This window comes from Equus przewalskii, chromosome 1, assembly GCF_037783145.1.
Source record: "Equus przewalskii isolate Varuska chromosome 1, EquPr2, whole genome shotgun sequence".
Taxonomy (NCBI): Eukaryota; Metazoa; Chordata; class Mammalia; order Perissodactyla; family Equidae; genus Equus; species Equus przewalskii.
Window position 1 is genome coordinate 17,730,535 of NC_091831.1, and position 72,089 is coordinate 17,802,623.

General features: G+C 43.2%; 1 protein-coding gene and 1 long non-coding RNA gene across 3 annotated transcripts; both read right to left on the reverse strand.

Annotated features, from left to right (window-relative positions):
- Nucleotides 1-13,323: 13,323 nt before the first annotated feature.
- LOC139080243 (uncharacterized) lies at nt 13,324-51,281 on the reverse strand. Of its 2 annotated transcripts, XR_011534582.1 has the most exons (3): nt 50,999-51,218; nt 21,868-22,048; nt 13,324-19,123 (listed from the first exon to the last, which is right to left on the reverse strand). It is a non-coding gene; the product is annotated as an uncharacterized lncRNA (long non-coding RNA). The 2 variants fall into 2 exon arrangements; XR_011534577.1 differs by lacking the exon at nt 13,324-19,123 and having other exon boundaries at nt 21,492-22,048; nt 50,999-51,281.
- Nucleotides 51,282-51,391: 110 nt separating this feature from the next.
- On the reverse strand, nt 51,392-54,394 carry ADRB1 (adrenoceptor beta 1). Its single transcript, XM_070599459.1, has one exon. It carries the CDS (start codon nt 54,114-54,116, stop codon nt 52,713-52,715), a length of 1,404 nt encoding a protein of 467 aa, XP_070455560.1. The 5' UTR covers nt 54,117-54,394; the 3' UTR covers nt 51,392-52,712.
- Nucleotides 54,395-72,089: the final 17,695 nt, after the last annotated feature.

A 72,089-nucleotide genomic window follows, 5' to 3' on the forward strand; every position in this document is an offset into this window, starting at 1 on the left:
CATTTCTTCCAACGTACCCATAGAAATCTATATACTTCTTGTTTTTCAAACTTCATTTCATTTTCTAAGATCTGATTATTCAGCCCTGTAGAGAGGAAATGCTAGTTAAATTAGCGACTATGTATAAATCACTTATAATAGTGCCTGGCAAATATTAAGTGCCATATGTGTTATTCAATGAATAAATGTATGAACAAATGAACGAATAAATTCTATTCTCGATATAGTTCAGCGTATCCTCTCACATCAGGACACCCTTGATATAATTTTCCATCTCTTTTCCTAACCACCTAATATTTAGAATCGTGTTCATTGTACTTCAATTCATTCAACAAATATTTACTGAGCACATGTCCAGCACTGTGCTAGGTGCTGGGAATATCAGCAGTGAACGTTTTTATGAAGATTAAAATATTAGCACAAAGCAAGTAACTTCAGGTTAAAGGTTAAAAATAATTTCTCAAATTATTTTGAAGTATTTTGCCCCAAAGAGAGGAATTTGTTTCTTCTAAATTAGTTGGCGACAAGTTGTCACGTCAAGTGGAGAGCTTCGTTGAGCTGCTTTCAGTTAGTGAGGAGTGTACCAAGAAACTGTGAGCTCTACATGCTCAGTGTTTTTCCACAGCTTAACTGGCACATAGCTGGGAGCGGGGATAGGAAAAGTGAGGACAGAATGTAAATAAGGTAACACACAGGATGACGAGAAGGTGACCTGGGGCCTGGTCTGCAGGGGCCTACGGAGCAGTAAGAGACTCAACAGGGCCTGGTTAGCAAATCCCAATCTTCTGACAATGTGCCTTGGAGCATCCTTCCACCTCATATTTTTCTCCAGGACCGTGGGGGGAAATGACGAGAGTTCAGGTGATTCCAGAAAGCAAGTGAGTTAAATGGAGACTGGTTGTGAGAAATCATGGTGGTTAGCGAGCGTTGTATTTAGAGGAAACGTCATAGAGTGGAGCAAGATAGAGCAAGGCATTTTGAGAAGACATCTCCTAGCAGGCAGAGCAAACTGCAGCCAAGGCAATGGACACATCACACTGAGGCACGTGGGCTGCTCTGAGACCCACGTGAGATCAGAGTTTCAGTGGTATTGATCGTGGCCTCGAACAGCGAAATTTTAATAAAATCAGTAAATATGACAACACTACCAAACAAATGCCTCCCTGACAATGGACTACTAGCAGTTTCACACTTACCTACCTTTCCTGCTGGCTTACGTAAGGACAGAGGCAGTACCTCTTGTCCAGCCTTCCAGTCCATTGCTGTATGGATAGCAATGGCAGATGCTGACTGTAACTCAGGTGCTCTTTGAGATGACTTATGTTTGTTAACTCATTTGATTCTTGCAAAAAACCTATTTTAAAGATCAACAAGCTAAGCAAGGTAAGCAACGTGCTTGAGGTCACCTAGTAAGTGGCAGAGTCAGAATTTGTATCCGGGCCATTTGACTTGAAGAGGTTATGCTCTCAGCTAGGACACCAAATTCCTAGTCACCAGGTTCCTCTGCCCTAACACAGTCCAGACACAAAGAGAAGGCACAGCCACCACTTATCCAATAAATGAATGAGTTATAAATTTTTCAGTGTTCTCTTAACAACTATTTGTCTAAGCAGTTGCAAGACCATGTTACACAGTGGCAAAGAAAAATTAACGTGGGCACATAAACAATATCACAGCAGATCTCTGTACTGGTCGCATTTTCCCTGGGTAGTTCAGATTAATTTGTGCAGCCCAAGACACAATTTACTCTGCAGGTTATTGAGAAAGAATATACCATGCTTGGATTGTTATAGTACACAAAAATGGCATGCATTTCTTGCCAGTGTGTTAGACTTTCTAGGAAAGCTTTCTGCTCTTTGCCAGTTTATCAGCTAGCAGGATACAGCAGTGGACACTGTCTTCAGCAAAGACAAGGACTGTCCTGGCAGTGGACTGTCCTTTAATATTGGGCCACATTTTAGCTGAAAGGAGGCAGAACGTTGTCATCGTGTTTTAATACGTAGTAGACAGCAATGTTGTCTGAGGACTGCTTCAAATTATCTTTTTAAATATATCTTCTGCTTATAAATATATTTCTATATTTTTAAAATTTTTGTTGCCTGTACTGAAAAGCTCCCTTGGCAGAAATTTTGCTAAAAATGCAATGATATAGAAAAGATTTTTGCATTAACTACCTTGGTGGATGGATTTGCCAAGAACCAATGAGAAAGCTCTCGAACTTCCACATTCATTGGGTGGGAAAGGATTACTATTTTAAAGTTCCATTACATATTGTCAAAAAAAAAAATATTGCTTAGATAGACTCAAGATTTCAAGACCACGTACAGTTACTCACTTATTGACATTTCTTATTCTAGTCCAATTAATTGACGTGGATCAAATGTCTGTTGTGAAAGGTACATAGGAGATACCAAGAAATAGTCACATAGAGACTTACAGAATTAATCATATGGGCATACCAATTACTGCCTTGTACATAATCACTAAAAAGGAAAATTGAAAAAAAAACTTTAAACAACCGCAAGTGACATGAGTACAAGTTTTTCTGGGGTACGTTCCCCTTAATATTATTAATTTTGATCATTCTCATCACTCTATCCTCAGCAGAGTGTACTTTCCTCTAAATGAAAACTGATTTAAAATGATTTACAGAGCACCCCGGAATGACAAGAAGATCTAACAGAGTTGGCAACGCTAAGCCTTAAAACCTCAAGTGGCTTTAAAAATGGAAAGGCACAAAACCGAATGATTTAGTTTATGTCAAATCATTAAAAGACCATTCTATGCTAGCTTGAAAATCTGAAAATTGAAGTATTATTTTTATGCTTTCACACTTTGCTTAAGATTTTAAGTTTCAGTGTTTATTTCTATATTTTTCAGTTTTGTCAAAAGAATGATTTATAGTCATTAATAAAGTTAGGTTTCTAATTCGTTTGACTGCATACAAGGGGCCCAGTGTCTGACTTTGGATCTGGGCTCTTTTCACTTCTTCTCACCATCTGTCACTGACGAGTTCTTCCCTTGGAATGATTCTGGGAAATCTTAACTGAGATTTGCTAGTCTGGAATGTGCTACAGTCTTCGAGTTGTGTAATTCACTTCCAGGCCCCTGCTTTCGTGCTAAGGAGTCCTTGACACATGTGATATGCAATGCAAATACGACACCCACCTCCTGGAACAAGGCTGGAGTTCGATGCTGAGAGGTCTCGTATTTATGCGTGGGGACGAGCTTGGACTACTAATCAAGCAAGTTGATCTGCCCGAAAAGTTAGACAGAAGAACTTTTGCAACACCCAAAATTCAAATGGTGGGGATATGATACGAACTTCAAGGAAACTGTGGCCAAAGGGCTAGAGGGTACATTCTGGAATCAGACCACCTGGGCTTGATCACTTGATCAAACTGCTTGATTTTTTGTGCCTCAGTTTCCTCATATACAGAATGATGGTGATCGCAGGTGCCTATTGTTGTGAGATTCAAATGAGATAAAGAACATGGAGCACATGAGAGCATGGTATGTACTCCATCACATAATATGAGCACTGAATAAGTGTCAGCTGTCATAATGGCAGCGTTCAGAACACCAGCCTTAAACATGGCTCTTCCAGGCTTGAGAACAGTTCCGGGTCATAGGCACTAGGCCAAAAACAGCAGTCATGCAAATGGCATGATGTAATGAAAGACTTGGCCTTATCTTTGTGAAAGAATTCCAAAAGCTGCTCAGGTACTAAAGACGCACTCATGGAGTGTCTGTGGAACTCCTTGTCCCCAGTGATAAAGATAACAAGGATTCATGTGCGAGCGCGCGCGCGCGCGCGTGTGTGTGTAGTTTTTGTGCTGTGGATCACATTATTATGAAGAAATAAACTGTCACCTGCTACAAGTTGTCAGACCAAATGGCCATGGTAAAGTGGTTTCAGCTCATCACCCTAACACACCAACACAGACCTGAAGTCAGTTCTCACTGATCTGATGAGTCTCATGAGGGATTTTTTGAAATGTATTTGAGTAAAAAATAAAAATCATTCATATGTCTCGCAGGTTAGTCCTCCCTGACACAGGAACTCCTAGAAAGTTCTGTGGGACTTAAGTTCAGGCTCTAAATGCCACTAGGTGGCAGGGGAATGTTATGAAAGCAGCCAGTCGTCCCAGACGAGGAGGGGTGCGGCTGTCTGGCCCTCTCACCCCTGGTGGGCGTCCTGGCTGCGGGATGCTGAGAGCCCTTCTGGTAACTTGGGCTTTTAGTCCTCGTCTTTCCACGTCCTCAGCCGCTGCATGGGGGGAGCTAGCATAATCTAGCATATTATGAGTGAGAGGCTACTGTTACCCGAATCCCTCAGCAGAAAATATCAGAAGCTTCCCAACCTTTGAAAATTTTATTTCCAAGTCTCCAAGAGCTAGACATTCAGGAGAAAGGGCAAAAGCCTTGCAGGTGCCTTACAGGACACCTCTTCGAGAAGATGAGTCCATTGGCTGTGAAGCCATCACACTTCCTTACATCGGGCAGATCCACTTCTCAGCCTACCCACTCTGAGGAGGGGCAAACAACTCTGTTGATTTCTAAATCTTCAACTTCTTAATCTCAGAAATCGTTCTTTTTGGATATTGAATACAGTTTCTAACATTCCAAAATTTGGGAGGCTAGTTTGGACTAAACTTGAGTGCTTTAATCAATGGGTTTTATTTTTCATTATTTAAAAGATAAGGGTCTGAGCCAGAGCTGAAAGGAGCTCTTTTTACTTCTGAGCTCTGGCTCAGCTATATCCTATCTGGAGGGAGTTCAGGATGAGATTGATCAAGCAGCCTTGTAAGCAGAGGGGAAACAGCCTCCTGGAAAAAGAGCTGCTTTCATGTCATGTCATCACCTCATGAAACAGAAATCCAACAGGTTCTGCTTTATGATTTAGAATTTTATTATATTCAGTATGATTTGCTAACAACAACAAAACTTTCCCACTGTCATTTATAACCACCCAATTAGTTCTAATTTCTGGAGGAAAATCAAAGGTAGCTAATTGAGGCCATTTAAGAATCAAGTCCTCCCCTTCTATTCCCACATGGCAGATGCTGACTGAAGATTGGAGCAGGGCCAGCTGAGATGACAGCAGTGTGTGTGGCCTGAAAAGGATTCATGTAAAGAGATACGATGAGGACCTTACAGTCTGAAAGGACACCTTATCGAGGCGACAGGGAGCTGGGTTGGGAGGTGGGAACCGAGAGCGTGTCCTCTTGGGGGACCCCTTCCTCCCACCTGTGCCTCAAGCACTGGCAGTTAATAGCTCTCCACGTGTCCCGGATCCCTCAGGGTCTCCATCTCTGACACAGGCCCGTTCTCTTACTGATGAGCCACTAGCCTTGGGTGTTAGCTGAGACGTTAGCAAAACATTTTCTATCCATCCAGACCCTCCGCCAGCGTTTGCCACGGTGGCCATATGCTTCCTCCGTGAGCAGAACTTTCCAGAAGAGGGTCTGTTTCTTGGCTTTGGGAAGAAAGTGGGAGAGAAAACCCAGCTTTCAAATTAAGGGCAAATTAAATTCGGGAGCTTCCAAATTAAGTCAACACAATCATTTCCTTCTTTAAAGAAACCCTGCACTCCCGCAAGCCGGGAGCTGAGCGCTCGGCGCCTCTGGCTTCCTCTAAAGAGTTACTGGAAGCGCGGCCATCCATGAATCAAAGGAAGCCGGGCGAGCGGAGCCTGCCCACGGGCAGGGGCGGCGGAGGCGGAGCGCGAAGGCTGTGCAGAGCTCAAAGGCGGAGGAGGAGCCGCACCCTCGTTCCTGAGCCGTCTCATCTCTTTGTCCAAGTGTCGAGGCAGGGCTTTGAAAGGTGCCATGGAAGTAGAGAGCCAGCCGGGAACAGCTCAGGAGTTTCCAGCCACTTCATTCTGCCCGCGGCTGCCAGTCCCCGCTCTTCCCAGAGCATCACTCACAAATTCCCCGTGGCTCGAACCACTGCCCTGCCCTTCTTTTCCCTTCTGGAGCCCAACGTCCGCGCCTCTGCCATCCTGCCTCTCTGGACGCAAAGCCCCATCTCACCCTTTGGCCGGGGGCCCCCAGCAGCCCACGCGGAGGCCGAGCAGGCTTCTGCCTGCCCCTGGGAACCTCGCCTCTTCTCAGCGGTTTTCTGTCTAGCAGGGAAAACCACGCTCATTTCTGTTTCTCTGGTCCCAGATGGTTTCTGGTTTAATATTCGGGGAATTTTTCTCAAGGAGCCATTTCCATTTGGTGTAGGGTAGTTGCTGTTGTAGCTAGGTGCATTTCTGGGGTTTTGATAATAATACTGGGGCATATCTAGAAATTTGCAAGCTTGCTTTTCATGGTGAGTGAAAAACATGGTTTTCCCTATTAAGGATGCTGTTGTGCTATATTGGGAACCAGTAGCGAGTGCATCCTTCTGGGATGGCTGTTTAGAAGATGGTCACTCACTCACCACCCTGGGGTCTCCACACCTCATTTTATGATGCTTGAGGATCAGCAGACTGAACTTTGCTTTACTTGAAAGGCGGCTGGAAGAGAGGGAAGAGCTGAATCACTTACAGCCTGACATGTCTAAGATTCACACATCCCCCCAGCCCCCGTGTCGCAGTCTGGGTGGGGCACCATCTTCTCCACTTGGCGTGAAGATCACAGATTGAGGTTGGCGTTGACTGGCGCAACTGGAATCCTTGCCAATTGTGCATGTATTGATAAGGATCTAATGATCATCCTGAAAACTACAAAGATGATAATAATGAAAACACAAAGGCATTTTTTAACCAATCCAGTTAATATATAGTACTTAAATTAATGACCAGGAATACAAATTCTCAAAACACTTAGGTTTTGGTCCTGGAGCTGGGCAGTGTGCAAAATCATCATCCAGGGCAGTCCTTAGCCAGAGCGTGGCTGGAGAACTCGGAATGTGACCGCCCTGGCGGTGGCTACACACATGGATTATGTCACTGTCACTTTCCGCAGTTACTATTTTAACCAGGTAGTGCCTGATCTCTGCCTGCGGGGAAAGTCAGCGGCCTCCGTCCTCCGCCCCCCTCACTCCCCAGCAGTGACAGATGCGTTTCCAGCCCTTTCAGCAGGGGAGTGTTCTGCCCAGAATAGAGCTTGGCTCCTGGGCCGCCCTTTCCAGAGCCGCCTTTGTGGCTGAGAGGCTCTTGTTCCCTCTGCCTTGAGAGATGTCCCCAGAGGCCAGGCCCAGTCGAAGCTCCAGTGAGGGTCTCCTCTGGAGGCAGGGAGGAAAAGAGGAACTGGGTCCTGATGCAAAACATCGCTGGCGCCCAAGTTTCGGTTCTGTTTCAGAATGGCAGAGCATTAAAGGGCGCTGCTCGAGCCTCTCAGAGGGAGCCAGGAGGCCGGGAAAGCAGCAAGAGAAGTGCAAGTGGCCCCCTCTAAGTGAGCAGTCCCTTCTGGCTTGGGCAGGGGGCAGCGCTCTTCAGTTATCCCCAAAGACAATGCGTCAGGGCCAAGGGGCTGTTTTAACTGGAATTAGGACTAACTGAAGAAGTCTAATTTTTCTCAGAATCTTTGTCATTCTCTATGTTGCTCAAATAGGAAATATGAATATTGGACAAACAAGGAGAGATAAAGAGGGATGTTTTAGCTTTCTTGTGGGGGGAATAAGGGAGGGGACAGGGGACCCTGAATTATTTTCCAGTGCTGCCTAGGATTAAAGGGACATTTTGCTATACATACTAATTGAACAAAAAGTCATCTGAAATGAAAGAAATATTGTTTTGTGTCTGTGTATGTATTACCCCTCGGGTGAGGAAGTAGTAAGTAAATCAGAGGCCCATTATGCATTAGCAACTGGGAAGCAAGGGTTTTTCCCTGTGAGTAAATTGTTTTATTTGATACAGGATTTTCACATCGGGGCCTATGGGCTAAACGTCCCTCTGCCTCTTCCTGGGTGTTAACCTCTTTGAGCCTGCATTCCTTGCCTGGGGCCGTCATAGCAACCCACCACAGACTGGGCAGCTTAAACAACAGAAATTTATTTTCTCACATTCCTGGAGCCTGGAAATCAACGATCAAGGTGTCGGAAGGTTTGGTTTTTTCCTGAGATCTCGCCCCTTGGCTTGTAGATAGCTGCCTTCTTGTGTCCTCATGTGGGCGTCTCTGTGCATGCACATGCCTGATGTCTCTCTCTCTCTGTGCTAATATCCTCTTTGTATGATGACACTAATCATATTGGATTAGGGCCACCCTGATGACCCGGTTTGAACTTAGTTAAAGACCCTATCTCCAAATACAGTCACATTCTGACATCCTGGGGGCAGAGCTTCAGCACGTGAATTTTGGGGGACACAATTCAGCCCATAACAGAGCCCCAGTATCCTCACTGGTAGGAGTGGAATAAAACTTCCTCCTTCCTTGTTTTTGAACTCAAGTGAGATAAAGTAAGGAAAGGGACTTTGGAGGGTGTCAAATGCTATACAAAAGCAAGTTATCCTACAGGAGTGGGCTAGGCAGCTTAGAAAAATGTATCTTACAGGCCTGTGTGAAAGTCACGTTCTCTGTATACACCCAAGATTATAGGCCAACTTCCCCATGAAAAGATGGAGTGGCAAATGTGCTTCTAAAGATCATGTCTTCTTAGGAATTTGAGCCCAGAGTGATGATGCAAATCGTTTACTCATCTATTTATTCATCACCATTGATTTCACACCTACTCTGCCAAGCACTGGGTCAGTGTGATCCGTTATCTACAGATGATGCAAGTTGGCACGTTGGCTGGATGAATTTTATAGGAAATTTCATAAATCAAGAGAAGACTCCTAATTTGTCTTTCTATACAGCTTATGGGGAACTTCACCGAAAATATCTCTTGCCTTCCACAACTTCCCCCTGCCTCTTCCTTCCTCAGTCACCAAAGGCTACTGAGGATGTGGAGTTTTAGAAGAACCTGGAGGTCACCCTGGGTTTGGGACTGGGGTGACAAGGGGTAAACTCAGGCTGGAAAAAAATTCAGATTTTGTCACTCTTCAAGGCTAAATATCTGATACAGTGAGACAAACCTGGGTTTATGAAAAACAAGGACCAGTGACACACACACACACAGAGGAGTGCACAGAAGCCAGAAAAGCTTGCACCTGTCCTTGAATAAAGAAAGTAGTGTTGGTATTTTTTACTGTTAGTAAAAGCTGTGCTGAAGGGTGCCTTTTGCTCCTAGAGGGGAAAGATATCGTCATGCACCTTTCATCTCTGTCTTGAAGTTTGAAACTTCAAAGCTGGAGTCTCCAATCTCAGCTATGGGAACCCCTAGTCTGTTGGGTTCTACTTCATATGACAGGGTGTGGGCAAGACGGGAAATACGGCTATACCCTCCTTGGGTATCCAAGAGCAAAGCAGTGACATCTTGATTTCTCTGTGGTGCCAAGTCCCGAGTTTGAAGTCTCATCATGCAGGAAAAGTGTCAAGAATGAGAAGACCACAGCCTCCAAACAAATCCTGTGATAACTGAAGCAGAAACTACCTCCAGTACGAAGGCAGGAAGGAAAAAAAAAAGAGCATCAGGAGAGCACAGCTTGCTGCATGAAAGAAGCACACTCAAAAGAGTGGGAAGAAGACAGACCTCGGGAATTTAACTTTTTACCTTGGACCAAAAGACTCTTTTGTAGCTGAGAGACTCCTTTTCTTTGGACTTCAATCTTGCTTTGTTTCTAAAAGGGGACTGGAAATGGGAATGAGGAAGCCAAAAATATCAAACAGCCTTAGATCTTTGGTTAAAACCATTAGCAGCAGTACACGACAGAGCTCACCTCCCCCATTCTCAACATTTCATTATAAGAGGAAAACCACAAGCCACACCGAGCAAAGGCTGTTATAATTAACTCACAAACCCTCGTATGCTTATTGGTGGTTTTTGAGTCTCTGAGGCTCAGAAGTAATGTAAGATGGGGTTATTTAATATGTGTTATGGAAGAAGGAAACAAAAACACATTTTTAATCTCTTTCCCTAAACAGCAGCCTGATTCCATGACATCCTTTTAATTTACTGTTTCATGTGCAAGGGAATCACTTCCATGTGACATTTATCTATGTGAATTCAGGATTAAAGGAGTTAACATGTGTCCATCAGGGTTCTTAATGACAAATAGCAGAGATCAAGTCTGGCCCCATAAAGCAGAAAGGGATTTATTAAAGTGAATTAGATGACTTCTAGAATCCCAGGAGGGCTAGGGAATGAAGCTTGGAGGCTATGCAGCCAGCAACAATTCCACAAATCAATTCTAGAACTGTTCTCGGAAATATTCCACTGCCTTCTTTCTGGACAAAGAGATTGCTACTTGCCCTGTGACCTCTTCTCACATTGGACAAACTTCCGCATCCTCTATAAACTGGCCGCAGTGGCCACCATCTTACCGGCATGCCCCCAAATCCTAACCAGGCACCTCTGGTCCTCAGGTTTGTTTTTCCTTCTCTAAAGATCTCACTGTGAATCTCCCTCCACCTCTTTTGGGAGACCCAACCTTATCCACGGGGGTTCATGCTCTGGAACTATCCCCCCTAAATAGACACAAACTGTGCCCCAGTTGCTTGTGCTCAGGTTGGAGTTGTCTGTCTGGAATGGTACCTTGGACTTCAGAGGCTCGATGGTCAGTGATGTCAGAAGAGGTGGTCCAGACCCCATAGTAACTGAGTCCTCTGGGCTAGATCTCCTTGTCCCCATTTCTGCCATGAGCATGGCAGGCACTCCTGATTCTTTGACTGCTTGACCAGTTAGAGCACACTCACACATATCTCCAGAGGAGGGACAAATATTAAGCCTCAAGGGACAATATAGTCTAGACTCATATCAAGAAAGAAAATTCTCACATACATTGCAAGGCTCTTTTCCTGCAGAGACAGCAAACTTTATTTTTATGCAGAGTGGTCTCCTTGGAGTCTCTCAAGATAGTAAAGGACCCTCTATTGGCTATTCCAGTTGACGTCCTTGGCAAGGGCTCCTGGCTGACTATTTATGGTCAAGACTCTTCCATCTTTTGTTCTCATCTCCCTCTTGGGAATGGAGGCAGTACAGGGCCTGGTGCCACTTCTTCCCATTACTGTGTCATGTGTCACCCTCCACGTGTTAATGGTGCAAGGCCATGTGTTGAACATTTAATGTGGCAGAATAACTAGCTTGAGAATTAACTATGCCTACTTTTTTTCTCAGCTGTAAGCTCATCAGGAAAGAATGAGAGGTATTTTTTCCTTCTTCTCCCAAGAGAGGAGCCAGATCCTGCGTCCTGGATATCTGGACTTCTCCATTCTCAGGGGAACATTAGATGCCTTTGTTTTTAACAGTCTAGGTTCCTGCAGGAGACAGAACTCAACCCACTGGAATGACAAGGGCTCTGTGGATTGAAGGGGAGGGTAAAGGGGGTGGAGCCCCAAGGCTGGCCAAATGGAAGGAGGTGAGGTTCTGAAATGGTGAAGACCTGCCCCAGCTGGCAGGCACCATCTTGTGAAAGCTAACACCTTGGACAAAGGCTAGTTCCCTGGAGGCCAGTGAGGATCAGATCCTGAAGTGTAGGCCTCTAACAGCCAAGACAAGTGTCCCTGGTACTGAGCCTGGCATGCAAGGAGTGGTGCACTCAGCATTAATTGCCTGCCAGTACCCGGACCAGGCTGGTCTGGGCTCATGGAGCAAGTGAGGCTGGACAGACAGCAGGGGACTGAACGCACAAGTACCGAAGGCGATGTAAGGTGAACCAGCTGAGTATTGACCCCAGACTTAGAGAATTGTTTAGGGCACGACTAAGTTCCCAGGGTTCTTGTACAGTCCAGGAATGGGAGCGGGAGCCCCAAAGAATATAATGGATATTGGACTTTTCCCTGACCCTTAAAAAAACTTATTTTGGAATAATTTTAGATTTACCAAAATGTTGAAAGGTAGTAAAGAGAGTGCATGTCTACCCTTCTCCCAATTTGCCCCATTGTGAACATGTCACATTTCCATGGTACATTTGTCAAAACTCAGACACCATCATTGATTGGTATGTTATGTTAACTAAACTCCAAACTTTACTTGGATATCATGAGTTTTCCCCCTAATGTCCTCTTTCTGTTCCAGGATCCAATCCAGGGTGCTATATTACATTTAATCATCACATATCTCCAGTCTCCTCTGGTCTGTGAGAGTTTCTCAGTCTTTCTTAGTTTTTCATGACCTTGACAGTCTTAAGGAGTACTCGCTAGCTATCCTGTAGAATGTCTCTCAAATGGAGTTTGTCAGGTATTTTTCTCATGATTAGACTGGGGTTATCGGATTTGGGGAAGAATACCACAAGGGTGAATTGTCTTCTCATCACGTCACATCGCATCCTGTCCAAAGGTCCGTGGCACCCACATGATGTCACGGATCATGTCAGCCCTCATCACTTGGTGAAGGTGGTGGCTGCCAGTTCTCACCACTGTAAAGTCACTATTTCCCTTTCCCTATCCTTTTCTTTATAAGGCATGCAACCCTTTTTTATTTGCAATAGAAAAATAAAGAAATGTGACGCTACTTGCAATGGAGTGTCATGGAACAATTCTTGCCTGTTACATTTATATTTAAACAAGGGTTTTCTTGAAGCCCTCTGCCTCAACCAAAAGTAGTAACTGTAATGGTAGGAATTTTCTGCTCTGTGACAGTTGGGTGTGGGCGTGTGGGCTTGGGCGATAAATGTAAGCAGCGTTCTCAGTCCTACCCCTCAGGCAGTGCCCCGCTCCTCTGCCTATATATAGGGCCAGAGCATGGAGTAGCCTGTTCATAATATCTTGGTACAGATTTGAAAGCTTAACACACCTACACACGAATGAGGGACTATCCCATCACTTATTTTCTAATGCAGGTTGTGAGTGCAGATTTAGAAGGGGTGATGGTTGCTTACCCAAGACAAATTAAGCATCTTTGGTCGAGGGCATAGTTAGAGAGAAATATAGCACCCTTTCTATTTCAAGTGCAAAGTGTTCCCAGTGAGACAGTCACTCCATTTCAAGAGCAAGACCTTCTCTACGTCTTTGAAATCAGAAGCTACATAAGGATAGATACGGAAATACAACACCCAGCTCGAGTTCGTTCTCACCAAATCGAAAGATGCTACCTCCCAAGTCCTATTGCAGCCAGTTTCAGCTCCAGATATCACTTAAAGCATTTCTTATTTTCCCAACTGCTTCCAATGACCCTGGGAGTTATGGATTTTCAGGTTTAATGCTTTTGACAGAAAGTACTTCTGTGGTTGGAATCAGCAGAAAGACTCTGAATCATTCAGAGTATCTGGAATGACAAAGTAGTTATTGGAACACTGCAGAAGTTGTTTATTGGGCTTCTGACTCGTAGAGAAGCAAGGAATTTAGCAACAGATTTAGAGCAATAAAGCATGGTAATGTTTATTCACACTTTGTGCTGTCAAAATTAAAATTCGGTTCTTTGACTTGGGTCCTTAACAGAAATCTTGTCATGACATTCCTTCAACGTGGGTTGTGTTCCAGCAGTTCTGCAGAAGGCTGGAATGAGGCGTAGATTTGATGGAAGTCTTTTGAAGAGACTGTGGAGATCAGGAAGGGGCCTTGGGGTGCTGAGTTCAGGACGGCCCAGCTAAGCACCCAGAGGCCTCCTCAAGATCAAAGCTGAAGCTCACCGCCCACGTCCATCTCCACTTGGCTCTATTTCCACCTTTTCTTTTATTCAACACTTTGTGCTGGAAGGCAGACTGCCGTGCAGAACGTCAGAACAAGAGTCTAGCTCTGCTCCTGAGAGGCTTACAGTGTAGAGGGCGTGGAGGCAGGGAGGGGGTGACGTGGGACGGACAGACAAACAACTGGACAATTAATCTGGTGGCTTGAGTTACCCAGGAGATGAAGTGGGGTGGGGAGGGAAGGGCATTCCAGGCAAGGACAGAGAGGGTTAAAAGGCCCAGAGGCAGGCTGGGGGAACTGCAGGCGACCAGCCCCACCACCCTCCATGGAAATAACAACGAGATTTTGCTTCTCTTAAAAAAAGGCATAATGATTAAACTTCATTGAAAAAATAAACATGCCAACAGAGCTAAGAAAGTTTTGGGAAAGGGTAATGGGAAGAGAAAGGAGCCTTAAATATTAAAGGAGATTGGAAAGCTACTTTAAAACACAATGCTCTGGGCGTAAGAAGTGGTAAATGGATAGACGGAACGCAATAGGTAACCAGAAAGAGACTCCAGAACATTTAAATATTTAAGCGTCATAAAGGAATTAATGGCGGAAGATTTGGATTATTCCAATAGTGGTAGAAAAATTGGTTTACATTTGTAAAAGATTGAAATTACAGCTTCACCCAAAATATTAAAATACATTACAGGTGATCAGCATAAAAGGAAGGCAAGAAGCCTTTTAAAAAGCAGAAGAAAACATCAAAATTCAGCACTTTCTAAGTATCATATCAATAGAATAAGTTACAACGAAAAAAATTAGATGTTTCAATACAATAAAAGAAATTCTTATGTGTCTAAAGAAACACTAACAATAAACAGGCAAATGACAACTTAGCAAAAATATTTTAGCACTATGATAAAGGGTTAATAGCCTTACTTTACAAGCAAACTTTACAAAATATCAAGCAAAAAGTGCACCAAAAAAATAGACAAAGGACATGAAGAGAAGTGCAGTCACCCAATAAGTGTAAAAGAATGTTCAATCTTAGCGATAAAGAAAGAATGCAAGTAAAATGAAAAGATAGCATATTTTCACCTGTCAAAGGGCCAAAGATTTGAAAAGAAGGGACTTTGGTAATATATAACATGAGCCTTGAAAAATATGTTCATTACCTTTGACCCCAAATTCCACCTTTAGGAATCTATCTAAAGGCTAGAATTTCAAAGATTACAACCCTGTTTTTAAAAGTGAACTCCTGGGGCTGGCCTGGTGGCGCAGCGGTTAAGTGCACACGTTCTGCTTCTCGTTGGCCCGGAGTTTGCTGGTTCTGATCCAGGGTGCGGACATGGCACTGCTTGGCATGCCATGCTGTGGTAGGCGTCCCACATATAAAGTAGAGGAAGATGGGCATTAGATCAGGGCCAGGCTTCCTCCCAAAAACAGGAGGATTGGCAGTAGTTAGCTCAGGGCTAATCTTCCTCAAAAAAAAAAAGTGAACTCTCCTTCAATAAATGTATGCTAACTTTGACCAAAACCACAAAATTTTAGCAGATGCTCTCTCCTCTTTTTTGTCATTTTACAATACAGTAAGGAGAAAGGGTTTACAGGCAGATTGTAGAGTCACTAACACTGTGATAACAGGCACGTTACTTAAGCTTTCTAATCCTCAGTTTCCTAATCTTTAAAATGGGATTTTGCTATTCAATTAATTCCCTAAAGTATTGGAGGGCACACAATAATTGCTTGATAAATGGTGGAGTCATGATTTCCAGGTCGTCATCATTCTGTTCCAACCCTCCAACACGTATTTGCTGACTTGATTTAAATTAACAGGTAATCCACCTATGTGCTAGGAATCTTGTAGAGAATGGTAATCTGGCAGAAGAGAAGGAAGTGATTTTGGAAAATTTTGGAAAACGAGATCATGGTGCTTACTGAAGAAAAGTAGGTGGGCACCTTGCAGAACAAACCAGTCGGAATTCTCCCGTGGGAGAAGGGAGCAGAGGCTGGTGGGAAATGGACAGAAGCCCTAAATCCCTAGGAGTTAGGCATTGATTAGCCCAGACAAAAATTAAAAAATTAAATTAAATTAAAAAAAGCAAGCAGTTGGCCACACAAGATTTCAGGACACATCTGTCTTGACGGAAGCCACCAAAAAACATTACTCCACTTGAGCTTGAAAAACACTGTCCTGAGGTCCTTCAGTGTGACTGTCAGCCATGCCCATCTTCCTGCACGAGACACTCCCCATCCGTGTCAACATAAATGCCCACTGGTGTCTCGCCTATTGGAGGAGACTCAAAACTGGCGTGGAGACTCGGTTAACAGGACAACTTCTGGGTGGGACGACTTCTAGGTCTCTCCCAGATTCCCACCAAAGAAACAGGAACAGCCAGTCTTTGAGCTGGAGACTAAGGAAGACTGACTACCATGTACCAGGAACACAGAGGAATCTCTGTCATCTACAGCTCAGACCCAACCAGATTAAAGGAAGGGATGATCTGATCTGGGACTGACTCAGTAACACAGACATCAGGCAAACTCACCACCCCCAGAGCCCACAGCCCATAAAACTTCAAAGTCCGACCCATCCTATGTGTGAATTCCTGTGGTTTCTATTCTCACCAGCCATCTGCTTCTGGGCCCCCTACCCCTCATGCTGTCTCTGCTTGGCCCCATATCAGGCTGGTCAGAAACTCAAAGCCTTCAATGCTTTTTCCAAAAAATTCATTCAGACCAGGCACTTAATGAGATTAGTTGTCTTAACTCAGCGGTTCTTCACTGGGGCAATTTTGCCTCCCAGGGAACATCTGGCAGTGTCTGGAGACATTTTCGGTTGTCACAACTGGTGGGGAAGTGCTACTGGCATCTAGTGAGTACAGGCTAGGGATGCTATAGTGCACAGGACAGCGCCCAAGGCAAGGAATTATCCAGCCCCAAATGTCAACGGTGTCGACATTGAGAAACTGCCTTAACTGAAGATGTGAAGATCAGGGCACTGGCGACATCACACAGTGCATGGGGTTTTGCTGTCTCTATGACTTCCCTTTCTCCTTTTCCCCTCTTTCTTTCTCTTTTTCGCTCTCTGTTACTTCTCAGGAACAAAACAAATTCCCCATCCTGTCTCATGGTCTACAGTTAAGCAATCACCCTTTAGTAATAAGAATATACCTTTGGAGTCTCATCCACTCTACCAAGCAGCTTGTCGAATTCTCTCTCTCAAATACAGTGCTCTCCCTGAAAGGAATTCTGGTAACTACGATACCCCCCACCTCCATCTCATTACACACGCATGTAAAGGTACCACTTATCTAGGAAGCGGAAGAGTCTTAGATCCTCACACACGTCCACCAAATTTGAGGGTCAGGGCTGGAGTTGAGCATGTGGGGCAGTGGGGGCAGGCGAGGGAGGGAGAGAAACACTGAGATTCTCCCAGCTCCTAGAATCTTAGGGGAGCAATTCTTTCCAGCTGCAGCACTTGGAGTAGACAGAGGCGCCAGGCAAAGTCGGGGAATCCGGGCTGCCTGCTCGGAGGACAGTTGCATCCGGCAAAGCACGTGTGTTGCTGTAAACATGAACAGGGGTCTCTGGCAGGTAGGAGAAGCCCTCTGCCCAAGGGGCCATGGCGCCGCCTTCCTCCCTTCTTTTCTCGCCAATCCCCACCACACTCTCTGTGGAAGCTGCTGACCTCTGACCTAGCAAGGTGAAACCAGAGTGAATCCTTTCACTTGTGAAAAATTCAATCAGGCTCCATCATTTTGAAAGATTGTATCTCAACTCCCAATAGCTCGTCCATGTCTCTCTGGAAGGCTCGGCTCAGACGGAATGCTTGAGACACAGAGAACCCCACAGTTCTAACGAAGGGAACCCAGCAGAGGAATCAAGCAAATATGCAAAATAAACTATGAAATAAACTCAGTGCAAAAGATGGTCTAATCTGTGTTCCCAGTAAGATCCGAGAGAACGTTGCTTCTGGGGAAACAGTCAAAGCAATCTTGAGGAGGAGACATCTGAGAGCAGGAGGGGCGGTGTGGAGATGGAAAATGTGATTGCCAAATTGCAAACCCCAATGGAGGCATCGGATACCACAGAAACGTAAATCAGTGGAGGGGAAGATAAGATTGGGAAATTCTCCCAGAACCCAGAGGAAGAATAAAAAAGAGATTAAGGGGCAAGTTTAATAACAATAAATATTATTTCAAAACAAGATTGAGGATTAGGAGAAGGTGGCATTGAAGCAAAAAGAGACAGGGAAAAGATGCTCAGAACTGCTATTGTTTAAGAAAAGAGGTGAGGGGGAATGTGGATCTTCCTAGAAAGGGTGAGTTCAGACCTTTAAAGGAAGTACGACATGTCCCAAGAACTGGCAGAAAAAAAGCCTTATTAAAGCAAGATTCGAAAAAGAGAGAGGCTTGCCTGGGCCTTTCTCCCTCTAGCCATCAGCACCTTGGCAGCAATATTCAGAGAGTGTCTGCATAGCCCACACGTTTTCCTCTAACAATAGTTGCAAGAGTTCTCTAATCTGGGGCTTTAGGGAGACAGTAAAAAAGATCTGATAAGAATAACTGGAAACTGCTGTTATTAAATGCGAATTGCAGTTGAATGCAATGAATTGAAGACTAATTTATACTGTGCATATGCATTTCATGTGCATATGTAGCCTGCACTCTGATATCGATGATTATTGTATTAATTTCCTGAGCACAGGGGAGTTGATGAAAACTCTGGGCTTTGCGTGGCTGAGAGAATAGTGCTCATTTTGCTCCAGTCTGGGTTTCTCTTCTGCCTGTGTCCAGGCACGGCTGCTCCTCTTCTGCAGCTCCCATGCTGGTCTGAGCACCAGGGTCATCATTACTAGTCTCAGTTTCTGCCGATGCCTTTATTCTCAGTTCTTTTTAAGTACGGTCTTCTCACCGAGGCCAGCGCTGTGTCTGCCTGCCTGTCCCTGTTGCTTGCCCCGGGTGTGTATTCCGTCCCGTGTCTACCTGCTCTGGGGTACAACATTTAGCTCTTTATAGTGTGCGCATATTATGCCAATGGAGTGCGTTAACTGTGGTATTTGCTGGAGAAAATAAATTTCTAATTGGAATCTGAGATGAAGATGTATGCCTGGGAGGCAGAGACAGGGACTCGGTGATGCTCCCCGTGTAACACCTTTGAAACCTCCTGGCTGCTGGTGCTCTGGGTCTCCCACTGAATTACTCGTGCCTGCTCTCACGCGAGCATGGAAGCCTCGCTCAGTGCTGCACCGGCCCCTGCAGGGAGGTCTCGTCACCAGCTCCCCGAGGATAAGCTCCGGGAGGGTGGAGGGGACCCCCTGCTCAAGAGTTCTGAGGTTAACAAATGCAGACTTAAACAGCTGCCCGGGAGGGAGTACCCAGGAGATTGCAGGACATCTGTGGAGGCTGGAAGACCCACTCGACCCCTGCCCGCTTTTGCAGACCCGAGGAATTCCTGTAGCTTGAAAGTCCTGAGTGGGAAATGAGAAGGACTTGGGAGTTCAGATAATGCTGGCATGTCTTCTGAAGAAAAACCTAGAAGAGACGATTGTGTAGACAGGGTTGAAGAACTCCTTTTCATTTTTATTGTTATGTGCTAGTTAGGTTTTTTTTTTTTAAAAACTAAGTATGTATTTTATTTTTCTATATTTTTAAGCTAGTTAAAACAAAATAAAAAAAAGAGATTTGGCTGACCAGGATCAAAATGGGTGCTAGGCTGAGAGACTAAGAGTCTTGGAGACGAGGTCTCGAAGTCTTGTAGATCCCTGAGTCTACCAGAGCCTGATGGGATTGGCACATTAATCAGGCAGCGGAGGCAGACTGGTGAGGACAGTGGTGTAGGGTAGAGAAAGAGTCCTGGCCTGGAGTCTTGAGGAGCCCTAGTAAGGCTTGTACTGAGGTTTTGATTTTAATGGGTATAGTCTCTTTCCTTACATGATCACGTGTGGCAGATTATCCCAGTAATGGTCCTTAGTGAATTCCCCCTCCCCACCCTTGGTGGTCTCCTCCCACAGTGACTCTCGGTTTGTCTGTAGGACTTGCTTTGGCCAATGGGATATCAACAAATATGACATAAGAAGCTTGAAAAGTGTTTGTGTACCAACGCTTTCAGAACGTTGCCTCCGTGTGAAGAAACCCAGGCTCGCCTGTTAGAGACACGTGACCCAGTTGACAGCCAACACCAACCTCCAGATACGCGTGTGAGGCCGTCTTAGACCACCCAACCCCAGCTGCATGCCGGATAGATGACTTCAGCAGCATGAGTGACTCTAGGCCAGACCAGCAGAAGAGCCACTGGCTAAGCCCAGCTCAAACTGCTGACCCACAGAATCCAGAGCAAATAAAATGGTGGTTGTTTTTAGCCACTCAGTTTCAGGTGGTTTATTACATGGCAACAGGTAACTGACACACTATGTCAAATGTCTCATTACGTTTGCATCTGGCACTTTGCTTTGCACATACTATGTGATCAATAAATGAATCCTCCTGTAGCTTTTATTGAAGGAGGTCCAGAATGAGAAATAGGATGGAATAGTTAGGGCTAGGCATTTAATCTGTCTATGACTCAAGTTTATCTCTAGACTGGAGATCTTCTCTTATATCACCAGGTTTAGGTAAAAATGGATGATATTGACGAGTTCTGTTTTCCCTCTAATTGCATCCCATGGTCAGAAATGTGTTTTCAACCTTCAAACGAGAGAAGTTTACTCAGGTCCCTTCCTGCATTCTGCTCTCCAGTGAGATGGTTTGACGGCTTTGGGGAAAAGCCTGGCTACCAGCTGAATTACCAAAGGATTCATGTCACAGGAGCCTCCAGGCTGCTGGGCTGAGTCCGTTCTTGGGTTCCCACCAGGCACTGCTGGTATGAGGCACTCAGCAAAGCACACTTCTAGATGCTACCAATAAACCTGCACATGTTTTCCCCCTTCCCGTGGAGAGGAAAGGAGGAAAAGCATGCTTAATGTATGAACCTGCCACTGAATTTCATGGGAAAAAAAGAGCTTTGTAATTTTGAAGTTAGCCTTTGGCAGCACTCACACAAGTAGTTTGTCTTTTGGTCCTGTGTTTGCATGTTAGAGCCAATTATTGAAATAATGGGTTAATCATCACATTTATAGTGATTGATAAGTATAATTTTAAAATGAAACAAATAGATCCCTGTTAACTAGAGCCCTTTTTTCATAATGATTTATTTAAAGGATCACATCTTTCTTATCTCTTCTCCAGGGAGAGGCCAGTCTGGCTGCAATTGATTTGCCAGGTTTCTCAAAAACGGGTGCCCTATTTGCACCCAAGAAATGCAGCGTGTTCACAGATCTGTCCAAACCTCCGAGGAAGATTAAGCTTTTCTTCTTTCCTGCAGCCTTGCCCATAGTGGAAGAAGCAGCACTCATTTGGGGTCGTTTATTCAGCAGGTGCTGCTTCTAAAAATCTTTCAACAGCTACTATGACATCAAGGACAAAGCCCCAGGACATGTTTCCCCAGGGTACCACTGAATGGCATCCCAGATGGAGTACCTTCCTTTGGGGCATCCAAGGGCTGCCATCTGGGTGTACCCGCTTGGTTAGCTTGAGACTTTTTGGGCATATCAGACTTTGCCATAATTGGACATCAAAGGCTTGAGCTTACATGAGCTCTGAAGGTTCAATTTAAGACCCCCTTCAACACTGGGTATCTCTGATTGTTATACACAATTTCCAACTATCTATTCAGTAATGAGTGAATCAAAAAACAACTGCTTATTATGAATGGTCTAGTTTGCCAGGTGTGGTAAGCTACCAGAGAATACAGGCATAAAATAAAGTCTCTGGTCAAGCACATGAGTACTGGTCAAGCACTATGTTAGGAAAATAAAGTCAAATCAAGAAAAATAAGAGGAACAAAACCAAAACTGAACGCAAATGGAAACAAAGGAACCATCTGTATTTCAAAGGACTAGCACAACCATGCTGAATAGAGGTGGGGGAGGGCGAGAATTAATCAGGGCAAGTTTTGAATATAGTTCTTTGACTATGTACCCTCAGTCTAGGGGGAAAAAAAAAGAACTGTCAACAAATCTTGAATTCTTTTTGGTAGATTTGTTTTTTGTAGTGACATAGGTGTGGCGATGAGTGTTGTAGAAATGAGCATATGAGTAAATGTGTCAATATTTTGGGAGCCAAAGTCCTCACTGTGAGGAAGAGATGTGCAAAGATGGAATGGAGGAAAGCAAGGAAGCGCCCTGTGAGATGGGTCTGGAATCAGAGGTGTCAGTGAAACTCACGATTTCTACTCTTACCCTCTGTGTTTACATTTCTATTCTTTGATCTCTTGCCTCTGTATCTCTGTCCATCCTGTTCCAGTCACAGAGAATTTCCTTCCCAACACTTTGGCATAGTCAAAGCTCCACGAAGCCTTCTGTCTTCTCTCCCCCTGGATGGGAGCAGTTTCCTCTTCTCTGAACTCCCATGGTTCCATAACTGAAATTCATTAAAAGCACATTATTGTTTATCTTAGAATAAAGTTATTTATGGGTGTCTTACCTTACCTACTATAAATACCTTTTGATGAAGGACCAGTGTCTGATCCTTTGTTTCTCACAGGATGCCAAGAAATTCAATAATGACTTATTCAATGAAAGAAGGAAGAGATGATTTTAACAAGAATAAATGCAACAGTCTGCAAAAATCTGAAAATCTACCTGCACGTATACTAAAGAGAGAAGATGTGCCCTGATAATAAATCATAGTTTTTGTTTTTGTTTTTGTTTTGAGGAAGATTACCCCTGAGCTAATATCTGCTGCCATTCCTCCTCTTTTTGCTGAGGAAAGCTGGCCCTGAGCTATCACCCGTGCCTGTCTTCCTCTACTTGATATGTGAGATGCCTGCCACAGCATGGCTTGACAAGCTGTGCATAGGTCCATACCTGGGATCTGAATCGGCGAACCCCCTGCTGCCAAAGTGGAACGTGCAAACTTAACCGCTGTGCCACCAGGCCAGGCCCTAAATCATAGTTTTCACAAGCTCACTGTGGAGCCACAGTGTGATGTGGGCTTCAGAAAGCTGGTGAGGTTGCAGGACACATTAGTAGAGGTGTAGCTTTTTAGAACAAAGGTGGTGATTGGGCCACTCTATTAGGCCATCAAAAGACTATTTTCTAATTTCCTATTTTCTGATATTGTGTTCAAATCTTTTTGATGACAATTTAAGAGCATTGTGAGCAGCATGCTCAAGACCACGTCATGGGCAGAATGGGATGAATGGGGTTATTTGGACTGGAAGGGAGACCCCTGGGGAAGGGAGAGGGCTAGGAGAAGAGAGGATGCATAAAAATTGTCTTTAAATATCTGACAAGATGCTATATGGAAGAGGAGTTATATTTACTTTGTGTCATCCCGGGGAACAGAAATAGGGTCAATTTTGGTGGAGATGGGTGGGAAGGAAATTTTTGTCTCAGCATAAGGAGGGGCTTTCTGACAAATAGAATTGTCTAACTTGAAATGAGCAGTTTGGGGTCAGGTATTAATTTTCTCCTTCTTCGCAGTGTTCCGAAAGAGTTGGTCAGCAATGCGGTACAGGTATGGTGTCCAATTGGATGACTTTTAGATACTTTTCATCTCTAATTTCCCAAGACTCTGTGATGTTAATTAAGAAGAAAAGATCCAAGGAACACTTAATGAACAAAATGGTATGTGATTGAGTGCTAAACCACAAAGTATAGCCAATGAGTACGAGAGGAGCCAGAAAGGAGGAGTAGAGACCTGGGGCTGGGCTTCATGGAGAAGCGTGGTGGAAAGAGCACAGGGATGGAGGGAGGGCACCTTCTGGCTGAAGGGCCAGCCTAAGCAAAGAGGAAGGTCTGGGCACAGCAGTGAGGCTGAGCTGGGAACTCTCTAGGAACGGGGGGTCAAATTGTGCTTTGAAAGTTTTTCAAAGGAATTAAGGCAAAAAAAAAAAAAAAAAATACCGCCATGCCCTGGATTTGAAGTTTCAGTTCTTATTTCTGTCAATTACTAGCTGAGCGACTACGAGTAAATCACCTTTTCTGGACGTTCACTTCACCACCTTGCAAATAAGGAAACTGGATGAAATGGTTGAGATTCCTTCTGCTCTACAAGGCAATGGCTCTTTGAGATAAATGATTGGCTGCCATTGTAGATTCATGAGCAAAAGAGGAATATGAGAGGAGTATTTGGGGAAGATTAATTTAATATGCAGGGTAGATAGACGTCAGAAGAGACTGAAGGTGGGAAGAACAGCTGAGAGGCAATTCCAGTAACTGTTTCTCAAAATAATATCATTCAACTTTAATATTGTTTACTCAAAGTTTTATGTCAAAGTGTCAGGAAGCACGAAGTTTGGTTGCTTCTGGTTGTTTCCAGGTCAAATTAATTTCCTGACTTCTTGAGTAATTGAAAAGATGCAGTGCTGATAGGATCACTCTGAACATTGCCTCGATGAGCTAAGTCTGATGCATATTTCTTTTTTGTATCCTTTCATGACAACAGTTTCGATGACGCCTCACTTAGCAGCAGAATGTGTTTCTGTTACCATGTCCTGCAAAATATTCGGCACCATCCACAAAAGTATTGGGACAGACAGAAGACTTTTCACACGTCATTTTTTCTCAGCAGCTGGGTGGAGATGGCCGAATCCAAAGCTGGGCGGCCATAAAGTTCAGAACACTGACCTCTTGTTGCTTTCCTTTTCCAGCAGGCGCTTGGTTTTGTGATGAAGTTTCATCCTGAGTTGTGGAAGAGTTATTACAATGACAGTTTGCTTCAGCTCTTAAAATAAAAAGCTTTCCGCAGAGAGCTGAATGCCCGGGGCTGCTAATGGGAGGCGGGGACTCCTCTCTAGGTCACTGGTTTGCAGTTGGCCAGACTGAGAGGAAAGGAAAGTCACAGCCACCTTATGGTGACTGCGGCTGGCAGGGGCCGTGGGCGAGATGGAAGGGAAGGAGAGGCGTCTTTGATCGCCGTAACTGGATGCTTCAGTGAGCTAGAAACACTAATTAGAGAAGCATTAGGTTGTAGGTCAGTGGCTGGAATGTCTTCAGAGAGTGGCTTGACCGTGATGTTGTACGACGGGTCCTGCCCAGTGACTAATCTGGGAGGCGTGAGAAGCTACAGTCTACAAATCTCAGCTCACAGCTGAGTGTGATTGAAGTCCACGAACTGAATAAATGCAAGGTAGCCTGAGTGAGCTGAGGTGAGGGAGAGCCTGGGTGGGCCCCTGGGAACACCTCTCTGTCAATTGACTCTGAATGGGGATCGCCACCCCAGAGTCCCACATCTGCCTCTCTTCCTTTTTTACTTTTATTTCTGCCCCTATCCAATGCCCAAAGAGAAGACAGATTTGGGAGAAGGAGGATTTGGGGAAACAATTCAAGTCTGGGTGGGTTTTGAGGATGGGAAGTCATTCTGATCGTTTCAGTTTCTTACTTGCATCAAATCGCAGACTTAGTGGATGAAATCAATGTGAACTGTGGGTTCACGCACCCTCGATCATTCAGTCACTCTTTTCTCTCTTCCTCTTATTGCCAAAGTGTGGTCTGGGGACCAGTGCTGGTCTATGGGGTGCTTTGTTTCTGTGGTTTTCACAGGATTAGGATTACGATAAAGCATTTAAAAACTTGTGTAACAACTTGGCATTGTTGTGACATCAAGCACATTTTTATCACATTTTACTAATGCAATGGTCTCTAATGGATTGGAAATTTAAAAAATGGTCCTTTACCAGAGATAATTTGAGAAGGACTGCTTGGTGCTCCATCACTTCATCAATGAAATATTTCCTTAGGGCCTGGTCCGGGCCGCTGTCAGCTCTGGGGACACAAATCTCCGAGGAGCTGACAGTCCAGGCTTTGTATTTCCTGCTAATGATTTGAGGGTGATGGTCCAGTCTTTCCCTGTGTCAAGACAGATTGTGGAAGGAAAGGTGCCATATCTTAATCTTCTTTAGTGTCTACTTAACTCTCTGGCACAGTGCTGAGAACAGAGTAGACACACAATATGTACCTGTTGAAGGAAGTTATTGTTTTGCATTAGTGGTAAGAAAAATGAGATAAAAATTTGAGAGCAGTATTTGGCGATAGCAGTTGCCGGTCTTTGCCTTTCTGCCTCTCTGATCTTTCTATACCCGTTCTATACCATATGAACTTCCGGGATCGCAAACACGGACTGGAAACGGCTCTGCTTCTGAACTTGAATAAAAACCCAAATCTAAAAACGACTAGGATCTACAAGGAGTCTTTAAAGGAAGCCAAACTCGTGCTGGACCAATCACGTAGTCTTGTATATCTGTTAATTATCTTTTGGGAGGTGCTTGGAGGCAAGGGTTGTCAAATCAATGTATACCTTTGGTGCCTACAAATGGTACATGAATGATTTCATGGTGCTGCTGGATGGCAGTGGCACCCAAGAGTCTCCGATAGGAATCAAAGCACAGGAGAGCTCGAAGGGCCCTCGGCAATGAGCTGCCTCTCTGGTTCTCTTATTTCATGGCAGAGGAACTGACACGCAGAAAGAGTAAGTGACTTGCCTTTTTGGTAATAAATTATAAGCATTTTCAAGGATTTACAAGGCAAACGTAACTTACTTTGGGCCAAAGTTTGATAATACAAAGTCTCACCACTAAAATGAACTCCATCACAAAGGAAAACCTCAATGATTTGACGTTTATTCAGGTCAGAGGAAGGGCAGACACATAAGTTAGCAGAGCGTGCGTCTAAACCTGAGAGAAAGCTTGCCATGGGAAGTAACAAGCCGAGGGCCGTGATACATGACCCCCAGGGCAGACTGGCAGTTAAAACAAGGTTTAAGATCAACTGGAAAATGGTTTTCTAAGTTCATTTTTATTTAGTGAAATGTAATATAGCATAAAGAGCTCCCATAATCTCCAGGGTGGCCTATGTTGGAATCTTTCTGACAACATTCTAGTACAATTTCTCAACCTCAGCACTGTTGACATTTTGGGATGGATAACTCATTGTTGTGGGGGCCAGTCTTCCTCAGCAAAAAGAGAAGGATTGGCAGCAGATGTTAGCTCAGGGCTAATCTTCCTCAAAAAACACACAAAAAAACAAAAAACCTACCAGTGTGCTGGAAAGATGCACAATATCATTAGTAATTAGGGAAATGCAAGCTAAAGCTAAAATGAGATATTGCCCCGCATCTATAAGAATGGCTGTGTTAAAAAAAAAATCACAGTATCAAGTGTTGACAAGGATGCAGAGAAACTGGAAGTCTTATACACTGCTGGTGGGAATGCAAAATAGTACAGCCACTTTGGAAAAGTTTGGCAGTTTCTTATAACACTAAACATATGCTACTATATGACTCAGCAGTCCCATTCCTAAGTATTTATGCAAGTGAAGTGAAAACTACATTCCCACAAATACCTGTATGTGAATGTTTATAGCAGTTTTATTTGTAATTGCCCAAAAAGTAGGAACAAGTCAAATGTCCTTCAGCTTTTGTATGGATAAACACTCTGGTACATCTATACGATGGAATACTACCCAGCAACAAACAATAATCAACTACCGATAAATGCAACAACAGAGATGAATCTCAAATATGTTAAGTGAAAGAAGCCAGGCTCAAAAGGATGTGTGATTCCATTTATATGACATCCGAGGAAAGGCAAAATTGTAGGGACAGAAAACAGATCTGTAGCTACCAGAAGCTGGAGGTGAGGGAGAAGGGTTTCCTGCTAAGGGCACAGGGAAATGTTCTGGCTGATAGAACTGTTTGATATCTTGACGGTGGTTGTGGTTACACGGCTGTATGCATTTGTCAAAACTTGCAGGGCTGTCTGCTGAAAAGAGTGAGTTTTCATGTATGTAATACATACATACCACTGTATGTATTAATTTTAAATGATGAAAAATATGTGCTAGTGTTATCAGAATTAAGTAAGTTAAAATAAATACAGTTCTCAATCTTTTCCAAGCTGTAAACTCACACTGTTGTTAGAAACTGGGCAGGAGACAAATGGTAAAATTTTGTTTCCATAACAGAGGCCTAGACGTCGTGATTCACTATTCCCCAGAGACACCAAATGGCCTGGACGCTATACAGCACGAGTAGAAAGAAGGCAGTCCTTGCCCTGCAGGTGAAACAAACCTTGGGCATCAAGCTCTGGTCCATTGAGTGGCCTCAGACAGGTTGCGTTCCTTCCTCTTTCCATCTTTGTTCACATGCTTCTCCTTGGAAGAATGAATGTCCTTCTCTCTCTTAATCTCACTCCTGCCATCTCCCAAGTCTCACCTCTTTACTGAGATCATTTTTGGATTCCCCAGGCTCTGCGGTGTCTCTCTTTCCTGAACTCCTGCAGTATTTATTGCCTGCTTCGTTGAGAGGACACCTCTCATAACATTCTCCTGAAATCTATTTATTTTTTCCTTTTATGCCAATATATGTGTGCCCTATAGTCACACACTATTAGGGACACCTCCGGGGCAGGAAGTGCTTCTTACACGTCTGTGTACTGTAAGGGTCCCGCGAAGAACAGGTGTTATGTAAGTGTTTCATGATGATCATGATGATGATGGTATCAAGACACTGGATGCTCTGGTCCTTTTCTGGTTTTGCTTACATTGAGTGTTTAAGAAGGCGAGATTTGGATGGAAGAAGACCGAAAGTGATCTAGAGGGACAGAATGTTGGATAGCCAACATTCCTCTCAACCACCTCAGTGTGAGAAAGTTATGCAGTTGAGAAATCAAGAATTTTAATTGGTAAGATTACTCATCTTGAGATAAGAGAGTGTGCTTCGGGCCCCACTAACCCATCTTTAGGGCTGAGATTACAGTTCCCCAGAGAGAATATTTTAGCCTGTATCCTCCACTGAGCTGCCAAGAATAATGATTTTAGGTGTGAGACTTGAAACTTCTCCCAGAAAGCTGTCTTCAAGGTCCAGAAGACCATCTGGAACTGAAATGAGAGATCCATTGACAGGCGGGAAGGGTTGAGCAAGGCGGAGCACATTGGGGGACAGTTGGCGTTTGGCCTCCTTTGAATCTCTTCCTCTTATTTTTACTGTTTCCAGTTTGCTTTTTAAAGATGAAAATGCAGAGAAAACATTAGTAGAACAAACTTCAATAAGTGAAGCTATAATAAAAGATAACAAACCAAAAAAATTTTCAATGTAGTAAAAAATGAAAGTCCAACACGGGTCAAGAGAAGGCCCTTCTGTTGAATTGGAAAGCCTAGAATATACCAACATGTGACCTAGGCTGTTGAAGCAAATGATCAAAAAGAATTCTTCTTGGGAGAAACTTATAGAGGGCCAGGTAAAAGCTTTAGTCAAGACCTAGCGGAGGGCTTGGTCCAAAGTGTCTCTGGCTATCTTTGTTCTTTGGTTTCAGCCACAGGTGGGCATCTGAGGCTGGAAATACCCAGAGAGGTCACATTCAGGTGCTTTCCCTGGCAAGCAAAGATAAGTAAAACTCCACTGAAACTGTTATCAGCCCTCTCCCTCTCTGTCTGAGCTCCCCTGCTCCAAGCCAGGGTAGATCAAGCCCAGAGGAAACCACTCAGACACAGGAAATCCCTCCACATTTCCGAAGGGGAGTGTGTGTTGTCTTTGCTGACTTCCACTGAAACCCCCTTGGCCCTGATCAGAAGTTAGGGGGCAAAATAAAAAGGGGATCACAGAAGGAATTGCAAAATGTTGCCTAGAAGGACAAGTTTAAAGTTCAATGCCTACAGACATTGATTTTACTTCAGCTCCCTCTGGTATGACTCCACAGAGGTCAAGTTTATCAAAACTCGGGCATCTTCTTCCCTCCAGAGTGGATGACACGCTGAAGATGTTTTCTTGAAGCAAGATGGGGGGGCAAGTCTGTCCTCTGAGTTTGAACTCTCAGAAACTTTGAAAATGATAAAGTGATACGTTGGAATTCAAGCTTGCAGATCCCACATTTACTGGTTACTGATAGATAATGCTGGAAGGATTGTCACTTCAAAGTACATGTTTTGGAAATTATGTAAATATGTATATTTATACAGTGGATTATGAAAACGTTTTAAAAACAAACTTGGGTATTTACATCACAGATCTTCAGACTCCAAAAAACAGTGTTATGCTCTATTATGTCAGCTTGCATTCACCAGCGTGAGGTCTTTTAAAAAACATAGCCTTGCAATGAAATAGTGAGAGAAAACCACACACAAAAAATAGAGTTAATGAGCCCTCCCTCCAGACCACTACTTTGCATAATTTAAAAGATGGAAAAAAGAATAACTTTCACTGTAGGGGAATTACAAGCTGTGACAAGAAATGAGGAAATAAAATTGAAGCAAGCCCTAACATAAGTAAGCTGAAACTCCATAAAAAGGGAAGAACGTAGTATTTACTTTTTTCTACTTTAACGAACTTTGTGGGATGAAGGATGGGATGATTTAATTTTGGGAGGAAAAAAACGTGCTTTCATCTTTAAAGCGCTTTCATTTGAATAAAATAGCTCCATGAAATAAAAACATAAATATCCAGGCTGATTAGGACTCAGTGCATTTTTTTTAAATGTTGTGCTTTTTAATTCGACAGATCAGAGATGCTCACGATACCCTTGGAGGTACAACTGAGGGCTTTTAATGTCTTTCTTTTGTCCATAACAATCATCACTTTATTTATTCATTTATTTATGGTGAGGAAGACTCACCCTGAGCTAACATCTGATGTCAATTTTCCTCTTTTTTTCTCTTGAGTAAGATTAGCCCTGAGCTAACATTTGTACCAATCCTCCTCTGCTTTGTACATGGGATGCCTCCATGGAATGACCAGCCAGTGGAGTACGTCTGGGCTTAGGATCTGAATCCGCAAACCTGGGCCGCCGAAGCAGAGAGGGCGGAACTTTAACCACTCAGCCATGCGGCTGGCCCCACAATCATCACTTTAATCTTTCATTATCTAATAGGAACATTTTCCCAATGGGAATTATCCTTTTTTTCTAAATAGTTCTCTAAACTAGTGGTCACTGAGACTCTCTAAGATGTAGAATGCTAGATCTCAAAACATATTAGCTGGAAAATAGCAAATTGTAGATAAATACCTCCAATATGATGCTTGTAACATGTTAAAAGTAACAAGACAATGTTCTTGATACATTTATGTGTTTATGTAAGGGCCAGGTACAAAACCTTGGGAAAGGATGCTTACTAAATTCATGAAAGAGGTTGCCTCCGGGGAGGGAGAGAGGAGAATGGTACTGGCCAGGAAACAGAGGAGCTGCAACTTCATCTTTATTTTTTTATTTTTAAGAGATCTTGAACTATGGCCAAATATTAATATTAGCCAATTCTCGTAGGTGGTGATATATCGATATCTGTTTCTAATTATCTTTACTTTTGTATTCTCTTTGTCTTCCTGTTTAATGAAATGTAAGTTTTTAAGGAGAAAGAAAACCCCGTTCAGCTCAGTTGAACTCAATGATGGATGTGCCAACCACGAATGAAGCAGTTGTTGTTGGAGGGAAGCAAATATAAACTTGAAGATGGAAAATCAGATCTGACCCTTTGTGCAAGGTCCTTCTGTTGGATTCTTGCATGAGAATGAGTCAGACTTCCCCAGACAGAAACCTCCTGGTGCTGCCCTTAGTACCTTCTGACTGCCCAGACGGATTCTCCCTTTCATTGCTGTTACTCCCTTTCCCGTCTCTGGAATCTCTCCTCCATGTGTTTACTGCATAATCAACATAACAGTTCATAGTAAAAAAAAAAAATCTTACCGCACTAACACATAAGATTTGAGAATACAGACTAAATACAGGGAGATAATGACGAGTAAGTTTGCACACTATATATTTAGTCAATTCGCCTCGATTCAGTTGAACTTGCTAATTGGGCCTTTCTTCTGACGTCAGGTGTCTCTCCTGCTCCTGTCTGCAGCCTCAGCCAGGACTCTCTTAACTCTCTTGGTTGCTCCACGGGTGAGATCTTCCTTTCTGGCGTGACATTACCCTGGCAGTAACTAGACGCTCTGCTTTCCTACTCACAGCAATCTGCTTGACTTAGCTTCCCCCGTTTTCTGAGCACTCATCTGCTGGGACAAACTCCCCCAGCTACTGCCCCTGGCTTTTGAGCCTTTTGTCCTGTCGTGCCTCTGCCAGTTCGGGTATTCTGTTCTGGTCGATTTTCCAGCTGTGTGATTTGAAACTACTCGTCCTGTTTCATGGGTGACTGGCAGAGAGAGTTCTTAAATCTTCGTATATGTGGGGGTGATTTATAACAAAATGACAAACACGCTGGAATCTTTAGAAGTATAGACTTTTTTACAGAGAAAAGAAAAATAGAAATGGAGGAACATCTGTAGCTATTGGGTGATCAAAGAAATCAGTTTCTAGTGCACCCTATTAATCCATTTTAATCTCTTTTTAAAATAGTTATTTTTCCCTATTCCTTCTTGGGTTTGTCCAAATATCCTAATAGTGTGGTATGGGAGAAAGAATGTAGAAAAGACTGTAGGCTTTGGCACCTGACTGGCCTGGAATGAAGCTCTACTCACATAGACTATAGGTCTCAGTGTCCTCATGTGGAAGATGGAGATAATAATTCTGGCATCTTTTCTTTAAATATAAGATTTAAAAAAAGTCTCTACTTCTTACAAGCGACCAACCTTTCACTCAGAACTGGTCCACACTCCCCAGCAAGTGTCATCACCAATGAGATGATGTCTACACTGATAGGATGGGGTCACGCAAACTATCTGACTCTGGGACCTCCGCTCAGCTGCTCTGGAAAACAGACTTCTTTCAAAATGAACAATTCAAGCACCAGATTGGTGTTTGGACTGGATGACTATTAAGGTCTTTCCAACTCTGGAATTCCATGATTCTGTGAACATAAATTGTTTTCTGGAATGAAATTAACGTGTCCAGTTAAATTTGCATTCATTTATTCACAGTTACCAGACTTGACAGAAGTTCCAGTTAGTTTACTGACTTGTTTAAAAAAAAAAAAAAAACAGGTCTTGCAGCAACAGGGCTTGGATTGCTTCATGGAAAAACTTATCTGCAGCCCTACAAACTGGAAAAGGAACCTAGGAGGCCACTGTGCACGGTCCTCCCCCACCGCACTTGTCTTCTTTTCTTTAATGTCTGATGTTGGCTGTAAAGTTCATGAAGTATTTTCTCTAGATCTTGAGAATCCTTCCTGGGCCATCAGGGCTCCTAGCAGATGCATTTCACGGGAAGGAAGGGGAGGGGGCTGGCGTTCTTTGGATTCCAAAAGTAAAATGCTAAGAACAGTAATGTCCTAGAAAACACATTTTCGAAAACAGCATCTAAGGAGCAAGCAGGTGATGAGAAAACAATTTTTATTTGCAACAAAAAGTACTGTCTGTGGCTAAAATGACTGCATTTCTTATTAAATATTTCAAAGGTGTTAAAATGAGGTTAAAATAAGAGGAAAATCTGGACGCCAGAGAGAAAATCCTGAGTGATGTCTTTAGCCTAATGTCATAGCTTCCCGTAGAATATGATGGACTTCTGCTTGACTTTTAATGAAGAAAATAGTAGCTCACTTGATTATACAACAGGCTTTGATCAATTGAATTCCATCCTGCACGTTTTAATGCTTGATTACATATAATATCGTAATTTTCCTCTATTATGAGTGCGATCAGACGGGGAGTTCTTTGGAAATGTTTTTGTTCTTTAGTATTCAGCACAAGCGTATAGACAGGCTTCAATAAACACTTAACAATTCGCATTTCAGAGATGCTTTATATTTATTTCTGAGTGATTGTCACTTAGCCAGGACTCTATTCCCCTCCCCCCAGGTGGTTGTTAGGCCGTGTAATCCAATGCACCAGGGCCTGCTGTTGCAAGGTCTTCTGCTCAATTGAATTCAACAGTCTACTATCTCCTAGGGTTCTGTGGATATGGATATGGAAGTTTGAATTTCCCTAAATCAGGGGAAATAGTGGAAAAATACCGTTAAGGGTAAGACCTTGGAAATGAGTTGCAAAGGGTACAGTGCAGAAAGAAAAGCACATATTCCATCATGCCTGAGCAAGAAAGAAAGTCATGGCCCAACAAGGAAATTGTATGAAAACGGAAAAAGCTACTAATGTTAAAAAATGTGATCTTTAATCGACAGATGGGGAGGTATCCTGGGATCTTGCACCTTTGGACATCTTGAGTATCTGCAATGACCCAGGACACCATGGCACAGTATTGAGGTAGGGAGAAGGGGGCCACTGAGTAGATTGCCACCTTCAGTCCCCAACTCGAGGGTGATCCCGAGAGTTACTGTCTTGACCGAAACCCCAGCTGCCCCTACCCACCTGACAATGCATGGGAATCAGACGGCCCAGTGTGGGGGTGGGAGTGGGGTGGGGAGGTGGTGCTGCCATTTCAGTTTCCACAAAAGGGCATTCTGGTATCCTAGGTAGGGGACAGTCTGGAGTGTTACATAGGCGTGGATAAGAACGCGGGCTCTGGAGACAAGTGCCTGGCTTTCGAAAGCTCTGTACCTCCATTTCCCAGCTCTGTATTCTTGGGCAAGTCATTGCTCTCACCAAGCCTCAGTTCCCTCATCAGTAAAATGTGATAATACAGCACTTGTCTCACAGCGTTCTCTCAGATCAAGTGATGTGGTCCACAAGAGCATTCAGTGTAGCGCTTCATAAAATAAGAAACGCTCAAGAAAAATTAGCTGTCTTTTCAAAGCATTCTCGCAAGTCATGCATCATCCCTGAGATATTATCCTATTTTTCCAATTCCTACTCTAGGACAGGTCCAGGGGGAAAAAAAGCATAGTTATAGTTATTAATATGAACAGGGTGTCCACAGAGATGTAATTTCCTGCTTCTTTTGAGGGCCATAACCCTTCATTTCCTGATGATTCGCCACCAACTCTGGCCTTCTCTTTCTCCGCTGAGGTGTAGTAATGAATTCAGATGTAATTAACATCTCCTGCTGTCACTTGCTTTCTCCTATTGTTTATGGTTTTCTGTTGTCTAATGACTACATGTCCGGGACTCCTATTTTTAACCAACATTAAAAACCTGACAAATGACAGCTCTTGGGTTATAACTGTTCATTAAAAATAGGATTCTCAACAGGTAGCTGTTAAAAACAGAAGGGAGACTGACTTATTAGGAGAGGTCACCTGATAACAGTGATTATTTTGACAGAAAAACAGTATTTGAGAGAGGAACAGAAAATGCCGGGTCAATACCAGTGCTCTCAATCAAGGGAACTAAGAGCTGTAAGTTATGCAACAGACAGACACAGCGGTGGCAGTGCCAAGAGTCTGGTTCAATCTGCCTGCGCCCTGTTCTGAAACGGAGTGACCTTCTTGGAAGTGGGTGAATTTACCCTGCTATTTCTGGCAGCAGTTCCGGTTCTCAGGCTCTTTATTCTACCAGTGGCACTTCTAAAGTAAGAAATATGTTGTCTGCCTGATACCAAGTCCTGCCAGATACATTCTTTCAATGATGGAGGGGAAAGTCCTGCATAAACTGGACAGTAAACTAAAACTATAAAGCCGTGTACATAACCTTTTACTAGCCCTTCCTGGGCAACTCACCTGGCTTGAAGCTGATGTACCATATTCTCCTAGAATGAGGAAGGATACACACACATAACACATACACACACACATGCACACATAATATACACACGTTACACATATGCAGGCATATGCATTTATATTTAATAATACTGGAATCTATACTTTTCTTACCTGTTATTATATAATGTCAGAATTGGCTATGAAGAAGAAACGTTTATCTATGAAGATATAAGAAATATTATTTGAAAAAAGCCTAAGGAAAACTCTAGAAATTATTTGTTCCCTCCCTATCATTATTTTTGTACTTGTTTTGTTGTATTTTTGTTAGCGGTATTAGAAATTTTTCATTTTTAGCTTCTCCTTAGAGGTGGGCCGACAATTCCCGCATCTCTATGTCTAGCCCTATCCTGGGCTAAAACTGCTTTCTTAGCTGCCTGGTGGACATCTCTTCTGGGTGTCCATATCAAACTTAAGAACCTCAAACCACACGTCTGTTTACTTCAACTTCCCCCAACAGAATCTGCTACTCGTCTTGCCTTCCATCTGCAAATCTATGGCCCTCTCTCATCATCTTGACTCCCTTGATGCATGTGCCCTCTCCAGTTCTTTCTCTACCCGTCCATCTTCCCTGTTCTAGTGCAGGTCGTGTGATAGAACTCAACTCTGCCTCGATTGTTCATTTACTTAAAACCTTCAATGATTCTCTCTACCCTTCAGAATGAAGTCCAAAATACTTGGTAAGATGTATAAACCCCTTCCCAGTGTAGCCTCCTTTCCCACTGCGCTGGCCTTGGCAGCCTGATGCTCTGGCCATGCAAACGTTCTTGCCGTTTTCAGAATCCAGCGTATTCTTTCTCGCCTTTGTTCCTTTGGAAAATTCTCTCTTCTTGGAATGCCCTTTTCATCTTGGGGGAAATTACTCTTCAACCAGGTTCTAGTGCACTTGATACCTTGTGGGTGATACTCTCCCTGACTGTCCCAGCCTGTTTAGAATCTGTTCCCTTTTTGGGAGTCTGATGGTAAACCCTGCATAATTCAATCAGAGAGTTACACTGGCCACTTCCTCCATCAGGCTGTGAACTCCCTGGGGGCCAAGGATCGGCAACTGTGTGTTTCCATTACCTAAGGCAGTACCTGGCTTCTAGTTGGAGTGCAATAAGTGTTTCTGGATAGAAAAATATAAATTAATCAATTAACTTGGATCTCTTGTAAAAGTCCTTAGAAAGTTACTGGGCTTGCCTTCAAGGAGAACCTGCACTTTCAGGAACACATCCATGGTTAAAAGTAGGGTAGGCACAGTTAATCAGAGCTAGAAAAAGGTTTTAGCCGTTACCCTGTTCAGCCAACACCTTTACAAATTCAACATTGTGGTTAAGAGATGTAAAAGTACTCCCTGAAATGTAGTGGGGGCAGAGGGCATTAGAACCCAGGCCGGTCCCAACCCCGAGTTCAGGGGCCCTTTTTTCTGATGCCTCCATTGATAGTGTCCAGAATCGGAATTATTCACAAAACTCTCATGTCAAGGATTTAACCTGCCCTATGGATGTGGATATTCTACAGGTCAGACAAACTGCTAGCTTATACAAATAAATACTGAAACAAAAACTGTTGTACCTGACCCTTAGGCAGTAAATCGGGTTAAAAGGGAACATGTCAACAGCTCTGCCCTTGAGGGGCATTGGAAGTCATAGGAGAGGAGAAGCAAGTAGTAAGAAAGAGATTTTAGGCTTGATCAGGTTGAGATCATCAGACTAAACTTTGGGCTGCTTATTTAAACAACATGAACCTTTTTGGTTTAAAATCTGCTGTGGGCCCCTCGGGACCAGTCTGTCCCACAGGATTCCAGGTTCTTCCAGTTTGGGTCGGGCTCAGTATTCCACAGGAATTCCACAGAAAAGCCTGCTTTCTCAGCATCCTGAGAGCCATACCTAGGTCCTCCCAGGAGATAAGGGATGAGTGAAAACAAGACAAAACAAATTTCATCTTGTCCAACCTTAGAAAAGAAATTGAATTAGAATTTTGGAGTATTTTCAGCTAATTTAAAAAATTAGCTGATTGTATATTGAGTGCTAAGCACTGTCATCCTCGTGTTACAGATGAGGAAGTGAGGCTTGAAGAGGTAGATAATTGGCTGAGGGCCACAGATCAAATGACAGGAAACCTAGGACCTAGGTGTGTGGGCATCATAACCACTACCCTCTGCTGCTGTTTTGTCCAGAGCGGGGAAGAGACTTGGGACTTTTTACTGCGGCTGAATTAATTTGCCTATGCCAGAAGAAGCGGAACCCAGTCCAATCGTGGGTGGTGGAAAGGGTTCTGGAAGGCCAGGCAGAAAACTTGGTTCTAGTTCTGGCTGAGATTCACTATCTAGGAGCAAGTTTCTAGCGGGAATGGTGGTGATACTTGGGGAGAAAATAAAGGATTTACTGGGTGCAGGCACGGGCTATGTGCCTGACACATAACCATAGCACCTCTGAGAACCACGACCCCCTCCATCGAACAGAAGAGATCTCTTAGGACCTGATTGAGCTCGTTCACGCCAACATGACTTAGTTGTTTGTTCCAGGAACGCTTCCCTCAGGAACGATAAGACTGTATACCAATAAATAACTACACAGCTTGCTCTAGGAAATTCCTGCAGGTCAATTTATCTGAAAGGCAACAGGCAAACAGCTTGCTATTCAAACAGCTTACTTGTCGAGACTTGCTTCAAGACCCTTGCCCTGCTAAGCCCATTGACCCTACATTATTATCCCACAAACTCTGCCCAACCTCAGTCAGCTCTACTTGAAAGATCTGCCGTAAATCATTTGTGACCAGATCCAAAAACCCTTTAAATATCCATTTTGACTTCCCCTTCTGAGATACTGCTAAGAATTTGTCAAGGTGGCGTTCTTCCTCATGGCACGAAGTTCTAGTAAATTTGGCTTTGCCGTCTCAACAACTGGTCTGGTGACCTTTTGAGGAGTACAGTACTGGTTACTTTCAGTCCCATTTTATTGATCTGGAAACTGAGGATCAGAGAGACTAAGTAACTGTACTCAAATTACACAGCCGTGAAATCTGGCAGAACCAGATTCAAATCTGGATGTCTACTCTCCAAGACTGGGTCACCATGAAGCCTTAACTTCCTTAGCTGTAAAATGAGGGAATTGCATTGGCTCACAAAGACTATGATTCTTCCTTCTTTGCTTTCAACTTCAAGAAAAATAAATTTAACTATTTTTGAAGCCAGAATAAATTTTCTTCCCTTCTCTTTCTCTTTTCTTAAAATATTTTTCCTAATTTTTGTTTTATATGTTTTTGTCTATCTAAATAAAGTGCAAGCCTAGTAGAAAAGAACTCTATCAGATTTATTCATTTTTATTGTGGTAAAGGACACACAACATAAAATTCACCATTTTAACCATTCTAATGCACACAATTCAGTGGCATTTAGTACATTCAAAGATGCAATCACCATCGCTGTCCAGTTCCAGAACATTTTCATCACCCTAAAGGAAACCTCATACCCATTAAACATTCTCCATTGCCTGCCCCTCCCAGCCCCTGGCAACCACTAGCCTATATTCTGTCTCTATGGATCAGGTATTCTGGATATTTCATATAAATGGAATCATGCAATACGTGGCTTTTGTGTTTGAGTCTTTCACTTGGCATAATGTTTTCAAAATCCTATCAGATTTTGTGTTTTGTAATGTTCGTGGTATATTTTGGATACTGACTAGTAGCAAAGAAGCCAAATACATAAATTATTGTGACTCAGAGTTTCTCTCCTACTGGGAGAGGAGAAGAAGTGATCCTCAAGGGTAACCATGTGAAGGGAAACCCTCCACATCCCTTGGCCATTTGACCTAAGGAGAGCTCTCCATCACTTTCCCCAGGCTCTGGGCTGAGCCTGATAATGAGACCACGCGCAGGAAGGGCGAGGAGCCAGGCATCTGGCTTGTGGTGCCTTTGTTGACCTACCTGCTCTTTTCCTTACACAGTCCTTGTATGGATGTGAAGACAAAGTAGTGGGCTGTTGGGCGAAGCCTAGCAACAGGGTGAGATTCCAGCTGGGATCCAGCTTGCCCTCAGGGCAGTTTACGTTCAATTTCACCAGACTAAATGGAAAGAGGCTGCAGGGAAGTTTTTCTGTCCATGCCGGGAGGGAACTACTGGTCTCTGAATTTCTTGTGCAGACAGAAGTCAGTCTTTGCACTGTGGTCATGGAGTCCATGCACTCCTTCTGCGGGTGTGCTGAAGTGCTGGCATTGGTGAGTGAGTCTCCTTGAGATACATACTTAGATTGAAAGGATGCTCTTCACGAACCGTTCAGATAAGTGCACAGAAGGAAGTGTACACTTCGACAAATCCAGAATCCTCTCCTATCAGACTCCTAAAAGTGTCAAAGAAAAGAAATGGTGTGCCTACTAGTGATGATCTGAGTCATGATTTGATGCCAGAGACTAACATAAATCTTTTCTCCAGTGACAGCTCAATACTTAGGAATTTTACTTCATCATTTCCTTTCGCAGTTAATGTCAAATTGAAAATTGATGCTTGATACATTTACCAGTAGGGAATTTTATGTCTTTTCCTTAGAGGATTTCTTTTTCTTTTTTTTTCCCTCTCTGAGTTATGCATGATACAGGATGTAAAAACACAAAAAGAAAAGCCAAGAAATGTCATTATGTTTCCTCTTTTCAGCCTTTAAGATTAAGACAAAGGGTCACAATGAGTTCAAAACTATTTATCTCATAAATAGTATCTTATAATAGAAATATTTATCTTATAAATATTGCATAGAAAAATCAGAAGTTGAGATACATGTCACAGAAGCCACTGAAATGTATGACCATAGTCAATTTATAAGGCAACTTAATATACAGAAGCTCTCCAGGGGGCTAAGATTGCTATAGAATTATAAAACATGAGCTTTCTTTTCAAATATGGCAAGCATCTAAGGCAGGAATTCTTTTTTTTTAGATATTGGCACCTGAGCTAACAACTGTTGCCAATCTTCTTTTTAAATTTTTTTCCTTTTCCCCCCAAAGCCCTCCAGTACATAGTTGTATATTTTTAGTTGTCGGTCCTTCTAGTTGTGGCATGTGGGACGTCGCCTCAGCATGGCCTGATGAGCGATGCCGTGTCCGTGCCCAGGATCCCAACCTGGGAAACCCTGGGCTGCCGAAGCGGAGCACGTGAATTTAATCACTTGGCCACCGGGCCCACCCTAAAGGCAGGAGTTCTTAACTGGGGTTAACAGACCCCTTGAAAATGATTGTGACACTTTTCACTTTTCATGTATGTGCATCTTTCTGGGTGAAGATCATAATCTCTTTTTTTTTCTTTTCTTTAGTTATCTTAAAGGAGTTGGTGATTCAAGGATAAGAACATTCATTGCTCTAAGAGATGCTTGAACTACCGTGATTTTAAATGTCTGTTCCAATCCTGAGATCCTCTGGAATCAGCCATAGATTAATCAAGGATATTTTTTTAGCTGGTATGTTGCCTCTGACAAGCAGAAGATTGGCTTTATATTAACTCTTGTTGATTGTTTCCAGAAAATTGCCCACTAATTACTATCATGCCTTTGGCCATTCTTAAGGTCTGCTGATAGAATGCAGCCTAGTTATTTCAAAATCTCCCTGTAATTGCCACTGTTTAAGTAGCTGTGTTTATTCCCCCATTTACAAGTATTTATTGAATAACATTACTTGTGAATTAACTGATTTAACATATTTGGTAGGTTTAAATATGCTTCATTGACTTCCCTAAACAGTAGATGACGTTCTACAAAGGAACATTCCATAACACAGGTCCACAATTTCCCATTCTCAATCCCAAATCCAGAAAGCTCTGAAGATAAGAGTTTTTCCGTAACTCGTTTGAGAGTAAATGTGACCTGACTTGAACTCATTTGGCAGCAAAACCTGACCTGAACTGGCATGAGGCTATTTATAGTCATTATTTATCCACTTAGTAAGAATAACCATACATTTCACTGCAGGGGCATGAATGTCTGATTATGGAATGCTGACCTGGACCTTGCTCGAGGTGTTATGTGATATGTAGTATATGCACCACTTTGCTTTCCTAAAACTCAAAAAATTCTGAACTCCAAAGCACGTCTTGCCCCACGGGCCCTCAGATAAGAGTTAGTGGACCTATACCATATATTTTGTCTGAAGAAAATATGCACATACATATGTACACGTATATATTATACATAATATTAACTTTGATATTTTCAAAATGTGGGTTTTCTAAGATCATGTGTATATGTCTGTGCGGTCACTCTTAAAAAGACCAAAATACTTTTCTTATCTCTCCAAACTGGACTGCTATACAGTAAGTTATTCCTGATCTCTGATAAACGGACTTTAAAGAGAACTTGTTCATTCCGTCTCTACTAATGCTCCCAAAGTGCAGGCAGAAGAAACATAAGCAAGAGGAGCTGCCTGATTTTGAGGACTGTCTCTGGCCCAGTGCACAGTAGGTAAAACAAATGAATAAATGGCTATAAGTTGATTTGTAATACACTAAAATGACAATGTATTATTACATTGGTTGGAAACAAAAAGAGTGTAATTGTGCTTTATCCCACAAATTCCAAACTTTGCTCTACAATTGTAATCGAAAATGTGTTAGGCGGTGAACCCAATCCCTCAGTGTCATCACAAAAATTATCATTTTTCCGCCCTGGATAGACTTGATTCAACTGTTAGACATCGGCCTAGAGTTCCAGCCTAGGACGACCTAAGAGACATTTCCTGAGGCCTACTTAGCTCAGATGTTTCTGCAGTATGGATCAGAAACATGTACTTAGAGTTCAAATTCATCTGATAGGCAAATCAGAGAAAGAAAGATTTGAATGGCTAGCTAGACATATACCTAATGTGTTTAAGGAAAAGGATCATATTAAATGAAATAGAAAGAATGCTATTTCTGTTAGCAAGATTAAAGGAATCAAATACCCGCGTTCCCAGCATGTACAAATGAAACCAGGAGCTTTTCTATGGGGATCGTGCTTCAGTCTCAGCGTTGTAGAGGAGGGAGCCAAATATCCTCCCCAACTTCCACCTTCCGTTAACTCAGAAATAATGGCTGAGAGCAGAGATTTGCTGTCCTTGTAACAGACAGCCAGATCAACAAGACTTGACAGTGACCTGCTTACGTCTTAACTTCTATAAAGGAGAATGCATCTGTTGTGGGGTAGGGGCAGCGGCTACTGGTGATAGGAAAAGGAGAGAGCCAGTCCTCTGTTGGCAGTGCCCATCCTTAGATGGGGAGAAAGGAGGGCTGGTCTTAAAGCCAGCAGACTTCCAGTATTCCAACCCACGGTAAAATGGTTGCATTGGTAAATCTTAGCCTGATGCTCTTAATGTTAAATTTTGCAACCAGCTTCCCTAGTTCTGACCCCATGCCCGCTAAGCAACCTTTTGATTATAATGATCTTCCCTGGGTATAGAGAGAGAATATCTCATCATGCTCAAGGGAGTGTAATAGGCCTGCGACAGTTAACATTGTAAATTATTAAATTGGCTTTCTGATATTATATAGCAACCTCAGGAACTGACCCAGAGCAAAGCATTCTTACCAAATAGGTTTCTGAGTGTTTAAGGCCAAGGGCCTGTAAATGTCAGAAGGTGGTGCCCCCATGACAGTCTCCTCACGTCAGCCTCTGCTTGCTCCCCACTTTCCCAGCTGGAAGCCACAAACAATAATCCGGGTAAGGTAATAAAAATATAATGCTATCTAAAATGAACTCTGTGATATTGAGCACATGCATACATAAAAAAAGAACACCAGCTAAAGTCCTAATGCTTTGTCAAGAGGCGAGAATCCGTACAGTTGCTCCAAATACATTTATTTTGGATAATGGTCATTTCTTACAGTATAGAAATGTAGAAATAAAATTTAAAAAATTGAAATCGGTATGCTAGTGAAAGGGAATCTGATTCTGTTAGCTATGTTGACGGCTGGGGTCCAGGGAGGCCACTTAGGGTAGGGAAAGGGGCTTTTTCCCTTGTAGAGTCCAGTAAGAAAAACAGCTACAGATCTCTCAGTTAGAAAGGAGAGAATCCCATCTAGGACAGAATACAGTAAGAGACAAATAAATCGAGTATTTTACACGTTGACAACTGCACTTGGAGTCTACAATATGTAGTTCTGATTTAACAATTTTAGTGAAATGCCTACTTTTAAAGAATAAAGACATACGTTTTCATACAGTGTATACCGCCTTCATACTCATTAAATCTGTGTTGCTAAGGTACATCACGCCAGCAATCTATGTGCCATTTCGAGAAATAAACTCATTTCTTAGAAATATTTGGGAAGCCCCATTGTTTCCTGTGACACTGGCAGAGCTTGCCCAATACACATTGCGATTTGAGGTTTAATATTTTTCTCAGAAGAACTCTTCTTTATGTCTGGTAGTAACAATCTGGATTTACAAAGGAAATAGAGGGTTACATCACGTCTTCTTGCAGTGCGAAGCTCTAGTTAGGCCTGTTATCACTGTGTGCCTGGATTGTTGCAGAAGCCAGAGAATGTGGTTCTGTGACGCTAGTCAAATGCAGTCAATGAATATTAGAGTGCCTACCTGTGCCTGGCAATGAGCTGGGCATTGGAGAGTCAAAGATAAAAAGATAAGGCCTTTATCCTAAAAGAGCTTCTAGTCTGATGGGTGAATAGACAAGAAGTTTGGTGACATGAATGAGATAGATTTAGGAGTCAGGTACTGAGACTTGATCAAGATTGCTCACCTGTTGCCTTGAACAAATTACCTGAGTTTGTGTACTTTACCTCCATAGAGGGTACGACCTTCAGGCATTTACCGGGCCCTCACCCTTATGCACTCAGAAACCTGCTTGGTAGGGATGGGTTTCTCCGGGTCAGCTCCTGAGGCTGACATATAAAAACCAGAAAGCCAATTTAATAATGAGCTCATATCTAATATACGAGATTATATAAACCTTAGTTTTTTGATTCATAAAATGTAATTATTGAATTTACTTAACTCAGAATTATTTTGAAGATTAAGATGTTATATCCACCTGTCATACCTTCTGATGTCAGGTTAACCTTTCTAAAACATTGTTCTTGTCATGACACTTTTGCTCATCAATCTTCATGTTTTCAGGAAGGTTAGAGTTCAACACTTTTGCATTGATCTTCTGATCTGTCCCCAAACTACTTTTCCAGTTGCATCTTCTAATTACTCCATCAACATGATCTGTCTGCAATTGGCTATTCATTGTCTGAAAATTCATTTCCACTACCTACACCTCTATGCTTTTGTGCATGCAGTTTCTCCGCCTTCTAACGTCTCATGGAATGGCTGTTCACACCATTTTATCTCCTTAGCCAAGATCCACATCATCATCAAGCTTCTAGATTATGCCACCCCACCATCCACTCCCTCCTTTGCACACTAGAGCTATAATGCCAATACAGTAGCCACTAGCCATATGTGGCCATTGAGCCCTTGAAATGTGGTGCATACCAATTGAGAGGGGCTGTAAAGGTAAGATACACACCAGATTTCAAAGATTTAGTATTAACAAAAAAAGAAAGCATCTCATTAATAATGTCTTACGGCATTTACACATTGAAATGTTAATGCTAATTTCACCTGTGTCTTTGTAACGTTTAAGAAAAATGTGGCTACGAGAAAATGTAAAATTAAATATACAGCTTGTATTATATTTCTCTTGGATAGAGCTGGTCTAGAGCCTTACTTTTGGCCCAGAAGTCTGGCATTCAACCCCACCTGCCTTATTCTTGGTCACTTTTCACACATGGATTTCTAATCTCCCCAGCTCTAGAGTAAGATGCCTTGGGGACAGGCTCAGAGTCTTAGGCTGGTTGTCTCCCATACGGCACACTCACTAAGCACATAGTACCCTCAGGTCTTAGGAACAGTTGAATATATGCATCACAACTTGAAGACTAAATGCAGAAATCCTCCAAATAGTTAAACTCCCCAAGTGTCTTCTGAGCATATCTAATGTGAAAAAATTTATTTGTCCATATAGGTATGTTAACACTCAAAAGTTTTGAAAAGAGTTGTAAACATTTGCCCTTTCGGGAGGGAGTCCTGTTGGTCGCCCGGTCTGAGAAAAATTTATAGTGCTTCTTTTGTCCTGTGCTTGCAAGGATGCTTTTTGAAGTAAGGACTTACTAATTTTCATATTACACCTTGTCGCTTTGTATAATATTTTTTCAGATCTTCAGAGTTTTGTGGCTCTGTTGATATTGAAAAAAATTAGCAGCACAATTCCAGGAAGGATGACATGTTGATGCCACCAGGCCAGGTGCCACACTTAACACTGTATTGTGTTGCGTTTCACTCTGGTCTCCAGCCAGGAGGAATTCCTGTAACTGGAGACGATTCCCATTTGAATACAGTAGGTCCCCCCTTGTCTTAGGGAGATACGTTCCAAGACCTCCAGTGGATCTGAAACCGCCGATGGTACCGAACCCTGCATATACTATATTTTTTCCTATATATACATACCTATGATAAAGCTTAATTTATAAATTAGGCATGGTAAGAGATTAACAACAATAGCTAATAATAAAATAGAACATTAATAACAATATGCTGTAATAAAAGTTACCGTAGATCTTAGCAACGTCCGCATACGATTTTTTTCTTTCTTTCTTACATGGAGAACATCTACCTTTTCACTTAAAGGAAGCACTTTAATGTTTCTCTTTGGCATCCGAATTGCCAGCATCACTACTCTTGCACTTTGGGGCCATATTAAGTAAAATACGGGTTACTTGAACAGAAGCACTGTGATACTGCAACAGTTGACCTGACAACCAAGAGGGCTACTAAGCGACTAACCAGCAGGTAGTGTATACAGCGTGGATGTGCTGGACAAAGGGATGAGCCACCTCCCGGGTGGGACGGAGTAGGACAGCACGAGATTTCATCACGCTACTCAAAACTGCGTGCAATTTAAAACTTGTGAACTATTTATTTCTGGAATTTTCCATTTAATATTTTTGCACCACAGTTGACCGTGGGTAACTGAAACCACAGAAAGCAAAATCATGGATAAGGGGGGGACTACCGTAACAGAAGGAATGAAAGGATTTGAAGCCATTTATAAGAGCAATTGGAACGAACGCATAGAAAGCTGAGGAGGGGTGTCACTGGTTTCCATACATATCGTTGGAAGGATTTTAATACAGAGAACAGTGGCTCAATCCTCAGTTTTCAGATTCCATTGAGATCAATCACGAATCCGAACAGCAAGAGGGATTTGGGTTAGCTACAAAGGAAACACTTGCTAATAGGACAGACTATTAAACGGTACATCAGGTCTTTAAGCCTCAGACTGAATCTCCTTGGTCTCGGTGGTCTGCATTGATCTGGGTGTAGCCTTGTTTGAGGACAGGAGTATTGTTTACTAGACATATCAAGGTCCTTCCCATGCCGAAGATTCTGGAATTTTTCTGAGTGACTGAGTTTTACTTAGGTATGCCTATCTTAAGAAAAAAACAAAACTATTTCAGGATTGATCAGAGAATCATTTAAGCACAATGAATTCTTTAAAAAGACTAAAATGTTACCTTTAATGGCTTTAGAAAAATCCCTGGAGTGCTGAAAATGTCACTGGAACATCTACTAACGTTTACTCTTTAAAAGCATTTCTAAAGAAGGACCTCAAGGTTGCAGGTGAGTTCCTGTAGTTAACGTAACAGGTAACAGATACCTTAGGTGGGTAAAGTTCCCATAGATTGGTCACTGTTTATTAATTCAGGAACACAGAAATGCAATACCCTGCAAGCTACAAGAGAGGTAAGCAAAAATACAAACCCCCATTGCTCTCAGTACCTTTCATCTCTGAATTGCTATTCCAAGAAAAAGAGAAGAATCTAGATAGTTGCTTTCAGTGTCTACAACTCAACACAAAATTGTAAAGTTGAGTAACTTTCCAGATTGATTTATTTTTCTCTAAGTGGCTGTGGCTTAAGAATCATTAGACAACCACTTTTGCTTAGCGCACAGCAAACAGGTTTTTCAAATCCGATGTTGGAGAAGATTATTTTATTCAGTTGCGGTTTCTGCGGAATTTTAAGTGTAATAAAAAGTGAAAGACTGCTTGTTTGGATGTACGGGGTATTACATATATTTTTGGTATTCTTAGTTGTTCTTTTTACTTGAAAAAAACCAACAGGGATTTTGTGGGTGGAGTTTCAAGGGAAGGGAAAAGAAGGTCAAGAGGAAGTATTTGAAATGTTAGACTTCGCAAAGCAATAAACTCTTTCTATCAGAGCATCTCAAAGGGATTTACAAACAAAGGCTACTGATCAGGCTTTGCGGGAAATGAACCTGAGTAGCAGGAAAACCAACTGACTTCTCCAAGGTCATTGGGCAGAACGGCCAACACAGTTAGAACCCAAGCAGCCAAATTCTTTGGGCATCTGATTGAATACTTTCTGCTCTCTTAGAGTTTTACCCACAATTCCCACAAATCAGCTAGCCTAATAATGACTAGGAAAACTAATTTACAAATAGTTGAAGGTGGAACAGCTAATGTTATCCTTTGCAATCAGGATACTGAAGGACTGACAAGGTCATACAATTAAGAACTGAAAAATCAAGAAAAACAGAAAAATAAAGCCTGTTAAGAAAGCCTCACACCCGGAATATTAAACTCAACATGAAGAATTTTTAGAGAAAAAGTATTAACAGCAGTTTAACATTTTTTTTTTAATTATTAATAATTACGAGCAACACTGAAATTCTCAGGAAGAAATCCAAACTTGAGACATTTCAAATGCATCATTGGTAAGTTGAGTGCCATAAATAAGAAGAAAGCAGTGTGATCTTGCTAATACTAATTAACAGATATGAGTAAAGGAATGTGGAGAGAGAGGAAAAAAGGAATTGTAAGCGTTGAGAGATGTCGAAAATGAGAGCTTTAGGAAATTGTTTCATGAGCAATTAATGCTGCTATGAAGATAATCTATCTAGAATTGCATGCTCTAGATGTTTTTGGGTTATTCAAGAAGAACTGAAGAAATGCTCAAGAGAAGGGCTAGTGAGTAGGGTGAGTCCAAGACAAGAAATGGCTTCAGGTACAGAATGTAGGGACACGTTCAGAGTGATCCTTGCCCAGCATCCAAGTGAAGGTGAAGCTTTAAAGGGTGTAGACAATTACTTCCAATGCTTTCTTGGGGGCTGCTAACATGACTGCAAAGATCATGCTCTAATACCGGCAGCATGTTGGGAGCACTCCTTGGGCTTCTGTATTTCTAGTCTGTCTTTAGAGCAACTGGATTTTGGAAGCCTGTTAACTGCTCTATCAAGTGACCAAAATTTATTGATTCAGAAACCATCTCCCTCCTCCCACAAATCCACAAAGTAGCTATTTATAGTATTAATGTCTCTTTGATTCATTATAAGGGCTACTCAGTAGAGACTGTAAATGAGAGCAGGGTAAAAGTGGGAATTTCAGGAGAGGTATATTCCTCCGAAAGTACTTCAGTGGCGTTTGCTTGAAAACCATTTGCCACATAGCAATGCAATTTGGGACACATTGTCACAAATTATGAGATTCAGGAGCAATATTCTAGATGGAGATTTAATAATGTGGAGGGTGTGTTTGAAGGGGAAGAAAGAGAAATTAATTTAATTCCATTTGCTGATGTGGCTGCGGCACAACTATTTTTAGGTATAATCCAAACAGTGCATATCTTCTCCATTTTGATTAGTAGCAAATTGGCAGGGAGCCAAAAGAATTAGTGTTTCTCAGCACATTATGCCAGAAGTGTACCAATAAAACTAAATTATCTGTGCCAATGTATTTAATTTGAATTACTGCTACGGTTTTTACTTTTTTTCCTTCAAAAGAAGTAATGGGTTCAGCTTTGTTAAAAAAAAAAAAAAGAACTTTAAAGTGTTCCACAAATGGCAGCAAAAGTTAATAATTTTCTTTTAGGCCCTTGCCTAGAAGCTCTTGCTAAAAACTTAAGTGTTAATATTATTCTGATACTTTGGGGGCAGAATTTCTGCCTGGCAATTTTACATATCGCCAGAGGAAGTCAGTAGATTCAACAAAACGCGAAATTAAAATAAACTAGGAAAATGTGCTTAACGAGGAAAGGTTTCACAATAGCCACTTAGAAGTTATTAATAATGCCAGTTCCAAAGAAAGCATGGACAGAAAAAATAAACTCTATTTGCAAAGTTTTATACAAACAAGTTCACCAAGGGATGAAGCGACAAGCTATACAAATTATACATTTCCACATGGGAAGGAGAATTTATAGATGCTGGAATACCTTGCTACACACTAGAGAACTGTGCAGTCCACAACATAAACTTAATTTCCAATGTAGCAAATCAACGAATCTTGGTCATGCTGAAGGTCACTGCTGTAATGTTAAGGTTTATGCCTTTGGTGTTTTATTTCACACAAAGCCACGGGGTAAGGTTGATTTTCTGCATATTCACTGCCCTCCTCCTGTCATTTCTGCTGTGCATTCTCTCACCAGATTAGACAGGATTGGCAGTTTTCTCCTCCCACTGACACAGCCATTGGGATTGGCAAACCAGCTTTGCACATTTCTATATAAATCAATGTCTGTCTTCAAAAACAACCAAAAGTTTTCAGGGGTATTTGGAATCACTGACACCATCTGTTTCTGAATCCTTGTAATCCTCAGAGAACTCAGGGAATCACAGAAAAATCTTTTTCTATTTCCTACAAATACATATAAACCAGTCCCAAGATCATAGTGGTTTCCTCTAATTAACTAAAGAATTCAGAGTTGTCTACTAAGTAGTTAAATTATAGATATGTTATTAAAGTTCAAAGGATTTTCATGATTTTAAGATCCGAGGTTTGATGAGCCTATATTTAAATTTTGGGCTGGGCCAATTTCTTTTTATTCAACTGTGAAGAGTTATCTAGACAAAATAATAAATAGGAAGTCAGGAAAGTGAAGCATTAATCTGGTGCTTGAGTGTTCTTCAGATGAAACCGTAGACATTAAGTCTATTAATTTTCTGGTATAAAATTAAAATAAAGAGGAACAAACCCCCTAACAAAATCCATCTTACATACTTGTGGTGGGGGAAGAGAGGATAGAAATGGACTGTATCTAGTTCCTAGGGGAAAGTGTATGGAGATTTCATCCTGAGATTGACTGTTTCACATTCTCCAAAATAAGTTTAAGTATTTATTTCCGTATTTTTAAAGAAGTTTTGCCATCCACCCCCTACCCCCTCACCTTTATTTTTGCTGGAGAAAGGGTTTAAACTTCATAGCAGGTTTTGTCGAAAGGGCTGCTGTTCATGCAACCTTCTGCTGGTCTTTAAAATATCTACATCACTAATCTTTCTCAGAAGACTGTCTCCTGGTCTCTAGAATAGCCCAGTGCAAAAAAGGATAGTCAGTCTTGATTTTTCCTTGTAGAGAATAGTCTGTCCATGTTTAACCTCAGCATGAATCAAAACTTTATACTCTTTACTTTAGTTTCTTTACTGTACGATCATGAAATGAAAAGCTTGTTTAAAAACCCAAAGATAAATACTGAAATAAACTTATTTTGGAGAATGTAGAATTAATCCCAGGATGGAATTTCACCATACATTCCTTAGGAACTAATGTTATGAAAAGTATCCTATCCACAGGGTGTCATAATTTTCTTAGGAAGTTTAAAAATTTCATTTTTGATTTTACCTGCGACCTGTCCACCCAGAACTTCTGCTGAAATGGTCTATTTAATTACACAAGAGAAAAAAATATTTACTTAATGCTTTTATAAATTTTTGCTTAACCATGAAAGCATTTTGCATTCTAAACAGCCACTGCAGAAATCTGCACACACGATCATCTGTAGGCTCTGGTTTTCTATCAGAAAACAAAAATAAGTCATGGAAGCCACTTACCGAATTCCAAGTGGGCAACTGGCAGTTTACGGAGTGAGTCTCCTTTCCTGTGTCTCTGCGCAAAGTTGGGGCTGAGTTACCTGCCTTGATCACCTTTTTTTAGAAGACACACAATCCCAGCTGTTATTTCTGAAGTCGACTGCAGCCAATGGGATATTGAAAACACCTACAAGTAGTCTAGAATACCTTGACTCCAGCTGTGAAAATTCAGAGCAAGTCTGCAGCTCGCAGAAGGTGCATGCCTTATTTGGTCTCAAGGCATTTTGCTATGTTATTGAGTCATGAAAAGCTATTAAAGGAGCTCTATGGGAAATACAGCCTATATTTTGAACAAAACCAACTATCTTTTCCGTGATCACTGACCCCTTACAGACACACGGTACATAATCTTGATCGTGCTTCATTGGTATTTATTGCACATGGACCAATTCCTCACACAGTAGTTAGTTGCACCAGAGTATAAATACTTGGCAAAACACACAAAGGAAGTAGAATTTACACACAAGTGTGAAGTTTTACCAGCAGATTCACATGGGCACTGGGACATAAAAAAATAATAAAAAAATTCTTAAGATAATTATATTTATAATATGGATACAGTTACAGTACCATGATAAGAGTATAAAAATCTATTTTTCCAATAAATCATTAGCTCAATAACATAATAGACAACAGAAGTATAGTTTGAATTTTATTTTAGTTTTTAAGATCCGCCCCCGCTCCCTCCCCCCGTTAAAAAATATTTAATTTCTTTTTGTGCAAGTAACATCTTCTGTGGACTTTACAATTCCTAACACTGTGCAAAAATGGCATTTTGAACCACTCCTTTTTTTGTTGTTTTTTGTTTTTACCAACGTGTGCAGTAATCTGAACTGTTTCCGCTTTTTTTTCCTTTTGCTGTCCTGTCTTCAATGGACAGAGTCACATGTCACAGAGGCTCAGCGCCTGGTCCTTCCGACTAATATTGATACATAAATAAGCTGTTTAATATAAACAAGTCTTTCTATCGTGCTGTGCAATGTGCACAGTGTGAGGTAGACACCCCTTGGCCTGACCTCCGAGGCGCGCGGGGACAGCAGGCTTGTCCTACAAAAGGAAAGCAAGGTGAGGCTTGTTCCAAGAATAGCTTAAAATTTCTTGAAACGTGATTTCTGCATCCCTCCTTTCCCTTTATTTTAAGAACAGGAGAAATCATTACTCAGGAATTAAAATGAAATTTTTCTGGAAAGCAAAAGGAAACACGTCCTGACCAATTGTCATTTCCCCCTTCTCTCTCCGGCTGACTGCTCCTGTTCCGGGAATGGGATGGAAGCCAAGTGGATAGACTTTTAAGCCCTAATGCTTCTGCCTTCCCCTACCCGGTGCCCGCAGAAAGTGTCAACAACCACCTGGAAAAAAAAAAATCTAAAGATGCATCACACGCACACACAAAAGAAGACCGAACCACAAACAGAAAAAAGAACCCAAGAAAAACCGGCAAGCCACTCTCCCACCCCTCCCCAAACTTTCCTTTCCAGGCAACGGTCCGTGGCTCTTCTGTTTGTCTTGGATGCTTCAGACGAGGTTTGTGGGCTTTGAGTTCACCTGCTTTGGGTCTTGAGTAAACACAGATCTCTTTCTCCTGGGAAGCCGCTCAGGGGCGCCCGGGCTTTCCTGCTCCCGGGGGCCAGAGCCCGCGTCCCGGCTGGGGGAGCTGGGGAGGCGCCGCCGGGCCCTACACCTTGGATTCCGAGGCGCAGCCCGGGCGGCTCGGCTCGTCCAGGCTCGAGTCGCTGTCCGCCGCCGCCCCGCCGTTGCAGCCGGCCCAGGGCTCCAGCAGGCGCGCGGGCGGCGCGGCCCCGACGTCGTCGTCGTCGTCCTCGTCGTCGGCCCCGGGCGACGGCGGCGGCCCGGCTACGGCCAGGCAGCCCGAGGCGCGCGGCCGGTCAGCGGCAGCCGCGTGGCCCCCGCAGGCGGCCCGGCGCGCGCAGCACAGCAGGCGCTGGAAGGCCTTGCGGAAGTCGGGGCTGCGGCAGTAGATGATGGGGTTGAAGGCCGAGTTGGCGTAGCCCAGCCAGTTGAAGAAGACGAAGAGGCGGTCGGGGACCAGGTCGCGGTGGAAGGCCTTCACCACGTTGGCCAGGAAGAAGGGCAGCCAGCAGAGCGTGAACACGCCCATGATGATGCCCAGCGTCTTGAGCGCTTTCTGCTCGCGCAGGGCCACGAGGCGCGAGGGCCGCCGCTTGCCGGCGCGCCCGTTGGCCAGCGGGGAGGCGGCGCGCGGGGGCCCCGGCGAGGGCGAGGGCGAGGGCGCGGGCGAGGGCGGCCGCGCGGGGCCGCTAAGGAAGCGGCGCTCGCAGCTGTCGATCTTCTTCACCTGCTTCTGGGCCTCGCGGAACACGCGCAGGTACACGAAAGCCATGATGCACAGGGGCACGTAGAAGGAGACCACGGACGAGGTGATGGCGTAGGCCCGGTTGGTGACGAAATCGCAGCACTGGGGGTCGTTGTAGCAGCGGAGCGCCTCTTCGCTCTCTGCCCGCCACCAATGCATGAGGATGGGCAGGAAGGACACCAGGGCCGAGATGGCCCACACGGTGCACACGAGGGCCCGCGCCCGCGCGCGGGTCAGCAGGCTCTGGTAGCGGAAGGGTGACGTGATGGCGAGGTAGCGGTCCAGGGCGATGACACACAGGGTCTCGATGCTGGCCGTCACGCACAGCACGTCCACCGAGGTCCAGAGCTCGCAGAAGAAGAGGCCGTACTTCCAGCGGCCCCACACCACGATGGTGGCTCCGAACGGCACCACCAGGAGCCCCATGACCAGGTCGGCGCTGGCCAGGGACATGATGAAGAGGTTGGTGAGCGTCTGCAGCCGCGGCGTTTTGGCGATGGCCACGATCACCAGCACGTTGCCCGCCACGATGAGCAGCACGATGAGCGCCATCAGCAGGCCCATACCCGCCGTCCACTGCTGCGACAGCGCCGCAAGGCCCTCGCTGGCTGGGGTCTGCAGCGAGGCGGGCGGCGACGCGGGCACCAGCAGTCGCGCCGCCGTGGCCGCGCCGTCGGGGAGCGGCGTGGCTGACGACAGGTTGCAGGGCTCGGAGGCGCCCAGGGCGAGCGCCCCCGCGCCCATGCCGAGCTGCGGAGGCCGGGGGCGGGGGGTGTGGCGGGGCTGGGCCGTGGTTAGGGAACACCCCAGAGGCCGGGGCGGCAGGGCGCCCAGAGGGAGGTCGCGGCCAGGTCAGGGCAGCCGCGGCGCGGGGCCGGAGGCATGGGCTTCGGGCGCCTTCCTCGCCAGAGCCGAACGCTGTCGCCGCCGCCACTGCCGCCGCTGCTGCTGGAACAGCCACCGGGACCTCAGCATGTTTCTGAGCGCGCTGAGCCCGCAGACCCGGCACCCAGCACCCAGCCCACCCCGCTCGCACTCCCCCAAGCCAACCCCCGGGGCCTCGCGTCAGGCTCGTGCAGCCAATCCGGGCAAAGGCACGCCCCTATCTAGTTCCCCCCCACCCCCCAACTCCCCGCACCCCCTCCCACTGGCAGTTCAGCGGCTTGAGGAGTCCGGGACGGATCGCCTAGCTAGCGCCTTTCCGGCGCCCGCGGTTCCTGCGCGCGCGCTTCTTCCTGAGCCCGCTAGTTGCAGCGCCCTGTTCTCCCTGGCCCAGCGCTGCGCCCGGCTCCCAGCCGCGTCCCCGCCCCCGCTTTCGGCTCCCACTCTCTCCTGCGCTCCGCTCACTCCTGCGCCCCTTCTGCCTCTGCATTTGGCTCCCTCCTGCGCACCCGCTCCCCGGGCTTGCCCTCTATCTCCAGTGCGCAGGTTCCCTGCAGAGCGGGGCGCGTGCTCCCTTTAGCGGGGAGGGGACCTCGGTTTTCTCGAAGGGCCAGATTGCCTTGGACAGTCTGTCCGCTGGGGTTGGAGGAGTTTGGCTGCCAGATAGATTCTCGGATGGGGCAGCCTAGCAGAGTGTGTGTAAAACCCTTCCACCGTCAAGAGGGGATCCAGGCAGCCTGCGTCCTGCCCGCTCCGGGGAGCGGAGGCGGGTGTTAGTGGTTAGAGGAAACTTTCCAGCAGAGCGCCTTGCTAGAGCAAACGGCGCATCTGTCAGGAACGCTCTCTGGGCACTGTTCTTGCAAGGAGCGTCTGTTGTTCCAGTGCAGTAGATGCAGAAAGGAAGCGAAGGTTTGTGCATCTGACAGCTGACACTGAGGATCGGTTGGAAAAATACACACTCCCCAGTCCCAGCTAATGAATGTGTGAGTATGATGCAACAGTGTGTGTGGATAATATAAAGAGAGAGGCTTAAGGAAACACAAATGTTAACGCAGGGTAAATGACACCGCCACGAAAGAAGAACACAAATTTGAGACTTGTCACGTTCAGTGATAACACCTATATTTTGTGTTTTATTACACAATGTGTTTGGGTCAGTACAAACAAAAAGGCACTGTCAATTTTGGTTGATTTAATGAACAGAGATTTCAGATTTCTTGGTCTGCTGGGTTGTTTTCTCCTTTGCCCAAATTCCTCGATGCTCAAAGCTTTAGGCTTAGTTGGGAGGGATGAGATAAGAAAATATATAAATACCCGAGGATTAAAATCCTATAGAATTTAAAGCTTTATCAGTCGTTGCTGAATTGGGAAATGAATCGGTTTGAAATTAGTGAGTCGCTGGCGTTACATGCGCCGATTGACCACAGGATAGCCGCTAAGACCCCCCAATGCAGCAGCAGCACCGGAGCGCCTCCTCTGATTCGACCACGATAAGGTTCTCAGCTTCGCTTGAACATACAAAGCCTTTAATTGAGTCCTTGAGAAGTAAACAGCTTCTAATTACCCATGTATGGGTGCACGCAAATGTTATGTAATGCTTACACGTCTTTCTAGCGTCTGGACGAAACTCATTCTTATCTTGCAGAGAGAGACTGACTTCCAAAGCTACCGGGGAACTAAGAGCAATGCCTATTCATTTTATGAAGTCAAGCACTTTTAACCACCTTCTCTCACTTAAATGCAAACTTGTAAATTTGCTTTAGGCCCAAACTTGATAATCAACGAGTTACAAGGCAGTGGGAGTGGGTGATTTAATTGTTTATTCACCCTTGCTCTAGGACTTGTTAGCCTCGTTCTGCCAAGTTGGGGAGGTGGAGGCGGCGGAGCAAGAAAAGAAGAGGGACCAGACGGAGAGGAGGAAGGGGGCGGGGCGCCGAGTTCACGTTCACGGGAGTCGCTGCGGACGTGTCTCCCCTTCCTCTTCTTTCTCTTCCCGCTCTCAAGGCGCAGTCTCAAAGCAGCCAAAGGATTAGAAAGTTGAATTTGATGCTGTGGGGGAAAAGGGTTCTGAGTGCTGGGCTGTGTGGGGTGAGGTGTGCGGAATGTGGGGAGGAGGTTTCTATCGGGCACCATCTTTCTGTCAAGTGGTGTTACTGGAATCTGTGCGCCAACCTTAAGTGCCCCTGAAGAGTGAAGGGATTGCATTTCTGTGAACGATAAGGCCAGAACTTGGTTCTAGAGGTTCAGGGCAGAGGCCTGGGTGCCAGTACTTTTAACGTATGTATAAATATGTATGTAATTGTATGCATACGTGTATGTGTATCTGTGTGTATATGCATAAACCCACCATATATCTGGGCAACAGATTTGAATTGTCCCCAAATTCTCCTGCTCACTCAGAAATACATCAAGTTTCTCTGAATTTCTGGATAATAAATACATTAAATCACAAATATTCAAACCTAGAAGGTTATTTTAATAATAGTACCAACATAGGGCTGCAGGTGTAAAGGGATCTCGGGTATTCTTGGGGCTTTCCTTCGGTCGTACTAATGGAAAACTTTGGAATAGTCCCTATTTAACAAGAGTTAGCTTTCTTTAAAAATAAAATAAAATGTTCTTGGGTCTTCCTTAATTCCTACATTTCATGGCACCTTGTTTTATTGTTTTTTGGGCTTTTTTTGGACATTTTTGAGCTAACATTTTTGGTCCTTAGATAAGAATACAAGATTAAGAAGAAAAGGTTAAAGGTATCTACTTATACAGGTTTGACATGTTGCAAGTTCAAAATGAATAACTCCTCCGTTTCGCTATTCCCCACTTGCAACTGTTCTAGGAACCCACAGATTTGACAATCCTTTAGAAACCAGCAGAGAGCTCCAACAAAAAATGCTATTGAGCACCTTGAAAGGAGGCGGGCTTCTTCCTCAGTAATTCCTGCCTCCTCCTCTGCTTTCCCATCCCACTACCATCACCCCGCACCTGAACTGGCCATGGGTTCCCTTTGATCTCCTGGCCTCTGGTCCTCCCGACTCCGTTTAATCTGACATACCATAGCCAAATTAATATTTCTAAAATGCTGCTTTGACTAAGATGCTTTTCTGTTCAGAAACCTTAGCTCCTCAACTTGGCATTCAAAACCATCGACAGCCACGTTCCAAGTAGCCTTTCCAGCACTATCTCTTACTAGAACTTTCCATATCACCCTATCATGCAGTTCTGTATTCTTTTTCCTTTTTGGTTCTATACTCTTGTCCTTTTTTTATATGTATACTCTTTCTCACTGAGTTCCTTCCGCCGAGAATCCGCTTCCATCTCTGTCTCAATTGATTCAGCCTTCAAGATCTGGCTGATACTTTTTTTTATTTTACAGTTATGCCTACCCACTGCGTCTGGAAATGATGTCCTTTCCTCTGCCTATAGTAGTTATTCTGCTAACTGCATTTCAGGTGGCAATTAACAATATATTGTCTTTTGGCATCTCTCATATTGTTATCTTATTTAATTTTTATATGTTTTTCTCTTTTTTTTCTCACTCAGACTGTAAGCTTACTGAGAGCCAGGACTATCCAATACATTTTTATATCTCCTATGTTTACTAATATTTACTTAATATTCATTAACATTAAGCTTTGATTCATCACTATTTAATGTTTAATTTATTAAGATATGCTCATATTTACTAGTTTGAGAAATAATTGACTGTTTTTGGAGTTACAGTCTTCCCTCATGCTTATCGTTTACAGTAATAATTCATATTCCTATAGCCTAGTCAATATTTTCATGTAAACATTTCAAAATACTTTACAAATACAAGATAGACTCATGAGATAAATACATTTCTTTCATACCTGTTCAATAATAAGTAGAGTGGAACATTGGTAAGAGGTTTTCCAAAGGGCCATGCAAGTCCACATCAGCAAAAAACACTACCTAATTTTCATAAATGTTCAAGGTGAATGACCTTTTTCCTTGGCCTTCATTTATGATACTGTATATCATATCACTTTCATACATTATGATACTGTATAAACATACCAGTTTCAAGATCTAAATTAAATTAAAGGTCCACATGGCGGTGATTAATAGGCCGCTAGCCCACCTATGTTTGTAAGCCAAGAGCTTGGCGAAGACATTTCCATTCTTGAGCTGACTTTGCTAGAAAATGAGATAAAAATAAAAGTGAGCAGCCTAACTGGACAACTGCTGGAAGGTGGGCCAAAGGAGATCTGGGGGGAATTTCCAAGTAAAGCCCCAAGAAGTATATCAAACCAGTAAGTTAGCAAAATTTGCCTTGATGCTGATAATAGGTGGCAGGGTTTGTTAATCAGAGCTCAAGTGGCTGTTTCTGAGGAAAGATAGACAACTTTTCACAGAAAGCAATCCTGCTGCTAAAATGGTCACTGAGTGCTAACCAGCCAAGAACAGCCTGCACCCATGACTGGTGCTTAAGGTCATGGACTGGTTTTGCAGCTACAGTTTTCACAGGGACAAGCGACTCCGTCCACTGTGATGAGAATGAGCACACAGGACGGGGGATAATCAGAGAAAGCAGGGACTATTTGGAAAACTCAGAAAGTCTCCTCTCTCCTGCTTCCTCCCTCTTTGCCTCCCTTTCTTCCTGATGTGTCTAGCGAGTACACTGAACGAGGCTAGAGCCAATAATAATATTTTTCAAAATTTGGATGTATTGGAAAGTATTCAGACCTGGGAGGCAGAAGATCCAGTTTTGTGTCCTTGCCTTGTCACTTTTTGGTTTGACCTTTGGCAGTGGCTTCATCTTTAAAAGGGACTCCCCATTTACTGCCCCCCCAGGGTTGTGCATGGATCGAATGAGGTAACATATGCGAAAGCTTCTTGAAATCTCATATAGCACCGTATATTTGTAACGCATCAAATTTGGCCTTATCCAATCATCATGACATTTCAAACCATGAAAGGGTCAGCATCTACTCGTAAGAGAAGAGTCGATTTGCTTAGAAGCTTCTCTTTATAAGTTTAACTGCTTTCTTTCTCACACCAGATATTAATATGATGCAGAGGCTGGGTTACAGTGAACTATTTTGTTCTTCTTGTTGTTTTATTTATTATTATTTTTTTTTTTGAGGAAGATTAGCCCTGAGCTAACTACTGCCAATCCTCCTCTTTTTGCTGAGGAAGACTGGCCCTGAGCTAACATCCGTGCCCATCTTCCTCTACTTTATACGTGGGACACCTGCCACAGTATGGCTTATTGCCAAGTGGTGCTATGTCCACACCTGGGATCCGAACGAGCAAACCCCGGGCCGCTGAGAAGCGGAATGTACGAACTTAACCGCTGTGCCACAGGGCCGGCCCCGACAGTGAACTATTTTTAAATGCCTTTTACCTTTGGCAAATCATCTTATTAAAAAGGTTTTTACCCCCCTTTTTTTGTGCCTTTCCTTTGTATGTACCCTATTCTTTTTTTTCAAAAAAAAATTTGTTTATGTGAGTCTCTGAAATAAATTCCTTTCAAGTATGTCAGTGGTAAAATGGCCAGAGAGAAAGGATTTTTTTCTCAAGTCAACTATTTAGAACCACAACTAGTAACTTAAAAAAAAAAAAAAAAAAAGGAAGGCAATGCAATATAAAATTCAGCCAACTTTCAAAAATTCTGTTATTATTCAGTTGTATAATGAATAAAAATTGATTGATCAGCAGCTGAAATCTTGCCTTAAAGTGCTAGTGGCAATGGCAGTATCATTACTACACATGAAAAGCTTTTGGCCGGGAGCTGTCCTTCAATGTGCCCCAGTCCAGAGCTTGTGAAGACAACAAGCTGTGCTAATTACTGAAAACTCTAAGTCTGGGGGCCGGCCCGGTGGCGCAGCGGTTAAATGCGCACCCTCTGGGTGGCCTGGGGTTCGCCGGTTTGGATCCCGGGTGTGGACGTGGCACCGCTTGGCAAACCAAGCTGTGGTAGGCGTCCCACATATAAACTAGAGGAAGATGGGCATGGATGTTAGCTCAGGGCCAGGCTTGCTCAGCAAAAAAGAGAAGGACTGGCAGTAGTTAGCTCAGGGCTAATCTTCCTCCAAAAAAAAAAAAAAACCACACACACACACACAAAACCTCTAGGTTTCATTTTAACAGAGTCATACTGTGTTCCAGATAAAACAACTATATTATAAAAAGCTGAGGAATTTGTAGCAACAAGAATGCCCAAGCCCTTATTTTATGTTTCTGAAGGATAGGAATGATACCTTTTAAATATTTCAGCTCCCATTTATTCTGACCATGTAGTTGGTACTTTATAAATTCCTGTGGAATACAAGAATCACTTGAGAGCTTAAATTCAGTAGATTCTCTACAAAAGAAGAAGACATTGTGTTTTCCACTCATCCATGGAAGATGGCATCTGGGCCATCCAACTGAATGGAATTGCTGAAGGGCACTGGTGGGAGGAGCTGTTTGTCTGCTCTGTCTCTGGGTGACAGACCAGATTATTTACATTTCTTTCTTTTCATTCACTAGACCAAACAGGTATCTTCTTTCATATGTTTTTCCACTTGTATTGTATAGGTATTTTTGTAGTTGACTTACTCATTATTTACATACTGTATAAAAGTGCATCCAGACCCACTCAATAAATAGAGGCATGGGAAGTCCTTGGCCTCAGAAGGACAGCGTCTGAAGAGACTAGTGAAACAGTGCTGCTGCTACTTGGTTTTGATGACCCCTGTGGTCAGGCTCTTGCTTTGAAAATAAATATCAAACCTTTGACATGACATTTATTTTCCATAATGTCTCAGTTTTGCAGCATCCTGGAATAAAACCTGTAGAGACTTTTATCCTATGATAGCTTTCTGTTTTTGGAGCATTATCCTTTAATTAAATGTTAAAGGGGCAATGACCTTCTTCGCAGACTTCTTCTAAATATAAATTACTTTTCACACTGGTGGAGAAACGGTTGTTTTTTTCCTCCCCACTTTAATATGGAGAAACTGAAGCATAAGGAGAGAGATGTGCTTTAAGGAAAGGGAAAGGGTGTTCTTGACTTTCCTGCCTCCTGAGCAAATCTTTAATTACCAAAACCTGCATCCTTAACAGATTGTGGCCCACCTATTACTACCCGTCAGCATAATTTAACAGCACATTGTATTTGGGGTCTTGGAGCTGATCATAGAGTAATTTTTAAAATAAATAGCTCTGAACGAGTGAAGAGACTCTATCATGCAATGTGTATTTGTATTTTTCAATTGGTTTAAATATAATAGGTTTAGAAGAATAATCATATTTATCTACACAAATGAAATTCTCATTGTTAGTACATTTCAATGTGAATTTCCAAAAGTGCCTCATGAATGCTAACTCTGAAGACAAAAGAACACCAAAGAAAAGCCAAGCAATTAAGTCATTTGGTTTTGTGTTTTGTTTTTTAATCTGTAACTGGAAAAAAGATTTCACAGAAGACTCTTACTGAGAATCAAAGGCCCGAAAGTTGTGACAACCTTGGGGATTTTATGTAAGAGGCAAAATGAAGCTGTTTGGGAGTTTGGAACAGAAAATTAAAAAGCAAACTCTACTTGCTTTGTCATTTCTGCATCCTAATACCTTTTCCAAACCAGGTAGCTAAGCCACATATGCACTGAGCTTTGAGGCTCTCTGAGAAGCCTGGAAAATGCACTAAGTTGGTATTGTCATAGTCCTGAAAATATTTTTTTTTCTATTCTGAAAATATCTAAAATGATGGTTTTACTCTGACTTGTCACCATTTCCATCTCCCTCCTTATTTTTCCTCTCTCCTGCTGCCAACCACTCTGCAGTAGGCATTTTTGATGTTTCCCCCCACTACTAATTAAAAGAGATTATATTCATCTTCATATTTTCATAGCTCTATCTGAGGATAATGATCTGATTTAAAAAATTCCCATACGTATATACTCTTATGGATAGTTTTCATAAGTACTCATCTGGGAGACAATTTAGAATGAAAGCAACTTATTAAGCAAGTTAAAAACCCATAATGAACCTTGCAAAAAATAATAGTATTTTATAGCATACCCAGTCTTGATGGGAGATTTTGAAACTATCTCTGGCCTACGCATTTTTGTTTTAGATGCTTTTTATTACAGAATTTCAAATTATGGCATTTTAGCAAGACTACGCTAGTTTTGGTAATCTGTTTTGACATTTACCTCTCTTTCTATACCATAATGATTAAGAATGCAGGCTCTGGAGTCAGACTGCCTGGGTTAGAATCCAGGTTCTGCCAGTGAGGAGCAGGATGACTCAGAACAAGTTATTTGAACACATAGGGCCTCCATTTCATCTTCCATTAAATGGGAATGATAGTAATCACACCTCCTGCCAAAGTGTTTGGGAGGATTCGATAGGATAAGGCATGTAAGCATTTGGCACAGCACTTGGCTCCTCGTAAGTACTTGATAAACATTAGCTTTTCTGTTTTTTTTTTCCCACCACCACAAAAGATCGTGGCATAAAGCAGAAAAATCTTCGTTCTACACAAAACCAAGAGTGGCAAAGGAGACAGCTTCCAATCAGTGGAAATTGAACAATTGAATAAATGTGTTCTTTTTAAGTGGGAGAAGATGTGGTAGAGAATTTAATTTGGTGAGTACTCTTGATTTCAAAGGCAAGTCTATTCCTTTGTGGTCATTTAATCTGATTATTGTTTGGTTTGGGGAATTAGAATTTCCCAACCTAATTTTACATCATGGAAAGGTCATTCCAGAGAGTTCCACCCTATGGTATAACCATAGTCCGAATATATGAAACCACCACCACCACGCAACAAAGCCCCACCGGGCTCTTCATTGAGAAGCTTATTTCCTGAGCTGTAATTGATCCAAGCTGCTCCTTTTTATGGGATGAATTCATAAGATCTCAAGGAGGCAGAAGATTCTCTTGTGACCTGCTGTGTGCCAACATAGCAAGACATTTCAGTTATCCTGAGTCCAAGGGGTCTGATCGCCCCTCTAAGAACAGAGAGGAAAGATGAGGATGATAATAAAAGTTTTTCCAAGTCCATGTGGTTTAACCCCTAGGAGAGTCTTTCAGACCCTAACTCGGAACTGTTAATTTTATTTCAGAAACAGTTTCAATGTCTTGTTTGTCCGGTTTCTGTTCTTTCATAACAGATTAGGAGCAGCAAATTGGAGTGAAGGAATGGGGATGATGCGGGGGGCAGAAGGGACATCTGGGAATTTTTCATTAGAGGAGAAAACAGGGAGACCAGTGATGCCATTGACCGCAGAGACAAACAGTGTTCTGTGTTCTGTACCCCACAGGCACTGACGGACCTGCGTCACTAAGAAAGGTCTAGGTTATGTTCAGCTGTCCTCAGTTTAAGAATATGCAGTGTGCGTTTTAGAAACATTTTTATTGAAAAATAGTAGTATGAAAATCTGGGAGCTTCTTTTTTCCCAGAACACTTTGGTTATCTAGAAAGTGAGTTTATATGGACTGTTTCATTCTCCAATAGCGCTGGATCAAGGAGGTGTGAATTCGTTTGCTAGAAGTCCAAAATCAAGGTGTCAGCAGAGCTGGTTCCTTCTGAGGGCTGTAAGCAAAGGATCTGTTCCAGGCCTCTCCCCTTGGCTTGTGGATAGCTGTCTTCCCCTCTATGCCTGTCTGTCTCTGTGTCCAAATTCCTCCTTTTTATAAGGACACCGGTCGTATTGCATTAGGACCCACCTTAATGCCCTCCTTTTATCTTGGTTACCTCTGTAAAGACCTTATCTGGAGGTCCAAATAAGGTCACGTTCTGAGATACTGGGGCTTAGGACTCCAACATACTTTTTTTGGGGGGACACATTCAAATCATAACAAAGTGTTCATCATATGTAAGAAAGCTTGACACCTTATGCACAGTCTTTAGTTACCAGTATCTTATACATGCTGTATTTGTTATGTTCTCTAGGACAGAAGGCGAGCATAATGACTTCTTGTATCTCACACTAAAGATGGCCCCCCAAATAAATAGTTTCCAGACCCTGGTGAGAACAGTCAAGTTTGTCGTAGAGTTGCAGTCGGTCACAAAGTTGTGAATGCCACAGGCTGACTGTGGTCAGATCAAGTTCTCAAGTTTGCTGAGTAAGCCGCCTGGGTCTTAGCGTAGGGGTGGGGCAAGGGGGAGTGCAAGGCGTGTCCCTGTTGGCTATGTGCTTAAGGTCAGGGTAAATGCACTGCTCTTGTATAGCTTTCATTACAAACCAAGAAACACAACTGGTTTTTTTGCTAAGGGAATACAAAAATTCAACTTCACTTTAATAATTCAAACTCAAGGAGCAAAATCAGCTAATCCACTTGGTTGTTGTATAGACCACTTTTCAGCAGGTTGTTTTGACATTGTGTAGATACACTCAGAGTTGCTCTCCACAGCTGCAACATTGCAACATGCCTGTTGTTTTTCCTGAGCTAGAATTAGTGTAACAGACAGCAAATAACTGGGAAGGAGAGAGACAACAAACTTTTATAACTGAAGAACAAAGCTGGCCTTTGAGGGGAGATAAAACCAGGTACTTGCTCATGTAGAAACCATTGAAAAACAGGATTTTTATGACCTTGAAGCGATGATTTTGATTGAGAGAATGATTCAGATCCTGAAATATTGGCTAGCAGAGGTTTGATTAAGAAATAACTCCTGGGGCCGGCCCCGTGGCTGAGTGGTTAAGTTCACGCGCTCCGCTTTGGCCGCCCCGGGTTTTGCTGGTTCGGATGCTGGGCTTGGACATGGCGCTGCTCAGCAAGCCATGCTGAGGCCATGTCCCACACAGAGCAACCTGAGGCGCTCACAACTAGAATATACAACTATGTACTGGGGGGTTTGGGGAGAAGAAGAAGGAAAAAAAAAAAAAGAAGATTGGCAACAGATGTTAGCTCAGGTGCCAATCTTTAAGAATAAGGAAGGAAATAACTCCTTTCTGTATATGGTTTTAGATTTATTATGGAATGTAAAGTTCATGAACAGCCTAATTTTGTATCCCCAAGTTATGTGTCTAATTGTTTTTTGTTGATACTGACAACACAGCTAATAATATTTTAACCTGTGCATTGCCCTGAAACAAATGAACCTGACTTTCATGTCAAAAAAACAAAAAATCTCCACCTGATTAAGGTCCAGGGACTCTATCCGATGACTTGTCTTGCTGTTTGATATTAAGAATGGCTCAAGCTTCTGCTACAGGAGCTGAGCGAGGAACCAGATGCCCAAGGAGGAAAAATGCCAGGATCTCTCTAACATAGGACGGCATTCTATGCGTGGTGATGCTGACTCCCCCTTATAGATATATCTGCTATGTGCGTGCTATGTAAACAGCATGGATTTAGATGTATGTGAAACTATATATTTAAAAAGTCACGTCTAAGTTTTTTTATTTTTAGGAAGAAGATTCACTCTGAGCTAACATCTGTGCCAATCTTCCTTTATTTTGTATGTGGGTCATTGCCACGGCATGGCTTGACAAGTGGTGTAGGTCTGCACCTGGGATCTGAACCTGGGCCCCACAAAGCAGAGCGTGCTGGACTTAAGCACTATCCCATGGGGCCAGCCCCCACATCTAAGTTTTTTTAATGGCTTGGTTAGTTCAGTAGAACAATCTTACATAAGACGGTACTTAAAGAAAAGCTCAAATCTGTGGTTCTGAGTATTATTTAGTCATCTCTTTGTGCAACTGTATTTTTAACTTAATTTATGTTGAGCAAATAGGTTTTCTGAACTTCCAAGCTGTGTTTCCATACTTCAGTTTGGTTTATTTTCGTCTCAATTTCCTTCAGAACACATTACAGAGAACTTTCTTTGGAGACTTGTAATGCTTCCATGAAAGTAAGCAGCATCCATCAGAAAGCACCAAACTAAATGACCAAAATTAAAGATTTGGAATAGAACCATAGGACATGCACTTTTTCCACAGCAGAATAATAGAAACATAGATCTATGTCACACTCTCTTTCTTTTTCCTGTTTCTTTTTATTGAAAATGTCATCTGTGACCATGTAAAACCTCTGTCAACACTTCTGACTGACAAAGAATCTTTAAGTCTTTGTTAATTGAACTATCGTTATTGTCATAATATTAATAGTAATACACAGCTGTAAAAATCTCCTTGCCAGGAGATATGGAATAATAATTATGTATGAAAGACTTGAACTTGTGCTCAAGAAGTTTACCTTTGGGGAGTTTCTTTCTTTTTTTTAACTTTATTAAGGAATGATTGACAAATACAATTGTGTATATTTAAAGTGTACAATGTAATGATTTGATGTAGATATACATTGTAGAATGATTACCAAGATCAGGATAATTAACACATCCATCTCCTCATATAGTTAACTCTTTTTTTGTGTGTGTGGTGAGAATGCTTAAGATATACTCTCAGCAACTTTCCAATGTAAAATACTGTATTATTAACTATAATCACCATGTTGTACATTAGATCCTCAGAACTTATTATTCTTATAACTGAAAATTTGTACCCTTTGACCTACATCACCCCATTGCCACCTCCTCTCAACCCCTGGCAACCACTGTTCTAGTCTCCGTTTCTATGAAATTGGTTTTTTTCTTTAGGTTCCACATATAAGTGATACAATACAGCATTTATCATTCTCTGTCTGGCTTCTGTCCCTTAGCATAACTCCCTCAAGATTTACTCATGTTGTTGCAAATGGCAGGGTTTCCTTCTTTTTAATGGCTAAATGATATTCCATGTGTATATCCACCACATTTTATCCCTTCGTATGGACATTTAGCTTGTTTCCATACCTTGGCTATTGTGAGTAACGCCGCAGTGAACATGGAAGTGCAGATGTCTCCTTGACATACTGGTTTTGATTCCTTCAGCTATATACCCAGCAGTGGGATTTCTGGATCGTATGGTGAAATTTGTTTGATTAAGAATCAAACTATTGTTTAAAAATCAAATCTACTTTGATTAAACTATTGATTAAAAATCAAGTAGTTTGATTTTTAATGATTTTGAGGAACCACTATACTGTTTTCCATAATGGCTTCACCAATTTACATTCCTAACAATAGTGCACAAGGGTTCTCTTTTTTCCACATCCTCCCTAACACTTGTATGTCTTGTCTTTTTGATAAAAGTCGTCCAAATAGGTGTTAGGTAATATCTCATTGTGGTTGTGATTTGCTTTTTCCTGATGATGAGTGATGGCACCTTCTCTTTCAAAACCAATGACTAAGCACCAGACACTACGTAGGAGCGTCATTTGCAATATCTCATCGACTTCTTGCAATAGTCTTGTCAGGCATTGTTTTTTACTTTATAAAGGAGGAAATTGAAGATTAGAGAAGTTGCGTGATTTGCCCAAAGTTTCACAACTGCTAAATGGCAGAGCAGGGCTCCAGCCCAGGTCTGTGTAACTCCAAAGCCAGAGCTGTTCACCACTCTAAAATAACGCCTCAGTTTATTGTTCTTCTGTTTTGAAAGAGCTTATTTTTTTGAAACTAAGATCCAAATTCAATTGATATAGAAAAATCGTAAGTGAAAACTGCAAAATAAGATCATATACATTTTTTTCTATCCTCGTCTTTTGTAAAAAGTTCCTTTGTAAGGATGCTTTCCATGAACGCTGAGGGCTGGTCCTCCAAGAGTGACCAAATTCTGCCTGTTTGGCGTTTCCTCTCTTCTCCTGTTACCACGTTAAGTCTGTCTTCCTACTTCCTGCACAGTCAACAATTACGCCCTTTTAGTGTCTTCAAGATTTCATTCCAACTTTCCGTGACCAACAGGGAGAAAATGGCCATCAACTGGGGGCCACATCACGAGGAGCAGCACCGGCGAGAGTTGAGCTCACTCCTAGGGACCCCTCTCCTCACCTGGGACCCAGGCAGCAATCTGCCCTCTCACCTTTAAGGTTTTTCAAACGTGAGGTGCGAATCTTGTGTCTCCTCGATTCCATAAGACACAGGCCAGACTCTGTAAAAGATGCTCTCAAAGCCCCTTGCTTGGTTTGAGGGCATGGGAAGGAGCCACCGCACTCCCTCAGCTCTGTGAAGAAGCCAGGAGCAACGCTCAAGCCTCCGGTAAAGACCCTCACGATGAGGCTAGGCCTCTGCGCGGGGTTCTGAGTCACCCTCTGTGGTGTCTGTACGGATGGCCCAGCCCCTCTCTTTAGAATGCTTGAGCACACGACACTCCGTTCTCTGCTTTGGGGTCTCAGCCTAGACGGAGGCATCAGAAGTGTCCTACTTTAACATCCTGTTTTTCATATAGATTTGAGTTTTTTGCACACAGTTGTAATTAGAATCATGGTGGAGGAAGAGATAGAAGGGAAGGGATGCCTCAGAAGAGCATGTGGAGCATTGAGGTGGCCGAGAATGGGGAGCACTAACATGTAAAAGGCACGAAGGGGAGGAGTAACCCCCACGCACAGAAGGAACAAATCCCCAACACTGAGATGAGATCCTGGGAGGTGAGAGAGAAGACCTGGGAGAGAGTCCTATTGAGGAAGCAAAAAGACGAGAATTTTGAGAAAGGGGTTGATATAAAGGACCAAAGTCCCTGATATTTAAAGAGTTCCTAGAAATCAAGAATAAAAAGACTAATAGTTCAACAGAAAATGGGCAAAGACCATGATCAGATAGCTCTCAAGAAGGATAAATGGCGCTTGAACTTCTGGAAAGATGCTCAACCTCACTCTCAATAAGGGAGTTGCCGGTGAAGGCTACCTTGACATCCGTTTCTCACCTTTGAGATTGGCAAGCATTTTGACAAGACACAGAGTTGGCAAGACTGTGGGGAAACGAGCACTTTCGTGCAGGGCTGATCAGAGTGCAAGGTGGTTCCTCTCTGGAGTAGGTGACTCTGGCAATAGCTACCCGAACCACACACAGTCACTGTGACACAGATGGTTACTCCCGTCTCCTTGGAACGTGTTTCTCATTTGGGCTCTAAGACAGCACCTTCTCTGGCTTTCCTCCCGTATCACAATTTGCTCCTTTGAGACTTCTTGGCTGGCTCTCCCTCCCCTGCCTGGCCTCTCAACAGTGGAGCGTTCCCGGGCTCAATCCGGGATCCTCATCTCCATCGACAGCCTCGCCTAGGTTATCTTATCCAATCCCATTGCCTGTTTTTTGTGGGTTTTTTTGGCATGGTAGAATACCATGAACATAAATCTCACCATTTTAAAGTGTACAATTTAGTGGCATTTAGTACATTCACTTGTTGTGTAATCACCACATCAGTCTAGTCCTAGAACATTCTATCACCTGAAAAGAAAACCCCATACCTGTTCACGGCAGTCACTCTCCATTCCCTCCTCCCCCAGCCCCTGGCAACTACTAATCTGCTTTCTGTCTCTATGGATTTGCTTATTTTGGATGTTCCATGTAAATGGAATCATTCACTTAGCATAATATTTTCAAGGTTCATCCACATTGTAGCATGTGGCAATACTTCAGTCATTTTTGTGACTGAATAATATTCCTTTGTGTGGTTATTCCACATTTGTTTACCCTTCATCCGTTGATGGACATTTGGGTTATTTCTACCACTTAGCCATTTTAAATAGTGCTGCTATGAATATCTGTGTAGGTTTTGGTTTGAATGCCTATTTTCAATTCTTTGGGGTCTATACCTAAGAGTGGAATTGCTGGGTTGTACTGTAATTCTATGCTTAACTAATCCAACTGCTTTTTTAAATACATGTATAGGCTCGTGACTCCAATAGCTCTCTCTGGCCTGACTTCTCCCAGCTGTCTACTGCAAATCTCCCCTGGCAGACTGGCATCTCAAAGTTAACTTGTCCAACCCTGAAGCTGTTACTCTCAGCTCCCCCCAACTCCTCCTCCAGTCTTCCCATCTCGGGAAGTAGCACCACCGTTCCCCAGGCTGCTCGGGCAAAGGCTCTAGGACTCATCCTCAATTCCCCCCTGTCCCACTCTCCCCAGGTCCAGTCCATCAGCTGTTGACTCTGCATCCACAATAGTCTCCCTTCTCCCCTGCTGCCACCTTGGTGCAAGCCAGCATCACCTTCCATCTAAACCCCTGCAACAGGTGACAGCGCCTTCCACCTCTGCCCCTAGAGTTCGTTCTCCACTCTGCAGCCAAGGTGATCTTTTAAAAATACATACATGATCTCTTAGCTCTCCTGCTTCAACCCTCCCCCAGTGGTTTCACACTGCAATCAGAATGAAACCCAAACTCACTTCCGTGGCCAGAGGTACATGGTGATCTCTTTGCTGCCTCCTTGTCCTTCCTCTCCCCTTGTGTTCTGTGCTTTACCACACTGGCCCTTTTGTCCCTTGAACTGGTACCTGCTACAAGGCCTCTGAACTTTCTGTCCCCTCTGTCAGAAACCACATGGCTAGTTCCTTTTCACTACTGAGGCTTCCCCTCCAATGTCACCTCCTTGGGGAGGCCTTGTGGGACCACTCCTTACCCCAAACTCAGCCAGCCTCTATCTTATTACACTGATCTATTTTTTTCACTAATATATCATTGGCATTTTCACATCATTATCTCAAATTACTTTATTTATATTTATGTACTTATTTTCATTTTTGTTTTCTGTTCTCTCCCCCTCCTATTCCCTCCCCCAAATATAAGCTGCATGAGGACAGGAATTTTGTCAGTCATATTCATGGCTGTGTCTCTGGTGTCTAGGACAGTGCCTGGCACATACAAGGCACAAAAAAATGTTGGTTGGTTGGATGCTGTTGGAGGAGAAAAGTTCACATCTCACCTGGCCTTAAACAAATCCTCTACCCGCTACCACCTCTCAGCTCTGTGCTTCTCCTTATCAACATACTTCTGGAAGGAGTAGATCATACCTAACATATTTATTTAGTCATTGTTCCTTCCCTCTGTAACCCTGAGAGTCCAGCTTTTGCCCCACTACTGTTCACAAGTACTTCCTCAAAGATTCCCAGTAACTCCATGAAAGTCAAAATCAGTTGCCCTGTGTACTATGTCCTTTCTGCAGCATCTGACACTCTTAATCCTGTTCATACTCATGAATCTTCCATTGAAATGTTGTCCTTTCTTGGCGAGAGGCCTGGAACTACCAGGGGCACGGTGAGCCTGGGAACACATCCCGGAGTCTCTCAGGAATGTGCTGGGGGTTCCAGCCACTCACACCTGATGAGCAGCCTGGCTCGTAGCTGCATGGTCTGGAACAGGTGGAATGGGCCAGTGGCACAAACTCCCCACGACAAGTACAAAGGGAACTGCTCAAAGCCTGGGAAGGGATCCTGACCTCATGTGGGTGGTACCTTAGCAATGGTGTGCCCTGCTGGGTACCTGAAGGCCAGGGGAGGTGCCCTCCACCAAGGAGCACGGCTGAGCCACCTGCTCTGTGTGGCTGTCTCTGGGCTGTAAATGGGTCTTTTATCTCCAAAGCAAGTCTGATCCTCTTCCCGTGCCTATGAAACCTTTTGATCCATTCCATTGTGTCAAAGGCACACCTGCCTCAGCTGGACTCTTGATGCTTTAAATTGCAGTCTTTGTCTTGCCTCGCTCAATCCCCACTTTGTATGAGGGGCATGTGGTTTTGGAGTGCCCACCTCTTCCATCTACTAGCTGCATGACCTTGGACAAATTACTGCACACCTTAAATCCTCTAGCTCCGCATCTGAAAATCAAGCAGAACCACTGTGACCTCACAGAGTTGTTGTGAGGGTGAAAGGAGGCCACGCCGAGAGCCCTCAACCATCAGTGTCTCCCCATCACCCTCCTAATTAGGTCTGGCATTCATTCCCCTACCTGTGATCCCCCAAAGCTCCTCGGGGGCCCCACAGTTCCCACCTGCACCTTTGCCCAAGCCTTCTACTGCTTACGGGAGCTAGATCATTTTCTCCTTGGGCTTTTCTTTATTGTCTATATTTTTTTA

Bases quoted from the DNA above. Each gene is read 5' to 3' on its own strand.
- ADRB1 (XM_070599459.1), bottom strand. From the start codon at position 54,116: ATGGGCGCGGGGGCGCTCGCCCTGGGCGCCTCCGAGCCCTGCAACCTG.